Raw genomic sequence first — 72,089 nt, forward strand, 5'->3', positions numbered from 1 at the left:
CCAGTCTCCTCTCCTGTAAACCGAGGGTAATAAAATTTCCCAGCTCCTAACATTGTTGTGGGGAATTTTCAGGTGTAAAACATAGAGAACAGTGCCTGGAATTTGTTAAGAAGTTAATAAGCTTTCACTATTACTTTACTGTTGCTCTGGTCTCATTCTCTTCCAAAATTTTGTAAACACTAGTTTTTAGCATTAATGCACATCTAGGTCATCTTCAATCTGACTAATGTTTGCTGTTCCCTACAGACAATATAGTGTAAGTCTAAAATAACAGGTACTTTGCATTTCTAAACTTTCAGAATCAAGCTGCTGTGGGTGTCACTACTGATGGTTCAGTTTAACACCATCTCTCCCCTTGGCTTTCATGACGAACATTCAGCTCTTTCCCTGAAAACCTTCCTTTTGACACAGTGATCACTAAAATATTCATCTGAGAGATGTGTATGAATTCAAACCATGTGGGTAAAGGGAAATAACCTGAAGGTCAGTTAAAGGTCAATGACCAGTTTTCCTTTGCTTCCCCAAGTGTGATATCCTGAGACTAAGCGCACAAGGATGCCACCACCCACCTGTGTCCTTTAAAAGCTCACAGGACACCTGAGAGTTTCATCAAAGTCAAAGCTTCAACACAAAAGTTGCAAAGGACACACAAAGTAGAATCCCTTGAGTTTATAAAATGTGTTTGTGTATGAGTCTAGAATTAGCTTTCAACATATGACTCCAGAGAATTATGGACAGAGGCTCCTCCATCTCCTGACCTGCCAGGCTCAGCCAGCTAGTCACGGGTTGCCCAGTCTGTACCTGCCCTTCTGGAGGATTATATCTGGGAACCACTCACCTACAGATTCTCCTAGCATAGTATTTAGAATCAGACAGGAATCTAAAACAAAGGATGCCCAGGTGGCTGGTCGTTAGGCTGTCAAAGAGAAGCGCCCCACACCTTTTGCGGAGGGTTTGAGAATCCTTTTGGTCAGTGGGACAGAGAGGCAGCACCAAGCCAGAGCTCATAGGATGTGAGTCCTGAAGCTTCTTGGGGAATAGTTTGCAGCGCTCTCATGGGGCCTAGCAAGAGAAATCAATCATCTGAAGTCCTGTAATTTAGTTATCAAACTACTGGTCCTCATGAACACAGACACCTCTCAGCCTCAGGTTCAAGATCAGAACAGCAGGAAGTCTTCTGAGCCACAAAATTCCAAAGCTTGGTAATGTCCAGATTCTCTGGTTTCCCTCTCTCTCTTCCTTCCCTCTCCTCATATGACCTCTTTATGGATCTCTGAGACACCTGGTTCTTTCCATAGACATACTTGGTGCTGGAGACTGAGCCCCAATTTGGGGCAGACTTCCACACACTCCATGCAGTGGGTCTGTGTGCTCAGCTCTCTAAGCAGCTACATGTGAAATCCTGTCCGGCCTCAGTGACTGCAGTGGGCATGGAGGTTTAATGCATTCTGGGTTGAAACTCTGCAGTAGCCCTAGGAATACAATGAAAGCAGGGTAACATCAGCTAGGCTGACAGTCAGGGAGGAATGGTGACAGGACATGAGAACAGATGGATATTTGCTCCTGTTTACGGCCCATTCACATGTATATAGAAAGTTCCCTTCTCTGCTATTACCAACTCTCTCCTTCAAAACTGACCAAACTGATGTAGGTGCTGTAGCACAGAGAAGACTGGCAGAAGCCAGTGAAAATTAAAGAAAAAAATTAAACGTAGTGCTGTTATTATTACATACTTGTCCACTTTCATCCCTTCCTCCAGTTCCTTAGCCTCCCCGAGACCCGTGGGATTAATCCTGCCTCTGACCAACCACTTATCCCCTCCCAGGTCATGTAGCGCCCTCTCCAGTGATCAGTGAATAGAGGAAGCCCCAAACCTCTCTGGTACCCTCTCATTAACCCATCGGTCCCAGAATGATGGTGTCTTGTGAAATTAACTAACAGTTTTACTTGAAATAGATTAGAGCCCAACAAAGTGATAGGAATCTCTTTCTCTAGGTTTCACTCTCAAGGCATATTTCCCATCCACCTGTCCCCTTGAAAAGGGTGTGGTAAGCACATGTCAAACCCCAGAGCTCAAATTCATCTCAAGCACTTGGAGCCTTTGTGACCTTGGGCAAGTTGCCTAACTGCCTTTCCTCAGTTCCTCATCTGTTTTCTGTTTTTTTTTTTTTTTTGAGAGGGCATCTCTCATATTTATTGATCAAATGGTTGTTAAAAACAAAAAAATTCTGTATAAGGGACTCAATGCACAATCTTTAATCAACACCAAGCCTTATTCTCTACAGTCTCCAATCTTCTGAAGCATAACGAACAAGTTCTTACATAGTGAATAAGTTCTTACATGGTGAACAGTGCAAGGGTAGTCATATCACAGAAACTTTCAGTTTTGATCGTGCATCATGAACTATAAAAATCAAGTCAGATATGTTTATTTGTTTGATTTCTATACTTGATTTATATGTGAATCCCACATTTCTCACTTATTATTATTATTATTTTTAATAAAATGCTGAAGTGGTAGGTAGATGCAAGATAAAGGTAGAAAACATAATTTAGTGCTGTAAGAGGGCAAATGTAGATGTTTAGGTCTGTGCCTGTAGACTAACTATTAATCCAAGCTAGACAAGGGCAACAAAACATCCACGGATGCAGAAGATTTCTCCCAAAACAGGGGGGGTGAGGTTCTAAACCTCACCTCTGTTGATCCCCAATTTCTCACCTGATGGGCCCCCTGTGACTCTGCCTGTCTTAGGTTGTTCCTCCCTTGAGGACTCTTACCCATCTCTGGCTAACCAGTCATCTTCTGGGGCCATACAGGGAATTGTAAACTTGGTAAGTGAGAGAGAAGCAATATTGTTTGAAAAGGTTAGCATTTTACTTCTTTGCAGATTTATGCCCTATGGCTTCTATGCCTCCTCACCTGTTTTTAAAAAAGTAAAAGAATAAAGGAAGACAATGACCTCCATCAGGTAAGACTTACTTGAGAAATAAGTAGGTTAATACATGTAAGGTGCTTGCAGGGTGTCCAGCATCATCTTCACATCATCAGCACCATTGCCACCATTACTCATTAGGTACAGAGGTGTTAAAACTGAGCTGAGCTTGAAGTGCTAACCTGTATTTAAATCTATACTCATTCTAGTGGAGAAAATAGTGGGACGGAATGACCTGCCAAGTAAACCCCAAATTTCAACATCCTGCTGATCTGTAGAGTGTTTTTGGACAGATGTGTTCTCATACTGCAACTTATGCAGATTTGTAAACCCAGCTTCCCATTAGGAGCAGCACTAACTTCTATGTTGCCCTTGCTTTCCTCTTTGGAAAGATGAAGTACATCCCTTCTGCTTCTTTGTATCCAGGCTCAGTCACCCAACCTTCAGTATGAATTGAAAACACTGTGATCTTTCTCTGCAGGGGTAAGTGAGCACCAGGGGCTGAAAGAGTAAATGTGGAAGAATGAAAGCAATTATCTGCCTAATTCCCACAGAAATTCCAAATATAAAAATGTTCATATTCTTGATTATAGTGGCCTCAACTTCCTTTATTGCTTCATTTTGTTTTTGCTGGTATAAGTGCCAGCAAAAATGTCTGCTTTCAATGGGATTTGACAAATAAGGAGATAAGGAGGCTTCTCAAAATTTATTTTGTCCAGCATACTCTTCCCCTTCAGTGCTGAACTTGAGTTGATTTGAACCACTTATGCTGCATTATTATCCTCATAGGAAGACATGAGATGTAAACCAAACCTAACAAGGTTCCATAATCTAGGAATATTTTGAATACTCAATATTCAAAAGTTTGAATGACCAGAAAGAACAAGGACCAGGAAGGTGGCAGCTCTATAGCATTTAACTTGTCATGAGTTCTTCAGGCAAAACCAAGATCACCCTCTGTGGTATCACGGCAAAGCCTGGGCAGATTAGAGCAATAAAGGGACCAGTCAGAAGACTGTGTACTATTACCAATCCAGGTAATAGTTTTCATGAATAGGCAGAGCCTATGTGTATAGACACATACCAGGCGTGAAACTGGGCACTGGAAAGGCTGAGGGAATAAATCCCTGAATGCAGGGCAAGAGTGGCAAAAAATCTAAGGGAAAAAAGATTATTCATATAACAGTTGAACAGAGGAACAGAGAGGTTGTGTACTCTCTATATCTAGCATAGCCCAGCATATACAGGCAGTTATGTGACAATTTGGCATTTGAAAAAATGGGTTTATGGAGAAATCATAGAAGATAGTTCTGTAGAAATGGAAAGAGGGATTGTGAAATTGAATCTTTGAATTACAAAGGAATGGATGACTAGGCAATGGACAAGGATAAGTGGAGGATGGATGGATGGGTGAATGGGTGGGTAGGAGGGAAGTTATAGGTTGAATGTCATGGTTTTCTAGTACTGTTGTTCTAAATATATGTGACAGAAAACTTACCGTTTTAACCATTTTTAAGTGTCATGGGTTAACAGTTTTTCTATTACAGTCAAAATTTGAGTGTGGAGTACCTCCTCAGATGCATGGGTCAGGTAGACAAACACACACATACACACACACACACACACACACACAGTTCTTTTTCCCTTTTCCCTTGCACTTCACCTTAGTCCTAAATATTTATCAAGCTTTATAGGCTTGAGCTCTTCTCCAAAAATAATTAACTACACAGTCTGTACAATGCACACTACTATTTGCTTTCTTCATTGAGCAAGATGAATAAACACTCATGTGCATTTCCCGTCACTGTGCCAGATTTTCTGGGTACAAAATATTAAATGGCACAGCCACTGTTCTGAAGACATTCTGATGTCATTGGAGGGGAAAACAAAGAAATACGTGAGATATATATTAACTCTAATTACGAGATGAAGAGGGTGATTCATTAGATGGCATTTAGGGAAGAGTTACTCAATGTGAGCTGATCAAATCTAACATACTGTGGGGAAACATTATGTCATACTTAGGAGGAATTCCAAAAAATTCTTCAGAAGGAAGGGATTGGACAGAAAACTTGCCTTTTTAAAATAGAGATCAGAATTGTACTCATGCTGATGATTTTTCACAAAATATCCAAATACTTTCCTTATTTTAAAAGTCTGGACATAATGATTTGCCCAGTTTTTTTCTAAGAATTAAAAACCAAAGCTTATAATTCATCACATTCTCACTAAACAATATTTGGCCTATTACATATTATGGTAAGTTTGGAGAAGGAAATTACCAAGGAAGAACTAAAAAAGAGTTCAAGATGACAGTTAAATTTGGAATGGGATTTGGATTGAAACGCAGAGCATCCAGAGATGTTTGAGCAAAGGCAGGAAGAAGGGATGTCCATGGGGTGCTCAGAGGTAAGTACACTAGTCTGCCCTTAGCAGGGAGTCTTTTTAAATATGTGGATAAACTTAAAGATCCAGAAATGCCCGATGGTTGAGGATATTCAGTGCTACGCCTTCATTGAAAGGTAATGCTTGGCAGAAAGACCTCTGGCCTTGGGCCCCTACATAATGAACTCAAATACTGACTTTTCAAACTGGCAATTCAGACAAGTTACATAACATCTGATACTCAATTTTCTCTTCTGTAAAATCTATTCAGTAAGTTCCTCTCTCATTTCTTCTACCACCTCGTCACATGCAGAGACAAAGAAGTAAACACATACAGACACACTCACATACTGGTTCTTGAACACATGCTCGTGTCTACACCTTTTAATCTTGTCCCAAAGATAAAATAGACACTGTATGTGAAATTACCATGTGAAAAAGCTAAAGAAAGGCAAAAGTAATACCAAAAAGCAGTTATGCACCTTGGGTGGGTCTTGAATAGGGGTAAAATTCTGAAGGATGCAGAAAAGAAGACAAATTTGGAACATTCAGTCTCTGCAGTCCACCACAATATGCAATGTATACAGAATATAGTTGAGCACAGTTTCAGCTAAGAGAAAGAGACTGAATTAGGTCATCAACCAATCTGGAAATATCTGTTAATTTCTCTAGAAATCTCAGAGGTAGAATATCCACCAAAGAGTTATCACACTGATGTTGACCCAAGGTTAAGGGTTGCAGTAGATCATTACCACAGGAAGAAAGGAATCTAAAGAATGAGTGAAGGCACATATGAAGGCTAAATTAGTTGGGATCCTGCATTCTCTTAATTGAGTTGGTCCATATAGTTTTCACTTTTGTTGCTGTTTTTAGTATGTATTTTACTGAAACAAAATTTACGTGAGGTAAAAGTAACTATTTTTAATTGGATAGCTTTTATTACTAATGTTGTTCAATAACCATTTCTGTCAGTTTCAAAACATTACCATCACTTCAAAGTAACAACTGAGACCACTGAGCATTTTCACTCCAACTACCCCTGACCCTGGCAACCACCAATCTCTGTTTGTCTCTAAGGATTTTGGTCTCTAAGGCCACCAGCCCCGTAGAAGTGACATCTCAATCAAATCATGCCCCTTCCTATATAACCCAGCACGTTTCCCTAATAAACTGGAATTCTCCAGTGAATTGCTGCTGTGTGTCGCTCCTTTCCTTTCACTAACCATTTCAAACAATAAGGCTTCTCTCTCACTTACCAACTTTACATTTCCCTGTATGGCCCCGGAAGATGACTGGTTAGCCAGAGACGGGTAAGATTCCTCAAGGGAGGAACAACCTAAGACAGGCACAGTCGCAGGGGGGTCATCAGGTGAGAAATTGGGGATCAACAGAGGTGAGGCATAGAAACTCACCCCCCCCCTGTTCTGAGAGAAATCTTCTGCATACGTGGATGTTTTATTGCCCTTGTCTAGCTTGGATTAACACATAGTCTACAGGCACACACCTGATCATCTACATTTGCTCTCTTACAACACTAAACTATGTTTTCTACCTTTATCTTGTATCTACCTACCCCTTCAGCATTTTATTAAAAATAATAATAATAAAGAGAGAAATGTGGTATCCACATATAAATCAAGTATAAAAATCAAATGAGTATTCATATTTGAACTTACTGTTTATAGTTCATAATGCATGAGCAAAACTGAAGGTTTCTGTGATGGCTCCTTTTGTACTGTTCACCATGTAAGAACTTATTCACTATGTCAGAATTTGTTCTCCATGTAAGAACTTGTTTGTTATGCCTCAGAAGATTGGAGAGTGACAAAAATTAGGCTTGGGGTGGATTAATGATTGTGCATTGAGCATTGACTCCCCTATACAGAATTTTATTGTTGTTAACAACCATTTGATCAATAAATATGAGAGATGTGCTCACAAAAAAAAAAGTATACACTTCCAATGGTAAAATAATAAGTAACCGGGATGTAATGAATATAGTCAAGATATTGTAACAGCTAGGTATGGTGATAGCTGGTACCCAGAATTGTCATGTATATAAATGTTGAATCACTATGTTGTACACCTGAAACTAATGTAATGTAATACCGTGTGTCAACTACCCTTCAATAAAAAAATAATTATCTACAAAAAAAAAAAAAGTGAAACTAGACCCTATCGTACACCACTCACATATGTTAACTTAAAATGGATTAAGGGCTTAATCATAAGACTTGAAACCTTAAAACTCACAGAAGAAAACACAGGAAGAAAGCTCTTTGAACCAAATGATTTTTTGAATATGACACCTAAAGCACAAATGAATAAAAGCAAAAATAAATAAATGGGACTATCAAACTTGAAGTCTTCTGCACATCAGAAGAAACAATAAAAAAGAAGAAAAGGCAACCTACAGAGTTGGAGTAAATATTTCTTTTCAAACCATTTATATAACGTAGGGTTAATGTTCAGACTATATAAGGAACTCATCCAACTCAAAAAGTTACAAAATCCAATTTAAAAATGAGCAAATCACCTAAACAGACATTTTTCCAAGGAAGACATTCAAATGGCCAACAGGTACATGAAAAGATGCTCAACATCACTAATCATCATGGAAATTGAAATGAAAATCATGGTGAGCAGAGTGATATTTTGGCCGCTATCCAAAAGACAAGAAATAAGAAGTGTTGGTGAGGATGTGGAGAAAAGGGAACCTTTTTACAGTGTTGGTGGGAATATGATTGGTACAGCAAACATGGAAAATAATATGGAGGTTCCTCAATAAAATAGAAATATAACTACCATAAGATCCAAAAATTCCACTTTGGGAATATATCCAGAGGAAATGAAATTAATATTTCAAAAAGATATCTACATTACCATGTTCATTATAACATTATTCACAATAGCAAAAATGAAAACAACCTAAGTGTCCATCAGTGGATTAATGGATAAAGAAGATGTGGTATGTATATATATATATGCAGAGGAATATATGCCATGAGACAAAAGGAAACCTTGCCATTTGCAAAACCTGAATGAAACAAGAGGACACAATGCTTAGTGAAATTATCCAGAGAAAGACAAATATTTTATGATCTCACTAATTTGTTGGGTGGGGAGGCAAAAAGCCAAACTCAGAAACAGAGAGTAGAATGTTGGTTACCAGAGGCCGTGGATGTGAGGGAGATGGGGAGATGCTGTGAAAGCCTTCAGTTATAAGATGAATAAACTCTGGGTGGCTCATATAAAGCCTGGTGACTGTAGTTAACAATACTCTCTTGTACACTGGAAATTTGTTGAGACTTTGTAACTATGTGAGATGTTGGGTGTGTTAATTAACCAGATCATGATAATCATTTCACAAAGTATATGTATGTCAAGTCATCACATTGTGTATTTTAAATATATAACATCTAATTTTCAATTATAACTCAATGAAGCTGAAAAGGAAGGAAGGAAGGAAGGAAGGAAGGAAGGAAGGAAGGAAGGAAGGAAGGAAGGAAGGAAGGAAGGAAGGAAGGAAGGAAGGAAGGAAGGAAGGAAAGAAGGAAGGAAGGAAGGAAGGAAGGAAGGAAGGGAGGGAGGGAGGGAGGGAGGGAGGGAGGAAGGAGGGAAGGAGGAAGGAAGGAAGGAAGGAAGGAGGGAAGGAGGGAGGGAGGGAGGGAGGGGAAGGGAGGGGAGCTTAGAAGGAAAGGAAAGGGAAGTAAAGGAAAGGGAAGAGAAGAAGGGAAGGGAAATCAGCAGACACCCAGAAGTTCCCATCCAGGGTTTGCATGGAGGGCCAGAAGCGATATCACCTAAGAAGTGATGTCACCCTGAAAGTGACATCACTGAATCCAGGCACAAGAAGGTAATATCACCAGAAGCAAAAGTGATGACACCGGATATGAGATCAGTCCAGAACTGACATCATTCCGAGCTGGTGTATATAAGTGGTGCTCAGAAAATAAACTGTGTCACTTGTCCACCATCAGTGGTCAGGGAACCTCCTGATCCCAGCTTTGGTTTCTATGTCTTTCTTATATACTTCTCTGTGTTTTCTTTAATCTCCCCATCCACTCCTCTCAGGTTCAGCTGGTTTGAGGAGCTAGATGGTCTCCGCAGGTTTCCAGTAAGATTTCAAAGCCGATTTCTGAAAAAAAATTCCTACCATTTGCAACAACATGGTTGGAGCTAGAGGGTATTATGCCCAGTGAAATAAGCCAGGCAGAGAAAGACAAATATCAAATGATTTCACTCATTTGTGAAGTATAAGAACAAAGAAAAAACTGAAGGCACAAAACAGCAGCAGATACACAGAACCCACAAATGGACTAACAGTTACCAAAGGGAAAGGGACTGGGGAGGATGGGTGGGAAGGGAGGGATAAGGGGAAAAAGGGGCATTACAATTAGCACACATAATATGGGGGGAGCATGGGGAAGGCAGTGTAGCACAGAGAAGACAAGTTGTGGCTCTACAGCATCTTATTACACTGATGGTCAGTGACTGTAAAGGGGTATGTGGTGGGGACTTGACAATGGGGGTAATCTAGTAACCACAATGTTGTTGTTCATGTAAGTGTATATCAATGATACCAAAAAAATTAATTTTACATACATCTTTTTAAAAACCTACAGATGACAGAAGCCAGACACATTTAATATGATTTCATTTATATAAAGTTCAAGACAAAAAAATTAATGAGTGATGGGAGGATAGTGGCTGCCAATGGGAAATGGGTTTACAAGAAAGAAGCACAAGGGAATATTCTAAGCTGATGAACGTTTCTGCATCCTGATCTGCATGGTGGGTACACACGTGTACATATTGGAAAAAATCCATTGAGCACTACCTTTAAGATGAAGGCACCTTACACACTTGAATTGCATATTTTATGTGTCAATAAATAGGAAAACTTAAAAACTTAACCAAAAGATCCATTCCCAGGCCCATTTTCCCAGTTCCCATGAGTACAGATTTCCATGTGTTACAGCTGGCAGGGTAAATAATCCCCATCCTCCCAAAGCAGGCAGCACTTCCCCCGACCAACTGTGCTGAGACTGACCCCAGCTACTGGTCTAGACACCACCGGGGCAGGTAAGGGCGGGTGAGGGACACTTCACTGGACAGCTGCCTCTGGTGAGGCTTCTGCACGGCATCGAAAAGAGGGAAAAACTGCTATAATCTCACCAGGGTTGGTGGGCCAATTCTGTGGGCCCTGATGATTCAAGGATTCGGGAATTGAAGCGTATCCACCCAGATGTACAAATCCCAAGTCTCATGGTCTCACTCCTTTCCTATTAAGACTCTAAATATGGTATATTTGCTGAACTGTGAATTAAGCCTCCTTTTGAATTCAACTGCTCTAATAATCAGGTCCCAGGCCCTGTTTTAAGCCCAGTCTACCTTTTGGTTACAGGAGAACTGTCTTCTCATAAATTCTCATAAAGGCCTTCTGGCTCTCACACCACACCCTAGCCTGGTAATTTTCTGACCCAAGCCTGTTGTTTCTGCCCCTTAGCACACCAACTACATTTCACAATGGCAAACCAGAGGCACACTTCTTTTAATTGCCATTGTGCCCACATCTCTCAATTGCTAAAGATGTCGCATATGCCAGTGCGTCCCCCTCTGCCCGTATCTCACCCCAATCTACCGCGGGTGAGAGCTGTGCAGCTGTGATGCGGGAACAAGGTGGGCAACAGTACCTGAGAGGCCTCAGGAAAGCGGTCCAGAGACTGACGTTTAGAAGCAGGGCCCATGAGCATTTGCTGGATAGGTTCCATCAACAGCTGCTACACTATGAAATGAAGTGTGAGAATGATGAATGTATAAAAATCCCAGGGAACATTCAGTCCAATATTGAGCACAAACAAATGATGTATTTAAGAAAGTGAATAATCATAGTAAAATGGTAAAGGTTTCCTCCATCAACAAGGAAAATAAGGCAACTGGCATGTACACCAAGGAATGTAAAGCAAAGAGGACCTAGTAGGCTTTCCTGCTACTGAAAGAGGGGATGGAGGGCTAAGGACGAGTTTGGCCTGGCAGACTACATGCAGATTCCTTCATCCACCATACCCTTTGGAGGCGGGTGGTATCCAGGGACTCCGGAGTTCCCTGCTCCCTGACTGCTCCTCGCCTGCCTGTGAGGCCCGTGCATTTTGTGCAGCCTGAGGTGAGTCTGTGCTGCCTCTTGAAGGAACACCTCATGCCGCGTACCTGTGGAGGGGGCCAAGGTGAAAATTTTAATAGAGGGATTTTTCAGGGTATTAAAACTTAACCCCTTTCTTCCCTGGGACTTGAAGAAAGCCTGAAATTATACATAAATGACATTAACAGCCATTCTAGGAGTCAACAAGAGAGTAGACCTTTTTTATAGCCCAGTGCAATGAATTAACCAAGTCAATAGTATTGGCTCTTCTTCCAATAACACTTGGGGACAAACTCTTAAATTCTGGCCATAAAGTACAGAATAATGCTCTCTAACTCAACAATCATCTTCAGTCACCCTTTAACATTTACGGCAAGACCTTTACAACAAGTTAAAACACTGTTCACTGATTCTCCTTTGCAAAAATAAAAGCCCAGGTCCAGCCCCCAGGCAACAATGTCCTGGGGCCTGATTACCTTAGAAGTGCTCCCTTTTCTGGCCTCCCAAAATTTCTGTCTGATGGTGGAGAATGTGAAATTTCCATAAGGAAGGTATTTTGGGGTGACAAACTGGTTGCTTTGTGGTGACTTAGCAGTATTTCATGAGAAAACATCAAATTTTGTATGAAAGAATGAAGGTAACAAGAGATGCACAGGCTACAGCCTTCAAAACACCCACCGATTCCCTCAGGAGTGACCTGAAAGGAAATGGAGTGCGTTTGGAGAAAGGTGCCAAGTTTTATGGTAATGCTGACTGTGGGAAGGGAAGGAGATGGAGCAGGAGATCACGGTGCCACCTCTGTCCGTGTCTTCCTATGTACAATACCAGTGATTGTGGGCACAGAACTCAGAGACTTTTACAAACCAGGCTTTTCCACTATAACTCTGATGTATTGGATTAGACAAAGACCTCAAGTGGTTGGAATAATCAATAGTTCCAAATTTACTAACCTTGATAGCTTTTCTCTTCACCCAGAAAGCATCAATCAAACCACCAGAAAGAAGGTGAACAGTGGAAAGGCTGAGGTAACCTGACTAGCAATGGTGAGCTTTCTCTTGCCCCAACCATTCGTGAGCCTATCCCCACTGAATCTGTACTGCCAACATCCCCTGTGAGTCCTGACATCTTGTCAGCTTGTTCAGAGCAAGGCAAAAATCTCCTCACCCATATGCCCGTTTTGATCTGCTGCAGTTTCACCCACTTCCATGCATCATTTAAGAGGGGTGGGTGGTCAGGGGCTCTCAGCTCTGCTCCCCCACAGAACTGGGATACCATTGAGGCCACATACATACCAACCTCTTAGACCCACTTACTTGACTATTTCTACTCTACCGCTCAGGAGGAAGGCTGGATCCAGGCTGGTATTGTAGCCATTCTGAGGTTCAGAGTCTGTCTGAGAAATGTCTCGGAAGCCAGAGAAAGCTCCTTAGATGTTGAGAGGCGCCAAAACTTATGCTGAGAGGTCGTTCCACCACTTTAAGTTTCTATTTATCTTTCCACAACTTTATACCAGTATTCAGTCAGGACCCTGGATTACTGAACACCTTTTCAGGATCCAAAACATCTAGGACTTACCTCCCCAAACACTTCCCAGTTCCAGAAGAGCCACATTCTTGTCTCTTCTCCCATTGTCAGAAACATTAGCTCTTAACTTTAAGTGCATCCTTCCCATACATACTAGCTGTGGCATGAGATTTACATGCTGAAAACTTCCAACTCCTATAACTTTATGATTAACAATTTTGTTTAAATTTCTAACACAGGTTTACTCCAGAAAGCATAATTGGAGGTTCAGTAATACATATTAAAGCTCTTTGAGAGTTGCTGCAAAGTGCTACATAAACACAGAATAACTACTGTTAGAAAGACTCTGACATAGTAACTTTAAAGCTTGAAAAAAATGAAGATTTGGCAAATTCACTCTTGGAAATATTAAAATGTCCTAGATATTAATAAGAAGCTGTAGGCATATATGAGTGGTCTGGGAAGAGTAATAAATGATTTCAAATTCATTGATCTCTTATTTCCTTTCTTAACCTCCTGACCGCACCTATTTTCCACACAACACCTAACATACTTGAGATCATTTCCTCATCTTGACCTCTAAATCTCCCTTAAAAAACTCACCTGTCTTGGGACAATCTAAACTATCTATAACTATTTGCTAAAAGGGAATTTTTCCAATATCCTTATTGATTTATGTGCCTTAAATTCAATATTCAAAACACAGAGGACAGTTTTACATATTGTTAAGTGTATTTAAAGAATATTTGGAAAATACACAGTATCTTTTTTAATTAAAACACACCTATAATCCTACTACCAGGGAGTTATAGTTACCATTTGCATGTATACTTTTTTCTACAATTGGATATTCTATCTGGGTTATTTTATACATTTGTTGTCCAATTATATATGCAATTTTGTATCACTTAATAAAATGTCTTCAAGGTCCATCCATGTAGTCACAATGGCAGGAATTTCTGCTTATTCATGGCAAAATAATATTTTTTATATACATGCACAATAAAAAATATATAAGATAGAATATGTATATCACATCGACTTTATCCATTCATCCCTTGCCAACAATGTAGGTTATTTCCATTCTTTGTCTATTGTGAATAATGCCACAATAAATATGGGAGTGCATATATACCTCTTTGAGATCCTGTCTTTATTTCCTTTGGGTGTATACCCAGTAATGGAATTGCTGGATTGTATGGTAGTTCTGATTTTATTTTTTCATGGAACCTGCATACTGTTTTCCATTGTGGCTGCAACAATTTACATTCTCACCAACAGTGTACAAGGGTTCCCTTGTCTGTACATCCTCACCCCCACTTGCTATCTTTTGCCTTCTTGAAAGCCATTCTAACAGCAGTGAGGTGATACCTCACTGTGGTTGAACATACTGATGTTGAACATCTATTCATGTACTTGTTGGTCATTTGGATGTCCCCTTTGGAAAAATGTCCATTCAAGTCCCATGTCCATTTTTTAGTCAGACTGTTTGGTATTTTTGTTACTGAGTTGCATGAGTTCTTTACATATTTTGGATTTGACCCCTTATCTGACATATGGTTAACAGTAATTTTCTCCCATTCTGTTTATTGCCTTTTTCATTTTGTCATTTGTTTCTTTTTCTGTGTAGATGCTTTTAAATTTGATGTAGCCCCATTTATTGATTTTTGCTTTTGTTGTTTGTGCTTGAGGTGTCAGATCCTAACATCATTACCAAGACAAAGGTCAAGGAGCTTCTTCTCTCTATTTTCTTCTAGGAGTTTTATGGTGTCATTTCTTATGTTTAAGTATTTTATCCATTTCAAATTAATTTTTGTGAGTGGTATAAGATGGGGGTGCAGTCACATTGTTCTGCATGCATTCATCCAGTTTTGTTGCAGAGACCATCCTTTCTCCACTGGGGGCTCGTGGCCCCCTGGGCCAAGTTCAATTGACCGTATGTGCAGGGATTAAATATGGGCTCTATATTTTGTTACATAGGTCTGTGTTATCTATTTTTATGCCAGTTCCTCATTGCTTTAGTTATAGTTTTGTAGTATGGTTTGAAATCAGGAAGGATGATGCCTCTGGATTTGTTCTTCCTCAGGATTGCTTAGGTTATTTGGGGTATTCTGTGATTCCACATAAATTTTAGGATATTTTTTCTATTGCTGTCAAGAATGACATTGGAATTTTGATAGAGGTTCCATTGAATCTGTAGATGGCTTTGAGTAGTATGAACATGTTAATATATTAATTCTTCCAAGACATGAATGTAGGATGTCTTTCAATTTGTTTGGCTCTTCTTTGATTTCTTTCAACATCTTATAGTTTTCATTGTACATAGCTTTCATTTCCTTGGTTGAATTTGTTCCTAGGTATTTTGTTGTTTTTGTTGCTATTATGAATGGGTAGGTTTTTAAATTACTTTTTCAGATTTCTCATTTTAAGTACAGAGAAATGCAGAGAGTGAAATAGTGGTAACCAGGGGCTGGGGTTTGTGAGAAAAGGAGAGATGTTGTTTAAAGGTACAGATTGGCACTTAGTTGAAAAATAATTCCTGGAGATCTAATGCACAGTATAGTGAATATAGAAAACAATATTGTATTGTAATCATCAAACTTGCTAAGAGACCAGATCTTAACTATTCTTATCACAAAAAAGAAATCATTATGTATGATAGAAGTGTTAACTATAGCTACGATTGCAATTATATTATAATATATATATCAATACAACATATTAAAAGCCTTAAATTTATATAATGCCATATGTCAAATATATTTCAATTAAAATTATTAATTTTAATTTTTTTAATGTGACCTTGAGTTGATAATTGGGCACACCTCAGCTCCCTTGAGAACTTCTAAAGGACATTTTTCGCCTCAAGGTGAAATCAGGAAAATATACCTTTTCCAGTAGATTATATTTCTTAACTCCCTTTCTTATTCTTTTTTTATCCTATACAAGCTTAATAGGAGTTCTTCTAGGTTTTAAATAATTGCTTTAATTCAGAAACTTGAAATGCTACTCTGGAGAGAAACCCCTGTGCCAGGAAGCTTAACTTTCTGGTTAACTGGAAACTGTGTGGTTAGTGATTCCAGAACTTGACTTCGGGCTGGGACTTTAGGCATACAGGGCAGTGGCTCAGCTCTCCCTGGACACCCAACCCAGCTAAATTGCTGCCTAAGAGTAGATGGCCTCCTGAATGGTTCTGGTACAGCGTTCTTTCTTTAAGCAACACTCTTAGAAGAGTCTTCAGAATCACAGAAGAAATAAATGCAGAGAAGGCATGTTGCTGCACCTGAGAACACGTGAGAGGTTTTTAAAGTATTTGCCTGTATTTCTGCTTCTTTAGAGAAATTGTCTTGTCTTTCCGTATAGTGATGTGCAGTGCAGAATGACACCACTCTAACATCTACTAACAAAGAGAAAATGCCTCCTGATACACTGAGCTTCAGACTCCTGTGACACATGCTCTCTTAACCGGGAGACTCTACCATGACGTTTCAACACATGATGGGAAAGAGAACTCAAAAGTGATCCCTCCAGAAAAATCGACAACATGGTAATGTCTTCCCTGATTCCTTTCTATTTCCCCTTTTTCTTCATAGAAAGATCTGCATTTATGTTCTAATCAGCTGACCATCTTCTCCATTCTCCAACCTTTGCCACTTCATCATTCATTCCATTTATTGTCAAGCCTCAGGATTCCACTCTATCCTCCCTGTCCTCTGATCTGGAGATGAAATCTTCCCACTCCCTGCATGTCATCTCCTGCGTGGATGGGGCCCAGAAGTTGGCTAATCCAAATGTTCCATTAACCCCAGCTGCCTGGGATGTTTTCTCAGAATGGCCCCTCTTCCTGCCTGTACAACCCTAGGGACAAGCACATCGTATAGCCTGATCTTAAATCATCTCATGCTTTAGGATCCCAAAACATATCAGAAAACTGAGAGCTGGAATGAAAAGAAGACTTTGGAGATAAATATTGGGCCATTGAAGCAACTCACTCCTCTACCTGCCCACAACTCCAATAGGAAACTGAAGTAAATATTTCATGCTTTTTAAACCACCTGCAGATAGCCACTACTAAGTGAATATTATAGGAGGGAGTACAGGACAGAACAGCTTTGATAGTAATTCAGTTGGATCAGGTTGGTGCTGGTTCGCTCCTTTGCCAGCACTGGTATCCTTCTCACCAGTTCAGATCCTGCCCCCATGAGTCCAGGATCTGAATGTTGTTCCAGGATCCCTCAAGGCACCTTGAAGGCTGACCTATGACACACTTTAGTTGTTTATTCATTTATACATTCCAAACATAGCTTTTAACAAAGAGTGTAGGCAAGAATTTTCTAGGTCACTTCTGAATCCTCCTATCACATCTTTTATCCTTTGCTGAGATCAACTACTACTTCATTCATTTGAATTCCCTGCTCTCACTCATGTGAAAATCTGGCATCAAACTCTCACACGTCATGTAGAAATGAAGCCAAATGGCTTCCATTTCAATTAGGGATGAGAGCTGAGATTCATTTTCCCGGCAAGGTGACCTAAATGAATTACAAGGCTTTACCATTTTTCACTCTATAAAGTCACTCCCCTCAGTTTAAAGTGATGTTTAGGATGGGGAAGGAGGACTCCTTTCTCTGTAAATCACAGTAGGTTGCTTGCTCGGGCACCCAAAATGTGAATATAGGACCACAGAGTAAAAAAGATCCTCTAGAAAAACTACACTCAGAAATATGAGATTCCAGAAATAGTCTCACTTAACCTGAGACCCACGGCTGCCCTGAAAATGGTGGCCAGGTCTCCTTGCGAGTGAAAGTGGAGAGAGGAAGCAACATATATCATAAAATATCCAAGTAATTTAAATACATGAAAACATCTAAATTTTGTAAGAATTAGTCCAATTTATTGTTTCACTTTGCTTGTGTACACTCCATGAGTAATGTTTTCTTTCAAAAGTATTTCCAAATTTGTTTATGCAGGAACCTCATACTTAATTTCTCCAACTGTTTCTGCTCCATTGTCACTGGATGTAAGCCAACACCCTGCAGGTACACAAAGGTGAGCATTTGTCTTTTTACCCCGGCACACAGATAATCTACACTGGGGTCTAAGATGGGCCTAAGCTTTGGCTGATGAGTTTATTAATGGGATCAGAACTTAAGTTTCTCTTGATGAGTTAGCCTGGGGTCACATTTTGCTGGCCATGACTGAAGGGCCACAAGGAGGTATTCTGTGATAAAGGAGTATTAAATCTTTTGTGAGTTCAGAAGTTACCTAAGGTCAGATTGTGAACTGTGAAACAAAAACAAAACACCACTAAGTCATCTTAAACATCCATGCCCCTCAGGAAACTTCACATACAACAGTGGCTGACTACATGTGATTTTAACTACTTTTAAGATGTTGCTACTGTTAAGATGTGCTCTCTGTTCCCAATGAGCTTACAGTCTGGAGGTGAAAACAGAAATTCACACTTAATATTGATGAGGAAAAAAATCATAATTCAGACTATGACATATGGCACCTGAGAACAGAAGCACAGGGATTGAATAGAGGCTGTGGGTTAGAAGAGGGGCAGTCAGGACAAAGAACGTCAGAGCTGAGGTGAGTCAGGGGGCTCGTGCGAGTTCAGAACCGTAGATTAAAGTGGAGAACTTCTGAGTGGAGAATCCTGTAAGCATAGATAAAGAAACAAACAGAACATTCTGGTACCAAAAGTGGCCAGTTTTGTTGAAAGGTAGATGGTGTCCAGACAAGGAAGAACTCTGGATGTCAGGTAGGAAAAATGATCTATGCACCAATGGATCTGGGCACTGATTTAGAAAAAGCCATACAATTTATTTCCTGGGTTTCTACTGGTTGTCTACACGGCATTACAAAATCTCCCTGAATAGTGTATTTCTCAAGAGTAAAGCACATATAAGATTGCCTGACATGAAATCACATACAAAATTGTATATAAAAATCAGTGTGAGAGAAGATATAGACACTGATAAAAAACTACTCTGAAAACAAAGCAAGTCCTATTAAAATTTGCTGTGCTGTTTAGAAAGTTAGAAGCCATTGGCTGATTATAAACTAAAAGAGTAATTCTTGGGAAACAGGGAAAGGAAAGAGAATGTGCTGCAAATATATGGTATAATGTTTCCTAAAACCAAATGACTATAAGAATAAACTATAGAAAAATCCAGATGAAAATGAACTACCATGAATATACAGGTGAGCCAGATTTATTTCCCCAGTGACATTCCTATAGAAAAAGAATGGGAATCCATAAGCGTGTGAAGACTGTAATCCAAGATAGCAACTGACAAAACATAATAAAACATCTTCCTCAGATTCAGTGAGAATGACTTTGAGTGTCTCAGCACAGCCTCCAGACAGGGTGGGGGATGTGTGAGAAGAGGGGTGATGCACTGAAGGAGACAGGTGATCTCATCCTGTTTCTATCTTATTCCAGGGAAACATCCTCACAAATGGCCTTGAGGAACCACAACACCAACTCCGAGTTTGTTCTAATGGGGCTGTCTTCAGACCCCCAAGTCCAGGCCCTGCTCTTTGTGCTCTTCCTGGGGATTTACCTCCTGTCCCTGATGGGGAACCTGATGCTGTTGCTGCTGATCAGAGCCGATTCCCGCCTCCACACGACCATGTACTTCTTCCTGAGCAATCTGTCATTCCTGGACCTCTGCTTCTCCTCTGTCACTGTGCCAAAGCTGCTGAAGGACCTGCTGTCAGAGAAGAAAACCATATCAGTGGAGGGCTGCCTGGCCCTGGTCTTCTTTGTGTTTCTCTCTGCAGGAAATGAAGCCTGCCTGCTCTCAGTGATGTCCTATGACCGCTCTGCCACCATCTGCCACCCTCTGCTCTACGGCCAGGTGATGAGCAACCATCTCTGTGTGAGGGTGGTGTGGGGCTCCTGGAGCCTGGCCTCTCTCAATGCACTTGTCATAGTGCTCTTGGCTGTTGACCTCGACTTCTGTGATGCCCACACCATCCACCACTACACCTATGAGCTGCCCTCCCTCTTCCCTCTGTCTTGCTCTGATGTATCTATGAATGTTAGCATCTTGTCCTTCTCTACTGTACTACTTGGGCTTGGAAACTTCCTCCCAATTTTCTTTTCCTATGCCCGTATAATACGCAACATCCTGAGCATGAGCTCCACCACAGGCAGGAGCAAGGCCTTCTCCACCTGCTCCTCCTACCTCATTGCAGTGATCCTGTTCTTTGGCTCGGGTTTGATCCACTATCTCCTGCCTCCCTCTAGTTCCTCCCTGGATTTGATCTCTTCTCTGCAGTACAGTGTGGTCACACCCATGCCGAATCCCCTCATCTACAGCCTCAAGAACAAGGAGGTAAAGACATCTGTGAGAACATCATTGGAGAAATATTTGCAATAGCTTAGGTGGTGAACTAAGATGCATTTACTCAATAAAATTGCAAGATTAAATTTCCTCTTATGTTCACTCACCATCCCACTCCACAGTGTCAAACAGGGTGCACGAAAGATCCCGAGCTTCCCTGAGCACCCCTGTCTTTTTTCTTGCTTCTACAAATGTCAAAGTATTTACTTTAGACCTCCATTCTGTTGATTGGAAAAGAATGTGGAGACATTCCTCACTAAGTACATTGATGAGGCAAGAAAAAAATTATGGTGAAAAGGTGAGATACACAGATGATCTGATTTATCAAAAACATAGAATAAAATTCACAAAAATGTCTACCTGACCACTTTAATAATAAAAGCTTCAGAAAGTCTGCCTGTATTTCATAAAAAATATTTAACATTAATCAATATTCAGAAACATGCTTCATGATAAAATCAGATTGGAGGAATTGCAGTTAAAGTAAATAGCCACAGACAAATACTGTCACCCAAGTTACTTAACAGAACTACATAATTTCTCCCCAATTCAGTAAGATGAGGGTAAGATATGAAATTTGAATTTTCGTTGTGGAAAGAAAAATCTACTGTCGACTGACATCAGCACAACTCTTATACTTAAGAAACATAGAGTTTATTCGTAGTCTTTCTGAGGGTTACAGCCAGTGAAATTACCTGGGAGGAGTTTTGGCGAAATGCTCCAAAGCCCCTTCATTTGGAAAATCTTAAATACTTTCCTAGACTGGAGGATACATGCTGGAAATAGGTTACATTTATCAATACATCAAACAGTGTTGCTTGGACACATCTAGTTAGTGTCCTAAAAGATCATGCCACACCCATTCCAAAGCTATCTGTGTGAGGATGCAACGATAAAGTCCCATTAGGCAGATGTGCTCATCTTCCTTTGGGGATGGAGAGGACACATATGACAGATAATTTTATCAATGCTGATCAGAAAATTCCTGACTGACTACATTTCTGGGAGGAGGTTGAAACTGCTATTAGGTTATTTGTTAGGTCAAGAAAGCCAAAGAAATGCAGGAGTCCAGACTGATGACAGCAAGATTTAATAGAAGACTTCACTACAGATCTCAGAGCAATCTGTCTTAACAGATGTAGCAAAGGGCTGATTCAGAGAGACTACAACCCCAAAAAGAAAGTTTGCAGTTTTATAGTAATCAGTCTTTAGCCAAGTGCATTTCTCCAGGGATGTGGGCAAGATGCACGTGCAAGAATTTCCATCTCTTGGTTAGCAGAACTCAAGCCCCACGGATGTTCTCAGGGTCTGGTCCAGGTGGTTTCCAGCTCCTCTTGAAGCCTGCCGTTTCTCTAAGAATTAAACTGAAAATATCCAATTAGTTTTCTCATTTCTGCCTTCTCAGCAGAATTAAGCCCCAATTTGGTGACCTGGCCTAGCAGGAGTGACATCGTGGTGGGCCTGTGTCTTTCTTTTCAACACTACAAATATTGGCAATGATATAATTATCTAACAGTAAAGTCTGAATATTCTATGAGAAATGAAAAATGATTAGTACTCCAAGAGACTTTTATGATATCCAATCTTATAATATTCATAAAATAAGTAGTTTCTACATAACAAAAACTGAATAAACACTAATTGAACAAATGAAAAATATGTATTTTCCTGCTTTTGCAAGAGCAATATCAAATCCTCAGGATTCAACCTAACAATGAATAATGAATACCTAGAGCCCATATAAGCAACACAGCAAAAATGAAGTAAATGACATAAAAGATACTTAAAAATTAATATAGGATATACTTATTAAGTGGTCATTCATGTTCATGTGAAAAAAATGTGGTAAACTTTAACAGAAAGCAAGAAAAATCTGCATAGGCTGGAGTAGATGTTTGCAGAGTCGGCTGAGCAGCTCAGGAGAATCCCCAGTGAGTCAGGTTCCTTCAGTCCGTGTGCTCTGCAGTCCTCATCCACTGATTTCCCCCTCAGCTTGGTTGCCGTGTAAGCCTGACTGTTGGGGCATTCTTTTTTCATTTTGTAATGAAGGGCCTGACTTCAGCTTTGATTGCCAAGGGGCCCATTATGAAGAGGCATCCACTTAAGGACTGAAATCTCCAAGACCCACCTTGCCAGCCACTCAACTACAGAAAGAGCCAGGTCTCAGCCCCACAGTGAGGCTCCTGATTTTTAGAAATCTTGGTTAATTTCAGTAACTGACCTTTTGGGATTTGTTTATTTTTTTCCTCTTCCCTCCTTTAAACTCCTGCTGTTCTGTTTTAAATTCACCAATAAAGAATAAACCCTGGAAACCCTAGGCTCCCCACCCTCCATCCCAATTAAAGAGACCACACCCTAACCCAAACTCGATGTGTGGCCCCAGGGCGCTGTATAATTTCTAGTCTTGGAAGTAATAAAAAAATTTATTCTTTTCAAAGTTTTCTGATGGTTGTTGCTGATGGGCATCTTGCCCCCCACAAGGGTCGGTCAAGCCTTAACCTTGGTTTGGGAAGGAGAAATGTCAGGGGAGGCTCATGACCCCACCCGCCACCATGTCCCCACAACCGCCAAGAACCCCCAGGCATTTCTAACCTGGCTTTACTCAGTTTTAGGTACCATAGTCTTTTACAACACAAACAAAACCGGAAGATGGGAAACTACCCCTTTTGCTGTTCTTGAATTTTATATAAATGAAACCATCCTAAATGCTTAAAATTTTAAATAGACAAAGTCTTCAAGTCTTGAGAGGGAACTAATATAATTGGACTGACACATGTAGGCGTTGGGATGGTAAATTGGTTCAACCACTTCTGAAAAATTTTTGGCACTGTCTACCAAATCACGTCTAAATGTATGATGAGGAATCTCCATGACCTCAGACTCTGGCTCTTCTCCAAGAGAACTTTCTGTTCAAGACAACCCTCCTTAAATTTCTTTCTAAAACTTAAAAAGAGCTGTTTTCCTTTTTTTAAAAATCTTCGTGCCTGCCTGCGTTTTGCCATAGCGTATTTGTTCTTAATTTCATTCCTATGTATATATGAAGAGAAATGAGTATACTGTTCACCTTCAAAATAAAATGGCCAGTTGTTTTACTAGCAAGACGAGTTTATTCAGGAATAACAAAGGAATTTGTCACAGTTGCAGAACAAGCAGGTACACACAAGTCACAAAGTGGTCTGCGGCTGGTGCAGCAAGTCACATGGGCGCCCACTAGTGGCAGCAAGGTGCGCGGCACCAGGCTTGGCCACCCCCACGGAGGAAGGAGCTCTCCAAGCTGCCTCCTGCAGGTGTGTCCGGTGTTGCGTTGAGACAGGGTTAAGAAGGCTGGGAGAGCCTTCCTCTGCCGACCAGAAAGCAAAGTCTGACGCTGCTGGGCTGGGTAAGCTGTCGTGACAGCAGTGCCAGGGAAGCAACTCCGGGCTGAGCCACCAGTGAGTAGGAGGGAGCACCTGGGTCCTCAAGAGGGTGCCCGACCTTTTGGCCACGGGAGGGCAGGGGAGGTATCATCCACCTGCCCTTCTCCTGAGGAGGGAGCTCCACCCAATGCTCGCCCTCCTGGCACCCTTCCCTCTGCTGGCAAGTCTTTCAAACTGCTGCCTGGGTTTTGGGTGCCATCAGGACCAGCAGAGTATGCCTGTCTGCCTCAAGCAGCTGGAGTCTCAGCCTCCCAGACGGCTCCGGCTGCCCCTGGTGTCCAGCCCCGCTCATCACCAGAACTCAGTGTAACGTGGACTCCGGGTGCTGGAGCAGATCTCAAGGGCCAGGTGTGCAGAGTCCCTGGGCGCCTATCCCCACCCCACTCTGTTCCTCTTCCTGTGCCTACCCATTACCTTCAGGCTCCCTTCTGCAAAACTCGGACTTTTCCCCTACAAGATATTTGTCTAAAAATCATCATCATTATGGACGATTTTTATCAATCATAATCATGGTTGACTTTTTTTCAATATCAATTCTTCTTTCAAAACACTTTAATATGTATAATTGCCAAAGTTTAGAATTTCACATAAGATAAGCATGTACAGTCTTACTTCAACATTTTGTTTATCTTTAATCTATTTTCCAGTTTAGATTCTTTGAGATTTCACCCAATTTATCTATTCCTTTTATTGGCAGATTTTATAAAATTAGCACTATTCATTTGTGATTTTTCTATGTTTAGGTATCTTATGTCTTTATGATGTAGTGATTCCTTTATACTTACACTATCTCCCTGATGATCACTAATAATATGTCTTCTTCTAAAACCGAATTTCTCTAATAATCATATACTCATTCCAACTTTGTTCTAGTGAGTTGCATTGTTAATTCTTTTCATCCTTTATTTTACTCTATGTGGTAACATATTTTTTTGTAAAGACATTTTTAGGAAAAAAATATTAGGTTCACAGCAACATTGAGAAGAGGGACAGATATTTCCCAAATATACCCTGCATCCACACAGACACGGCCTCTCTCATTACCTAGAGCCCCACAGATGGTACATTTGTTACAGGATGAACCTATAATGACACTTTATACTCACCCAGGGTCCACAGCTTCTAACGTATTTTTAGACATTTTGGAAAAATGTTCTGAAAACTATTTTTAAATCAAAATATTTTGCAAAAATAGTACAGAAATGCCTGTGTACTCTTGACCTACTTCTCCGAAAAGATACTATTCTACACAGTCAGAGCACAGTTATTAAAGCTAGGAGAGTGACAGTGACACAAAACCATTAAGCTTATTCTGATTTTACTAATTTTTACATGTAGTCTTCTCTTGAGGTGAGTTTATTTTTAACTACAACCACTACAATATTAGGAATGGCTAAAATTAATGAAAAGTACAATAACAGTATGGTCAATGTTGCAGAGTAGATGAGTCCCTCATATATTTCACGTAGGAATGTAAAATGGTACAGACATTCTGGAAAACAGATTGGAAAAACATTTTTATTAAGTTAAACTAACATTTACAACATGCCACAGTAAATCCTCTCCTGCGTGTATGCTCTGATGAACTGAAAACTTCCTTTCACACAAAAACATGCACATGTACGTTTGTAACAGTTTTAATTGTAAAAGCTGGTAACTGTAAATAACCTGATACTGTTCCCAACCTGGTGGTACATATACAAAACATAGAAAAGCCTTAAGATGGAACACAACTCAGTAAGGAAAAGAAGCATTCCTCTCTCTCATTCTTCATATTGGTCTCATCAATACCTGAGTAGCTCTATGAATTTCTAAGATTCAGTCCTGCATCCAATGTCTAAAGCAATTAGGAAGAACACTTACTGTCAAGTTACCAGAACATCTTGCTGTAGTAAACTAATTCTCCGCCATCCTCTGACTATGGTCAGCTCCTGAAATATTGCCGATATTTTCTAAAAGTCCTTCTCACAGCTGATTTCACCTCATTGTTCTTCAAGCTGTAGATGAGGGGATTCACTAAGGGAGTGACCACACTGTACTGGACAGAGAACACTAACTCCAGGGGTGAACCTGAGGTTGGTGTGAAATAGCGAAGGAAAGCTGAGCCATAAAACAGGAGGACAGCAGTGAGGTGGGAGGAGCAGGTGGAGAAGGCCTTGCTTCTACCTGAGGAGGAGCTGATACTCAGGATGGTGGAAACAATAAGAGTATAGGAACAGACAATTAGGACACAGGTTACAAGCCCATGCGGGAGGCTGGAGCAGAGCAGAATAGTAAAGTTTTGGAGACATCAGAGCAGGACAGAGGGAAGAGGGAGGGCAGCTCACTGCTGAAGTGGGGGATGGACTTATCCTTACAGAAGTCCAAGCTCATAGCTGGAAGAATGTTGATGAATGTGTCCAGAAATCCCAGGCCCCAGGAGCCCCACACTAGCCCATTACAGAGCTTGTTGGTTATCTTCTGTCCATAGAGCAGAGGGTGGCAGATGGCAACGTAGCGTTCATAGGCCATCACTGAGAGCAGGCAGGCTTCCGTGCTCTCCACGTCAAACACAAAGAAGACTTGAGCCAGGCAGCCCTGCACAGAGATGGTTTTCCTCTGAGACAGGAGGTTCTCCAGCAGCTTGGGCACTGTAGCCGAAGAGAAACAAAAATCCAGGGAAGAGAGGTGACTCAGGAATAAGTATATGGGGGTGTGGAGGCGGGAATCAGCACTGATCACCAGCAGCAGTGTCAGGTTCCCCAGCAGGGTCTGGAGGTAAATCATTAGGAACAGCACAAAGAGCAGGGGCTGGACGTGGTGGTCTGCAGACAGCCCCAGGAGGATGAACTCGGAGACAGCACTGTGGTTCCCCAGAGCCTTTCGGTTTCTTTGTTCCTTTGGAATAAGAACAGGAAGTGGACAGAGCCTTCAGTGCCCCTGCCAATGTCCCAAGACATCCCCATTCTCTCCTTATACAATGTTTCATTTTATCAAGATTTCAAAGCTCCTAAATGGTTTCATCCAGGTATTTTTCTCCCCTAACCACACACCATCCACATCACAGGTCCTGAAATTAGTCATGCTAAATTTGACTTCTTTCCCTTATTCTGCTCTAAAAGCCATGTCAGTCTCCTCCACCTTCTTCCTCTGGGCCTGCTGCCCTCAGCTCCATCATCTCTCATGCACTCCAGTGTGCTTCTGACAGTGGCTGCCCCTCACCCTTTCTCTGCTATCTCTTATCCCTTATCTTCGATTATTTATTCAACACCTTCCCATAATTAATTAGTGCTTACAAAGAGCAAATTTTATTTGCTTATATTTTATCATTTTCATTGCAGTTATATATACTGTATGTTTTAATTCTAGGAATCAGATTGAGAGGCCAGTGTGTGCAAATATGTGTGTGAAGAGGTGAACAGGAATTTGGTAGCAATGAAAGAGAATGTCTGTTTTACAGGTGAGAATATTGGAGGTCCCTGAAAAAAATCCAATTTCCCAGCTTTGTTGGGTTTGTATTTGTCAGATGTCTCAACGCTCTCAGTCCCTGCCCATGGAATAATTTTACACTTTCTGCTTGACATTTAAGAGACCCCATCATCTAAGATTAACTTCTCTTTCCTGTCAGATTGCCCATCCCTCACCCAATGGCCTCACTGCCATCCAAAATGGGGCCCATCCAGAATAATTACCACTGGCAATGGCTAAAATTCAGCCACTGGAGGTTCACTCTAGTCACTGAAGTGTGTAGCTACAGAAGCGTTGGAATAACTCTGGGACACACAACACACGAATCTGGGTTAAAATTTAACTCCCTCATACAGAGGATGTGTACCTTTCTCAAGGCATCAAGCAAGTAAGGTTTCATTTTTGTAAAATAAGAAATATAAAAAGTGCTTGCTCCTCGGTCCACTCTGTTCAGAAATTGTTAATGACCCAGAAAGTGTTAATGAGTGCTTACATGAATGAATTGAAAGCCAATGAAAATTTAGGAAAAAAACTAATGTATGCTGTTATTATTACATACTTGTCTACTTCCATCCCTTCATCTAGTTCCGGAGCCTCCCCGACTCCCGGGGGATTAATCCTGCCTCTGACCACCCACTTATCTCCTCCCGGGTCATGCAGCGCCTTCTACCATGATCAGTGAATAGAAGAAACCCCAGATCTCTGTGGTTTCCCCTCATTATCCCATCAGTCCCAGTGTGATGGGTACTTGTGAAATTAACTAACAGTTTTATTTGAAATAGATTGGAGCCCAGCAAAGTGATAGGAATCTCTTGCTCTAGGTCTCACTCTCAAGGCATATTTCCCTCTACCCGTCCCCTTAGAAAGGGTGTGGTCAGCACATGTCAAACCCGGAGCTCAAATTCATCTCCAGCACTTCGAGCCTTTGTGACCTTGGGCAAGTTGCCTAACTTCCTTTCCTCAGTTCCTCACCTGTTTTTTACAAAGGAAAAGGATAAAGGAAGACAATGACTTCCATCAGGTAAGACTTACTTGAGAAATAAGTAGGTTAATACATATAAGGTGATTGCAGGTTGTCCAGCATCATCTTCACATCATCAGCCCATCATAACCATTGCTCATTAGATACAGAGGTGTTAAAACTGAGCTGAGCTTCAAGTGCTAACCCATATTTAAATGTATACTCATTCTAGTGGAGAAAATAGTAGGATAAATGACCTGACAAAATAACCCCCAAAATTCAACATCCTGCTGATCTGTAGAGTATTTTTGGACAGATGTGTTCTCATACTGCAACTTATGCAGATTTGTAAACCCATCTTTCCATCAGGAGCGGCACTCTAACTTCTATGTTGCTCTCACTTTCCTCTTTGTAAAGATGAAGTACATCCCTTCTACCTCTTTGGATCCGGGCTCAGTCACCCAACGTTCAGTATGAATTGAAAACACTGTGATCTCTTTCTGCAGGGGTAAGTGAGCACCAGGGGCTGAAGGAGTTAAATGTGGATGAATTAAAACAACTATCTGCTAATTCACACAGAAAATTCCAAACAGAGAAATGTTCATGTTCTTATGTAAGAGGCCTCAGTTTAATTTATGCTTCATTTTTTTTTCTAGTATAAGTACCAGAGAAAATGTTTTGTTCCAACAGGATTTGACAAATAAGGAGATGAAGGGCTCCTTATTTCTTATTTTGTCCAACAAGCTGTTCCACTCATGGTGAACTTGAGTTGATTTGAACCATATATGCTGCATTATTAGCCTTATAAGAACACTTGCGATGTAAATGAAATCTAAGAAGTTCCCACAGTCTAGGAAACTGTTGAATATACAGTATTAACAGAGGATAAATGACCAGAGAGAACATGAACTTGGAAGGTGGCTGCTCTATGGGATTTAACTTGTTGTGAGTGTGTCAGGCAAAACCAAGGTCACACTCTGTGGTATCAGGGCAAAGCCTGAGAATACAGAGCAGATTAGAGCTATAAAGGGACCAGTCAGAAGACTGTGTGATACTACCTATCCAGGTACAGTTTTCATGAATAGCCTAAGCCTACGTGTATAGACACATACAAGGCATGAAACTGGGCACTGAAAAGGCTGAGAGAATAAATCCCTGAACGCAGGGCAAGAGTGGCAAGAAATCTGAGGGAAAAAATGATTTCTCATATAACATTTGAACAGAGGAACAGAGAGGTTGTGTCCTCTCGATACCTAGCATAGCCTGGCATATACAGGCAGTTATGTAACAATTTGGCATCTGAAAAAATGGGTTTATGGAGAAATCATAGAAGATAGTTCTGTAGAAATGGAAAGAGGGATTGTGAAATTGAATCTTTGAATAAAAAGGAATGGATGACTATGCCATGGACAAGGATAACTGGAGGATGGACGGATGGGTGGGTGGGTGGGAGGTTATAGGTTGAATGTCATAGTTTTCTCGTATTGTTGTTGTAAATATACGTCACAGAAAACTTACCATTTTAACCATTTTTAATTGTCATGGGTTGAGGCGGAGCCAACATGGCGTCGTGAGTAGGACAGTGGGAATCTCCACCCAAAAACATATATACTTTTGAAAATACAACAAACACAACTAGCCCTAAAAGAGAGACCAGAAGACGCAGGACAGTGGCTAGACTGTAGTTACACCAGCGAGAAACCAGCGACTGGTGGAAGGGGTAAGATACAAGCCCCGGCCCGGCGGGAACCGAGCGCCCCTCCCCCCAGCTCCCGGCGGGAGAAGAATAGGCAGAGTGGGAGGGAGACAGAGCCCAGGACTGCTGAACACCCAGCCCCAGCCATCCGGGCCAGAGCGCAGACACAGTACGTGCCCAGGGGGCCCTGGATACTGGGGGAACAGGGAGTGAGACCTCTGAGCGGGTGCAGAAGCTGATGCCCCTGTGACAAAGAAAAGCGGGGGCTTTTTGAAAGTCTTAAAGGGACAGGGACTTAACAGCTTGACGGAAACAACCCAGGTCACAGTACAGCAGCTGGAAATTACAGGGAAAACCGGGTGCACTAACCCCCTGGGCAACAGCTCTGAGACCCCTCACGGAGGCAAACAGTCAAGCAGCCCCCCCATCCATTACCCCACCGGGCGCTGCGAAAGCAGAGAAGAAGCCTGAGACAAATTCCGCAAACAGAAAGGGAAATTTCTACCTTCCGGCCAGGCAAGACACAAAGACCCACTCTACATGCAATTACCCAACACAAGCCACTAGGGGTCGCAGTTGTCCCAGTAAAGAAAGGCCAGTAGCAAGTGAAAATTTTGGCCCTCCCAGCTGACAGTCAATAGCACCTGTCAACATGAAAAGGCAAAAAAATATGATCCAGACAAGACTAACCCAGACAGCTTCGGCATCTGCTACATCTTCCCCTGAGAAGGAATCTGGGGAGATAGATTTAGCCAGTCTTCCTGAAAAAGAATTCAAAACAAAAGTCATAACCATGCTGATGGACTTGCAGAGAAATATGCAAGAACTAAGGAAGGAGAATTCAGAAATAAAACAAGCTCTGGAAGGACTTCAAAACAGAATGGACGAGATGCAAGAGACCATTAATGGACTAGAAAACAGAGAACAGGAACGCAGAGAAGCTGATGCAGAGAGAGATAAAAGGATCTCCAGGAATGAAAGAATTTTAAGAGAGCTGAGTGACCAATCAAAAAGGAATAATATAAGCATTATAGGAATAACACAAGGAGAAGAGACAGAAAAAGGGATAGAAAGTGTCTTTGAAGAAATAATTGCTAAAAACTTCCCCAAACTAGGGGAAGAAATGGCCTCTCAGACCACAGAGGTACACAGAACTCCCATGACAAGGGATCCAAGGAGGGCAACACCAAGACACATAATAATTCAAATGGTAAAGATCAAAGACAAGGACAAAGTATTACAGGCAGCTAGAGAGAAAAAAAAGGTTACCTACAAAGGAAAACCCATCAGGCTATCATCAGACTTCTCAACAGAAACCCTACAGGCCAGAAGAGAATGGCATGATATACTTAATGCAATGAAACAGAAGGGCCTTGAACCAAGACTACTGTATCCAGCACGAATATCATTTAAATATGAAGGAGGGATTAAACAAATCCCACACAAGCAAAAGTAAAGGGAATTTGCCTCCCACAAACCACCTCTACAGGGCATCCTACAGGGACTGCTCTAGATGGGAGCACTCCTAAAAAGAGCACACAACAAAACACCCAACATATGAAGAAGGGAGGAGGAGGAATAAGAAGGGAGAGAAATAAAGAATCATCAGACTGTGTTTATAATAGCTCAACAAGCGAGTTAAGTTAGACAGTAAGATAGTAAAGAAGCTAACCCTAAACCTTTGGTAACCACAAACTTAAAGCCTGCAATGGCAATAAATTCATACCTTTCAATAATCACCCTAAATGTAAATGGACTGAATGCAACAATCAAAAGACACAGAGTAATAGAATGGATAAAAAAGCAAGATCCATCCATATGCTGCTTACAAGAGACTCACCTCAAACCCAAAGACGCACACAGACTTAAAGTCAAGGGATGGAAAAATATATTTCAAGCAAACAACAGAGAGAAGAAAGCAGATGTTGCAATTCTGGTATCAGACAAAACAGACTTCAAAATAAAGAAAGTAACAAAAGACAAAGAAGGACATTACATAATGATAAAGGGCTCAGTCCATCAAGAGGTTATAACAATTATAAATATATATGCACCCAATACAGGAGCACCAACATACCTGAAACAAATATTAATAGAACTAAAGGAGGAAATAGAATGCAATGCATTCATTCTAGGAGACTTCAACACACCACTCACTCCAAAGGACAGATCCACCAGACAGAAAATAAGTAAGGACACAGAGGCACTGAACAACACACTAGAACAGATGGACCTAATAGACATCTACAGAACTCTACATCCAAAAGCAACAGGATACACATTCTTCTCAAGTGCACATGGAACATTCTCCAGAATAGACCACATACTAGGACACAAAAAGAGACTCAGTAAATTCCAAAAGATTGAAACCCTACCAACCAACTTTTCAGACCACAAAGGCATTAAACTAGAAATAAACTGTTCAAAGAAAGCAAAAAGGCTCACAAACACATGGAGGCTAAACAACACGCTCCTAAATAATCAATGGATCAATGACCAAATCAAAATGGAGATCCAGCAATATATGGAAACAAATGACAACAACAACACTAAGCCCCAACTTCTCTGGGACGCAGCAAAAGCAGTCTTAAGAGGAAAGTATATAGCAATCCAAGCATATATAAAAAAGGAAGAGCAATCCCAAATGAATGGTCTAATGTCACAACTATCGAAACTGGAAAAAGAAGAACAAATGAGGCCTAAGGTCAGCAGAAGGAGGGACATAATAAAGATCAGAGAAGAAATAAATAAAATTGAGAAGAATAAAACAATACCAAAATCAATGAAACCAAGAGCTGATTCTTCGAGAAAATAAACAAAATAAATAAGCCTCTAGCCAGACTTACAAGAGGAAAAGAGAGTCAACAAAAATCAACAGTATCAGAAATGAGAAAGGAAAAATCACGACGGACCCCGCAGAAATACAAAGAATTATTAGAGACTACTATGAAAACCTATATGCTAACAAGCTGGGAAACCTAGGAGAAATGGACAACTTCCTAGAAAAATACAACCTTCCAAGACTGACCCAAAAAGAAACAGAAAATCTAAACAGACCAATTACCAACAACGAAACTGAAACGGTAATAAAAAAACTACCAAAGAACAAAACCCCCGGGCCAGATGGATTTACCTCGGAATTTTATCAGACATACAGGGAAGACATAATACCCATTCTCCTTAAAGTTTTCCAAGAAATAGAAGAGGAGGGGATACTCCCAAACTCATTCTATGAAGCTAACATCACCCTAAAACCAAAACCAGGCAAAGACACCACCAAAAAAGAAAACTACAGACCAATATCCCTGATGAACATAGACGCAAAAATACTCAACAAAATTTTAGCAAACCGAATTCAAAAATACATCAAAACCATCGTACACCATGACCAAGTGGGATACATCCCAGTAATGCAAGGATGGCACAACATTCGAAAGTCCATCAATATCATCCACCACATCAACAAAAAGAAAGACAAAAACCACATGATCATCTCCACAGATGCTGAAAAAGCATTTGACAAAGTGCAACATCCATTCATGATAAAAACTCTCATCAAATTGGGAATAGAGGGCAAGTACCTCAACATAATAAAAGCCATCTATGAAAAACCCACAGCCAACATTATATTGAATAGCGAGAAGCTGAAAGCATTTCCGCTGAGATCGGGAACTAGACAGGGATGCCCACTCTCCCCACTGTTATTTAACATAGTACTGGATGTCCTAGCCACGGCAATCAGACAAAACAAAAAAATACAAGGAATCCAGATCGGCAAAGAAGAAGTAAAACTGTCACAATTTGCAAATGACATGATACTGTACATAAAAAACCCTAAAGACTCCACCCCAGAACTACTAGAACTGATATAGGAATACAGCAAAGTTGTAGGATACAAAATCAACACACAGAAATCTGTGGCTTTCCTATATAACAACAATGAACCAACAGAAAGAGAAATCAGGAAAACAACTCCATTCACAATTGCATCAAAAAAAATAAAATACCTAGGAATAAACCTAACCAAAGAAGTGAAAGACTTATATTCTGAAAACTACAAGTCACTCTTAAAAGAAATTAAAGGGGACACTAACAGATGGAAACGCATCCCATGCTCATGGCTAGGAAGAATTAATATCGTCAAAATGGCCATCCTGCCCAAAGCAATATACAGATTTGATGCAATCCCTATGAAACTACCAGCAACATTCTTCAATGAACTGGAACAAATAATTCAAAAATTCATATGAAACCCCCAAAGACCCTGAATAGCCAAAGCAATCCTGAGAAAGAAGAATAAAGTAGGGGGGATCTCACTCCCCAACTTCAAGCTCTATTATAAAGCCATAGTAAACAAGACAATTTGGTACTGGCACAAGAACAGAGCCACAGACCAATGGAACAGACTAGACAATCCAGACATTAACCCAGACATATATGGTCAATTAATATTTGATAAAGGAGCCATGGACATACAATGGGGAAATGACAGTCTCTTCAACAGATGGTGCTGGCAAAACTGGACAGCTACATGTAGGAGAATGAAACTGGACCATTGTCTAACCCCATATACAAAAGTAAACTCAAAATGGATCAAAGACCGGAATGTAAGTCACGAAACCATTAAACTCTTGGAAGAAAACATAGGCACAAACTTCTTAGACATAAACATGAGTGACCTCTTCTTGAACATATTTCCCTGGGCAAGGAAAACAACAGCAAAAATGAACAAGTGGGACTATATTAAGCTGAAAAGCTTCTGTACAGCAAAAGACACCATCAATAGAACAAAAAGGAACCCTACAGTATGGGAGAATATCTTTGAAAATGACACATCCGATAAAGGCTTGACGTCCAGAATATATAAAGAACTCACACTCCTCAACAAAGAAAAAACAAATAACCCAATTAAAAAATGGGCAAAGGAACTGAACAGACGGTTCTCCAAAAAAGAAATACAGATGGCCAACAGACACATGAAAAGATGCTCCACATCGCTAATTATCAGATAAATGCAAATTAAAACTACAATGAGGTATCACTTCACACCAGTAAGGATGGCTGACATCCAAAAGACAAACAACAACAAATGTTGGCGAGGCTGCGGAGAAAGGGGAACCCTCCTACACTGCTGGTGGGAATGTAAACTTGTTCAACCATTGTGGAAAGCAGTATGGAGGTACATCAAAATGCTCAAAACAGACATACCATTTGACCCAGTAATTGCACTCATAGGAATTTACCCTAAGAATGCAGCAATCAAGTATGAGAAAGACAGATGTACCCCTATGTTTATCGCAGCACTATTTACAATAGCCAAGAATTGGAAGCAACCTAAATGTCCATCGATAGATGAATGGATAAAGAAGATGTGGTACATATACACAATGGAATACTACTCAGCCATAAGAAAAGGGCAAATCCAACCATTTGCAGCAACATGGATGTAGCTGGAGGGTATTATGCTCAGTGAAACTAGCCAAGCAGAGAAAGAGAAATACCAAATGATTTCACTCATCCGTGGAATATAAGAACAAAGGAAAAACTAAAGGAACAAAACAGCAACAGAATCACAGAACTCAAGAATGGACTAACAGGTATCAAAGGGAAAGGGACTGGGGAGGATGGGTGGGTAGGGAGGGATAAGGGGGGGCAGAAAAAGAGGGGTATTAAGATTAGCATCCATAGCGGGTTGGGAGAAAGGGTAGGGCTGTACAACACAGAGAAGGCAAGTAGTGATTCTACAACATTTTGCTATGCTGATGGACAGTGACTGTAAAGGGGATTATAGGGGAGACCTGGTATAGGGGAGAGCCTAGTAAACAAAGTATTCGTCATGTAAGTGTAGATTAATGATTAAAAAAAAAAAAAGCAGTTCCTATGTGGTGACCTCCAATGACTTCTACACAATGATATAAAGGGCATATAAAAGTGTAGGCAAAGGGTCTGTTTGTGTTTATACAGAGGATCAAAGCCTAATTTGGCTACCCCAAAAATGAACTAAGATACGATATGAAAAAGAACTTCCAACATCAGCACTCTCGGGAAGACTCATGACAGAAGATGATCAGCAAAAAAAAAAAACTCCAACAAAGATCCACGCACTGTCACAGGTGTAGATGCACTCATCCCACCAGTTCCTGGACTTGCCATGGGAATGATGAAGGAGATATCTAAGCTGACCTGTGCATACAGTAAAACAAAAATTGGACTGGATCTGTACTGTTGGAACTCAACCAAGAATTAGGAGAAGTGCAAATTGTAGCACTCCAAAATCTTACAACCACAGACTATTTATCGTTAAAAGAACATATGGGATATGAACAGTCCCCAGGAATGGGTTGTTCTAGTTTATCTGAATTCTCTCAGACTGTTTAAGTTCAGTCGGACATTATCCACCATATCATAGATAAGTTTTCACAAATGCCTAAGGTGCCTAACTGGTTTTCTTGGTTTCACTGGAGATGGCTGGTAATTACAGGTATGCTGTGGTTAGGTAACTATATTCCTATTATGTTAATGTGTGTGCACAATTTAATTAGTAGTTTAAAACCTATCCATGCTGAAGTTACTCTACAAGAAGATATGTCAATGAAATAATCAATCTTCCCTGCTACTTTCTTCCGCCTGCTACTTCTATAGCTTTTCTTCTTCTTACCTAATCACAAACTTTAAATAGAACTCGTGCCACATGTCGAATTTACCGAGTATCATAATTCTTCCAAGTGGTAAAGACACCTCAAGACAAATGCTGGGCATAGAAACCACAGTTCATAAATATGCAAAGAAGTAAAAAGCTAACCTTTTCAAACAATAAGGCTTCTCTCTCACTTACCAACTTAACATTTCCCTGTATGGCCCCGGAAGATGACTGGTTAGCCAGAGATGGGTAAGATTCCTCAAGGGAGGAACAACCTAAGACAGGCGCAGTCGCAGGGGGCCATCTGGTGAGAAAATGGGGAGCAGCAGAGGTGAGGCTTAGAACCTCCCGCCTCATGTTCTGAGAGAAATCTTCTGCATACATGGATGTTTATTGCCCTCGTCTAGCTCGGATTAACACATAGTCTACAGGCACACACCTGATCATCTACATTTGCTCTCTTACAACACTAAACTCTGTTTTCTACCTTTATCTCGTATCTACCTACCACTTCAGCATTTTATTAAAAATAATAATAATAAAGAGAGAAATGTGGCATCCACATATAAATCAAGTTTAAAAATCAAATGAATATTCATATTTGAACAGACTGTGTATAGTTCATAATGCATGAACAAAACCGAAAGCTTCTGTGATGACTGCCCTTGCACTGTTCACCATGTAACTTATTCACTATGTAAGAATTTGTTCTCCATGTAAGAATTTGTTCGTTATGCATCAGAAGATTGGAGACTGACGAAAATTAGGCTTGGGGTGGATTAATGATTGTGCATTGAGTATTGACCCCCCTATACAGAAACTTATTGTGGTTAACAACTATTTGATCAATAAATATGAGAGATGCCCTCACAAAATATATATATATAAACACACTTCCAATTGTAAAATAAATAAGTAACCGGGATGTAATGTATAGCATATGGAATATAGTCAAAATATTGTAACAACTTGGTATGGTGATACCTGGTACCTAGAATTATCATGTATATAAATGTTGAATCACTGTGTTGTACACCTGAAACTAATGTAATGCAATACTGTTGTCAACTACCCTTCAATAAAAAATAAAAAAAAAATTGTCATGGGTTAACGGTTTATCTAGTATGGTCAAAATTTGGGCGTGGGGTACCTCCTCAGACACATGGGTCAGGTAGACACACACACACACACACACACACACACACACTTCTTTTCCCCTTTTCCCTTGCACTTCACCTTAGTCCTAAATATTTATCAAGCTTTATGGGCTTGAGCTCTTCTCAAAAAAACTTTAACTACACAGTCTGTACAATGCACAACACTATTTGATTTCTTCATTGAGCAAGATGAATAAACACTCATGTGCATTTCCCGTGACTATGCCAGATGTTCTGGGTACAAAATATTAAATGATATGGCCACTGTTCTGAAGACATTCTGATGTCATTGGAGGGGAAAACAAAGAAATATGTGAGATATATATTAACTCTAATTACGAGATGAAGAGAATGATTCATTAGATGGCATTTAGGGAAGAGTTACTCAATGTGAGCTGATCAAATCTAACATACTGCGGGGAGACATTATGTCATACTTAGGAGGAATTCCAAAATATTCTTCAGAAGGAAGGGATTGGACAGAAAACTTGCCTTTTTAAAATAGAGATCAGAATTGTACTCATGCTGATGATTTTTCGCAAAATATCCAAATACTTTCCTTATTTTAAAAGTCTGGACATAATGATTTGCCCAGTTTTTTTCTAAGAATTAAAAACCAAAGCTTAGAATTCATCACATTCTCACTAAACAATATTTGGCCTACTACATATTATGGTAAGTTTGCAGAAGGATATTACCAAGGAAGAACTAAAAAAGAGTTCAAGATGACAGTTAAATTTGGAATGGGATTTGGATTGAAAAGCAGAGCATCCAGAGATGTTTGAGCAAAGGCAGGAAGAAAGGATGTCCATGGGGTGCTCAGGGGTAAGTACACTAGTCTGCCCTTAGCAGTGAGTCTTTTTAAAAATGTGGATAAACTTAAAGATCCAGAAATGCCCGATGGTTGAGGATATTCAGTGCTATGTCTTCATTGAAAGGTAGTGCTTGGCAGAAAGACCTCTTGCCTTGGGCCCCTACATAATGAACTCAAATACTGACTTTTCAAACTGGCTATTCAGACATGTTACATAACATTGCATAGTCAATTTTCTCTTCTGTAAAATCTATTCAGCAAGTTCCTCTCTCATTTCTTCTACTACCTCGTCACATGCAGAGACAAAGAAAAAAAGACATACAGACACACTCCCGTAAAGGTTCTTGAACACATGCCCATGTCTACACCTTTTAATCTTGTCCCAAAGATAAAATAGGCAATGTATGTGAAATTACCATGTGAAAAAGCTAAAGAAAGGCAACCGTAATACCATTCAGCAGTTATTCACCTTGGATGGGTCTTGAATAGGGGTAAAATTCTGAAGGATGCAGAAAAGAAGACAAATTTGGAACATTCAGTCTAGGCAGTCCACCACAATATACAATGTATACTGAAAATAGTTGAGCACTCTTTCAGCTAACAGAAGGAGACTACATTAGATCATCGTCCACTTTGGAAATATGTGTTAATTTTTTAAGAAATCTCAGAAATAGAATATCCACTAAAGAGTTATCACACTGATGTTGACCCAACGTTAAGGGTTGAAGTAGATCATTACCACAGGAAGAAAGGATTCTAAAGAATGAGTGAAGGCACATATGCAGGCTAAATTAGTTGGGATCCTGCATTCCGGTAATTGAGTTGGTCCATAGAGTTTTCACTTTTGTTGCTGTTTTTAATAAGTGTTTTACGGAAGCAAAATTTACATAAGGCAAAAGTATTTTTAACTGGATAGCTTTATTTACTAATGTTGTTCAATAACCATTTCTGTCAGTTTCAAAACATTACCATCACTTCAAAGTAACACATAAGACCACTGAGCATTTTCACTCCCTACTACCCCTGACCCTGGCAGCCACCAATTTCTGTTTGTCTCTATGGATTTTATCTGTATTATCTATTCTGGATACTTCAAATAAGTGGAATCATACAATACCTGACTTCCCTGTCTGTCTTCTTTCACTTAGCCTAATGTTTTGGAGTTTCATCCTCATTGAAGCAATACTAATATTCCACTATGTGTAATACAATTTGTTAATCCATTTATCTGTTGATGGACATTTGGGCTGTTTCCACCTTAAAGTTGTTTTGAATAATACTGCTACGAGCATGGGTGAATATATACTTGTTGGAGTACCTGTTTTCAATACTTTTGTTGTATACCCAGGAGTGGAGTGCAGGGCTATTGTAATTCTGATTAACTTTTTGAAGATCATCAAACTGTATTCAACAATGGCTGTATCATTTTGCATTTCTAACAGCAATGTACAAGGATTCCAATTTCTCCACATTCAAGTCAAACCTTATTACTTATTGGGTTTCGGTTAATTACTCTTACAGCCACCTTAGTGGATGTAAAGCCGTACCTCATTATGGTTTTTGGTTTACATTTTCCAAATGACTCTGGATATTGAGTATCTTTTACTGTTCTTTTTGGCAATCTTGTATATCCTCTTTGGAAAATGTCTGTGACTTTTGCCCTTTTCCTAATTGGATACTTTGCATTTTCTTGTTGAACTGTCACAGAGTTATTTCTGGGTAGCAGATGCTTATCAGACATACAATTTGTAAATATTCTGTAGATTGTCTTTTCATTTTGATAGTGTTCTTTGATGCACAAAACTTTTTAACTTTGGTGATATCAATGATATCTACTTTTCTTCTGGCATTCATGTTCGTGGTGACATATTAAAGAAACCATTGCCAAATCCAAGAATGTGATAAATTATGTTTCTTCTAAGAGTTTTATGGATTTAGCTTCCATATTTAGGTTGTTGATTTATTTTGAGTTAATTTTCAATATGATATGAGATTGGGGGTCAAATTCAGTCTTTTGTAAGTGGACTTTCACTTATCTTAGCTCCATTTTTTGTAGAGACACTTCTTCCTTTATTGAATGGTCTAAGTATCAGTGATTAGCCATAGCTGCATGGGTTTATTTCTGGACTTTCAGCTTTATTCTTTGGTCTATATGTTTATCCTTATGTCAGTACTACACTGTTTTCTATTAACATAGCTTTGTAGTAAGTTTTGACATCGGGAAGTGCAAGGCCTCCAACTGAGTTATTCTTCTTCAGGATTGTTTTGGCTATTCATGATCCCTTCTAATGCTATATGAATTTAAGGGTCAGATTTTTCATTTATGCAAAAAAAGAACATTGGATATTTGTATATTGATTGGGTAGTATGAGCATCTTAGCAATATTGTCTTTCAATCCATGAATATGGAATATCTTTCCATTTATTTAGATCTTTCATTTTTTCAGCAATATTTTATAATTTTCAGATTTCAAATCATCCATTTCCTTAAGGTTTTCATAAAGATTTTACTTTGCTATATACTATTTTTTTAAATTGTGGTCTTGATTTACTTTTCAAATTGTTCATAGATTATTTATGAAAATACAACTGATTCTTATATTTGCTCTTTACTCTTTGCTGAATTTTGCTGCAATGTTGCTGAAATTTTTTGTTAGCTCTAGCAATTTTGTGTTTGTTCATTGGGATTTTCTACTTATAAAATCATGTCTTTTGTTAATAGAAGTTTCTTTTTCTTTCCAATTTGAATGCCTTTCTATCTTTTTCTTGTCTTATTTCTCTAACTAGAACTTACAGTACAATGAGTAGACGTCATTGTCTTGTTCCAATTCTTATGGGTTAAGCTTTCACTCTTTCACCATTATGAAGTACTGCCCATTATGAAGACTACTACGCAAACTGCATTTTTCTTCTCCTAAATGCTCTTTGCCATGTTGAGCAATTTCCCTTTGTTCATAGTTTTCTAAGTGTTTCATAACATAAAAAGATCTTTGAATGCTTTGTCTTGACAACTGAGATGATGAGCTTTTTCCTCTTTGTTGTAGTTATATTGTGTATTACATTTATTGATTTTCTTAGACTGAATCACACTTCTATTTCTGGATTAAATCCTACTTGTTTATAAAGTTAAAATCTTCCAATATACTGTTGGACTTTGATTGCCAATATTCTCTTGGAGCTTTTTACATCCATATTCAAAAAGGATATTTGTAATTTTCTTATCTTGTGATGTCTTTAACTCTTTTTATATTAAGTTAATGGTGACATCACTATACATTTCAATAAAGCTTTAGGCAGGGTGGTCTTGTCTAGTAAGAACAATGTCTAGGCTACTTTACAGACAGTTTTGTCAACTTACTTTTGTCCTTTGAATGGGCCATACTCTCTTGTTTATATCTCTTGAATATTTTGTTGAACACTACACATTTGTATATTGTGATGTGGTGACTCTGGAAATTAGATTCTCCTCCTTTTCTGTTTTTATATTTGGAAGCTCTAGTCCTCTTACTTAGTTATTTTTCCAAATTATTTTGGCAAATATTATATATTGTGCTTTGTGCTTACTGAAGTCTCTTTTCGTTGAACTTGAATTCAACCAGTGTTTTGCCAGAGATTTCCTTGATTTCCTGACCTAAAGAATTTTTAAATTTTGAAACACCCCTCCAGGTCTTCGCAAACAGGATCTGTGCTGAGTTATTCAACTCAACATTTTCCCAGAGTGTTTACAATTCTGCCTTCGAGTTCACTTCCTGCCTGCACTGAAATTAAAAATCAGCCAGAAGTGAAAATGTAAAATCTTCTTGGGTCTTTTCTGAGCAAGAGAGAAACTGGGCTACTGTGGAGATTTCTAAATTTCCCAGTACACCCAGGCACTGTTGAGCATTCTAATTCCCCAAAGAAACTCTCTCCCTAGCTTTGCCTTCCAGGCTGTAGGTGGTCTATTATATGTTTCAGCCATAATCTTTTGCCCAAGGCAGCTAAAGGTTTTTGTTAGCCTTATGATGTTTTCAAACAATGTGTGCCACATTTGAACCCTGAGTGATTTTCATGTAATATGAAAATGAAACAAAGTATCTTGCATAAGTCCTTCAGGAGCCCTCAGACAAATTAGAACAGCAAACAATATTTGTGAAGAAGGTCTGCTCTGCTCCCTCCAGATCTGGGACCAGGGATCTGTACTCGGAACTTGGGCTGTCATCTTCAATATGGCCACAAACACTGGAAGGGGGTAGGAAAGGAAAAATAAAAATTACACAAAGCTTTGCTACTGTTTTTCAGTTGCACTTTTCTTTATTGAATGTTTACCTGGTTACTCTAAACCTTTGACTGTTTCCCAGAAAATTTACAAAGTTGGTGCTTGACTGTCTGATTGTTTTTTGATGTTTCTATAAAGGAACAGGAGCTTGGAGCTCCACACTCCATCACTTTGCTGAAGTCATTCTCTGTTTCTCTTTTTTATTTCTATTCTACAGTCTCTGCAAACGGCCTTGGGGAACCACAGCACCATCACTGAGTTCATCCTCCTTGGACTGTCTGCAGACACCCGTGTCCATGCCCTGCTCTTTGTGCTGTTCCTAGTGATTTACTTGCTGACTGTGATGGGAAACCTCACGATGCTGCTGGTGATCAGGACTGATTCTCACCTCCACACGCCCATGTACTTCTTCCTGAGTCACCTCTCTTTCCTGGATCTTTGCTACTCCTCAGTCACTGTGCCCAAGCTGCCTGAAAACCTCCTGTCTCAGAAGAAAACCATCTCTGTTGGGGAGCTGTCTGGCTCAGGTCTTCCTTCTGTTTGTCACTGGGGGCACTGAAGGCTGCCTGCTCTCAGTGATGTCCTATGACCACTATGTCGCCATCTGCCACTCTCTGCACTATGGACTGATCATGACCAACCGGCTCTGTAATAGTCTGGTGTGTGGATCCTAGGGTCTGAGATTTCTGGATGCATTCATCAACATCCTACAGGCTGTGAGTTTGGACTTCTGTGGCGATCAGTCCATCCCACCCTACACCTGTGAACGGCCCTCTCTCTTCCCTCTGTCCTGCTCTGATGTCTCGTCCAGTTTTACACTTTTACTGTGTTCCAGTGTCCTGCATGGGTTGGAACCTGTTTGTTGATCATATTCTCCTACGCCTTTATTGCGTCCACCATCCTGAGTATCAGATCCTCTTCAGGTTGAGGCAAAGCCTTCTCCACCTGCTCCTCTCACCTCACTGCAATCCTCCTGTTTTATGGCTCAGCTTTCCTTTGCTACCTCATGCCAACCTCAGGTTCACCACTGGAGTTGATCATGTCCGTACAGTACAGTGTGGTCCCTCCCTTAGTGAATCCCCTCATCTACAGCTTGGAGAACAATGAGGTGAAAGCAGCTGTGAAAAGGACATTTAGAAAATATCTTCAATATAGGTGACCAAACGCAATAGATGATGTGGATTCACTACAACATGATCTATTGTTGGCTAACACTAAGAGCATTTTCTGAATGTCATGATGTTGGAGTTCGGAAAAATTTCATAGAAGTTCACATACCTGTTTGGGGATCAGGTAGAGAAAGGTGTAACAAATTCACTCTGGCTTAGAAGCAAACAAAACATCAAATGATTGTATTAATCCAGCCGTTTTCTTTGAATCGTCTTTTTGCAACTTTGATGGGGCTTGATCCTAACCTGTTTCCCTTTTAATTTTTTTAATTTTTTATTGAGTTATGATTGATATACACTCTTATGAAGGTTTCACATGAAAAAAAATGTGGTTACTGCATTTACCCATATTATCAAGTCCCCACCCATGCCCCAACCCAGTCACTGTCCATCAGTGCAGCAAGTTGCCAGAGATCCAATAAGTCCCTTCTCTGTGATACACTGTTCTCCCCATGATCCCCCACACCATGTGTACTAAACATCATACCCCTTGGTCCCCTTCTCCCTCCCTCCCCACCTGCCCTCCCAAACACCTCCCGTTTGGTATCCACTAGTTCATTCTTGGAGTCTCTGAGTCAGCTGCCATTTTGTTCCTTCAGTTTTGCTTCATTGTTATAATCCACAAATGAGGGAAAATATTTGGCATTTGTCTTTCTCTGCCTGGCTTATTTCACTGAGCATAATGTCCTCCATTTCCATCCATGTTGTTGTTAATGGAAAGATTTGTTTCTTTCATATGGTTGAATAGTATTCCATTGTATATATGTACCACCTCTTCTTTATCCATTCATCTACTGATGGACACTTAGGTTGCTTCCATATTTGGGCTATTGTAAAAAGTGCTGCAATAAACATAGGCGTGCATGTGTATTTTTGAATCTGAGAAGTTGTATTCTTTGGGTATATTCCAAGGAGTGGGATTTCAGGGTAAAATGGTATTTCTATTTTTAGTGTTTGAGGAACCTCCATATTGCTTTCCACAATGGTTGAACTAGCTTACATTCCCACCGGCACTGCAGGAGGGCTCCCCTTTCTCCACATCCTTGCCAGCATTTGTTGTCCTTATAGTCTTTTCGATGCTGGCCATTCTTACTGGTGTGAGGTGATATCTCATTGTGGTCTTAATTTGCATTTCCGTACTGATTAGTGATGTGAAGCATCTTTTAATGTGTCTGTTGGCCATATGAATTTCTTCTTGGGAGAACTGTCTCTTCATATCCTCTGCCCATTTAATCGGGTTATTTGCTTTTTCTAACCTGTGTCCCTCTGCTATGCAGTTCATTGAACTACATGGCATCAAGTCACCTAACCATCACAGAAGGGAGCATAAAGCAAACATGTTGCATCTTAAATCTGGGGAAGATTCAACAACTGGGGGAAAGGATGCACAGTATTATCAAGTATTTGGGCTTTGAGAGACCCAGGCCTAAGAAAGGTGGGAGCATCCAAAGGGAAATAAGACAACCCAAATACAGGAGGATCCGCCATGCATTCACCAGAAGCAAGTTTCTAAAATCTAATAGAAAGTGACACAAGGAAATATCGAGACTACTTCATGAGGCAGACAATTTAGTAGAAAAGCATTTTGCTATCTGAGCTAGATGCTAAGAACTAGAGCAGAAGACATAGTTTATGGAGGAAAAGGGGAGGATTGGTGAAAAACAAGAGTAAGAGAGAAGGAGAACACAGTGAGAAATCCAGACCAGCTGGGAAATGCAAATTACTGGTTAACTTAAGTTTAGTGTGTATCTGATCTGGCCAAAAAACAATGAATCCTTGGGGCTACAGTGAAGGATGGAAGTTTTCTCTCAAATTTCACTTAATGGATAATTCCTGGAGATCTAAAATACAGTAGAATGATTATAGACAAACATCAAACTTGCTGAGACTGTATCTTGAAATTTCCCACCACAAAAAAAAAATCATAATTATGTGCCATGATGGAGATGTTAGCTAACGTTATAATGGCAGGCATCCTGCAATACACAAGTGTATCAATTCAACATGTTATAAAATTGTACTCAATACAGTTCCACAAAGGCGCATGTAAATTATATGTCAATTTAAAATTTTCAAATAAAAATAAAAAGGTTTTAAGGGAAAAATGTCACATAAGCTGAGTACCTTCTCACTGTGGTCCAACAACTCAGCCCGAGAGATGAGGATGCTTCCATGAGAATGAGAGGCTGGAACCTGTGACTGTGTCACAAGCTGCTCTTTGCCGCACTAGGACAGCACGAGGTTTCACAGGGGCAGCCAAGGCAAAGTGGATAGATGCATAAGTAACTGTTTCTGATTTTGTAAATATATTTAATCATCAAAATGTTCATCCCAATTATGTTTAGAGATACAGTTCCCTGTGCGATGGGGAAGCAAGCTGTCAGGTGAGTTAAGTCTCACTATACACCTTCCTTCATCATTTCCAACAAGGTATCTCCCCAGTAAGTGGCCAAAAGGAAAAGCTTTCCCAGCTGGTCTACTTTCAAAGCCCACAAGACTCCAGGGTTTACAGAAAAGCTTCAACCTGCAGTTCTATAGCCTATATCATGAAATCCCCTGAGACTTCTATGAGCTCCTCTCTTCTCGGTAATGAGTTTAATTTTTGTCTTAGACTATGACCTGAGGGAATACAACCTTTTGGAACTGCTAAGTTACACCAGCTCCATCAAACTATCTGGGTCCCTTAAGCTAGATTGTATCTGAAGGTCACATGTTTCACTGATATTCTTTGCCCATAAATAGAGTCACAGACGCAGGTAAAGCAAGTATAGCCTCTTGTGCTCTTGTCAGATTAAAAGTGTCCTTAGGCATATCCATCTGAGATGGTCATTTGTCCTTCCTCACTGAAACTTGTAAACAGGAAAACTTAACATGGATGCTTCCTGAAATAAGTCTACAGAAATATTGCCTCTACTGCACATTGTGATCACCTGATGAAAGGTGACTTCTCATATCATAGTTAGAGTCGAGCAAAAGGATGAAATTTGTGCCAGAAAATCTCAGACCTACAAGATTTTTTTAAAGGTTCCCCTCATTCCCACATGGAGACATCCAATTTCTGCTTACTTCCGCCCACATGGCCTTCAGGGTCCCACTTCTCAGGCACCTCCTTTCTTGAGTTCTCTCACCATCCTTTCCTTGTGTTGCAGACTGAGTTCCAGACATCCAGACAAACTTTATGGATGTTTCTGTCCTTGGAGGCCCTTGTCCTCAGTTGTTTTCAGCACCTACTAAATAAACTCTCTCTATGCTCTTTAGTGTTGGATGTGCACTGGGTGTGGAAACTGCAATGATCTGGGAAACTGACACCAGAAGCCAAGAGGTTCCCAGCTGGGGGAGAAGTGGCACCAGCACGTCTAGAAGATATCCTTAAGTGGTCTGAGGTCCTCTTCCTTCCCTAAATACATAAAGAGATCATAAACACAGGTACTGAAAATACTTACTTGTCTTGTTATTAACCACCCAATCAAGTCTTGTCTTCACAAATATTGGTCGTTAAGGGAGAAGAGAAAAAGCAGAATCCAGAGAAGATTCAAAGGGAAATACTGAGGTGTGTGAAGTTTGCCTTCCATGCACTCAAACCGCAAGCCCTGTGGCCCTTCCCATTTCAGGTGGCCTTCAGAAATCAAAGGAGTTAATGCACTTCTGAGTTTCTCACATTCCTAATAATATCTGCCCAGACCATGTCTGCCTTCCAGCACTACATCTCCCTCTCATCCTATCTTCATTAATCTGTTTATCCAGTACTTACATAATTAACAACTATTTTCTGTGGAATTGCACTGAGTAGATAAATTGTGAGACTTTTTCTTGGAAATGATATAAGTTTATTGGATCCAAACAAGTTAATAATATACAATGGCATTGATAATCTTTGTCTCTCAGAATTTACTAAAGTTTACATTTGGGCAAATGTTAATTTAGGTAAAATGAGTTCTTATTAAACTGTAGTATAAACTTGAGCCAAAAGTGAAAGGATGGAAGGTGATAATTATTTGTGATTATTTTTTAATCACCCAGAAAATGCAATGTCTTGCTCCACTTCTCTTTAGGGTGATATCTGAAATTAACGTATGCAGAAAACTAGAGGTGACCTACCTGAGATGTGCTCAAGCACAGCTACCCAGGCAAACTGCGAAATAAGTATTTTGTTGAGAAAACCACCCTGGGCTCTACCTTCTTCTTAACTTCTGAGCAGTTAACTTGTGAGCAGACTCACAGAACCCAAGAATAGCTAACAGTTACCAAAGAGAAAGGAACCTCAGGAACTGGGTGGGAAGGGAGGGATAAGGGGATTAAGGGGCATTATGATTAGCACTCATAATGTAGGGAGGGGATGGGGAAGGAAGTATAACACAGAGAAGACAAGTAGTGACTCTATAGCATCTTACTATGCTGATGGACAGTAACTGTAATGAGCTATGTGTCGGGGCATTGATAATAGGGGCAATGTAGTAACCAGAATGTTGCTTATGTGAAATCTGAGCATAAGAATGCATATCAATGATACCTTAATTAAAAAAAAAAGATTTCATACTTATTAGCTGGATGCCTCATGTGTGAATTCCCTAGGAGCTGGCTGTGCACCCTCCTTGCATCCATACTATTCTCCTGTAGTCACACTAGCTGCATTTCTCAATATAAACAACCTGATGATGAAATGACTGAAGCAACTGAAAACACAAAAATTTGTATTTGGATATTTTTTGGGGGAAGTCTATGAACTCTCAACCTACACTCTGGTACCAAAAAGGGCTCATGTGTAGACTAGTCTTTAAGCAAACATACATTTTCAGGGGATAGCTTTATCTCCAGGAATTAATTATCAACTAAAATATACATCAGCATGGGCAGTATAAATTACGTTTTCAGATTTTTTTCAACATGACTATTTTGATGGCAGAAATGTCAGATATATTTTATATGATCCAAATATAATAATTAACACACATAGGACCAGGTGGTTACATTGCTTAGGAGAGTAATGGAAGATTAATTTTAAAAATGTTATCTGAAGAAGCATATATTTCCATCCCAATATATTCTTAATACTGAAAAATAAATTGGAGATTCTCAGTAAGATAACATATTCTTCTGCCTGGAAAACTTACAGGCTAGGAGGGGGAATTACCCACATCACTAAAATGTTATTCTTCAGGAGAATAAGTTCTGTCCCATTCATCTGTTTAATGTCTGACTTTATCTCACAGGATTGTCTGAATGGATTAGTTCAAACATTTTTCTATAGGTGGTCCTTTAAAAAATGCTACTTTGCAATCAATTTACATTGTATGGCGATTATTAAGCTTTGAAGATGGGTACTACCACCGTAGGCTGCTATGCAAGTGGGCTCTTCTATCTAATGACTTTGGAAACTTTAAAATGATTGAACTTGGTGACAGGATTGGCCTAGTCAGGCTGAGCCGGGTGACGCACTGGCTCAGAAGGACCTGTGAGGGATGTTTGGAAAACTGATAGAATCGCCTTCTGAGATGAGCCCATCCCTCTTCCTGTTCACATCATTCAAGTAAATACCTTGGGCCTAGATAGCAGAAATGATAGATCCTAACTTGTAAAGTAATTTATGACAGAGCTAGGCCCATAGCTGCTTATATGATTTTTCTAATTCTCATTATGTTCTGTATGTACAAAAAGCCAGGTACAATATCTAGCTGCTTCCAAGTATTTAGATGTACAAATCCCTAATACATTCACATTATAAAGCTGGTTGTCAAAAATGTATGATGTTTTATTATTGTTGGCAAATATCATACTGATTGATAGATATTGATATATACACACACGAATAATATTTAGCACATACATGCTATTTTCCTCCCACAAAAGATTATCTTCATCACAATTAAAATATTAAATTTTTATTGGAGCCAAAAGAAAGAATCTCATTTTGTGAAGTCTCCCTTAGATAGTAGGTTTTTATAAAACTGTTTGATTTAGGGATTTGAATAAACTCCCAATGGGCACAAAGTCTTCATGGCTTATAAGTATGCTAATGAAAATTTGGTCAGGGGTCCAAAGTAAATATTTGGGACTAAAGTTTTATATTATAATAAAGTCTTAAAATACTGTATTAAAAGAATTCAAACTGGATTATAGATGGTGCAACACTTTGCATTAATAACACTTGTTTTGAAATGCATTTATTAAATGCTATGCAATTAACATTAAAATTAGAGAATTTAACTTTAATTTAGAAACATAAAGAGGTATTTTCTTGTAATGTCCTGTTTTAGTCACACATACTATCATTTGTGTTTGAGCAGCTCACAGATCAGCTTTGTTCAGGCAGCTGGTTAGTTTGATTATCGGCCTTGGCAGCCCAGGGCATGGTGAGGGCAACGGCTTTCATACTGTATAGTCACAATCTAAAGTCGGACATAATTTTCAAGCACTGTTTTCGATATGACAGGGACCAGTGGGATGTCTTACGTGTGGCTTTCGAACATCTCAGTGATGCAATGACTCATAGTCATCTTTTCTAAACTCTTTTCTGAGTTTAGCGGAAGTTGAAAATATAAAGTGTGGTCAAAGGGGTATCTGCCTGATTACCCAAGCAGGGAAGGAATAATCTGTAATTGACAGTCTAAGGGGTGCATCTTCTCTCTGGGACTTTTCAGGAAAATCACCTCCTGTAAATTTGCTGTGTAAAAGAGATTTGTTGACCAAAAATATAAAGCCAAAAAAACAAGTTAACAGACACACTGAAACCATTATGCTGTATATATAAAACTAATACAGTGTTGTATGTCAATAATATTTCAATTAAAAAAAAGGAAATAGCAGTTACTCTTACAAAGTACATGTCTTTTAATTTAACAATTATGTTGAAAAGAAAGATAATCTAAAGCACAGTCATTCCAATAAAATAAAAATTGGTATTAACCAAGACACGTTAGGTTTAGCACATTTATCATAGCATTCAAACTCATAAGAAAAATCAATAACTACCATATATTGGGGTGGGTAAAACAATGAAAAAGTATTTCCAGAAGAATAAGTATAATTAATAAACATAGACAATGCTTCATTGCCACTAATAACCAAAAATATATGAACTTATAAAATTCATACCATCTCTTGCTTTTCAAACCAGTATATTTTTTTAAGGCAATGGTTATAATGCACAGGAGAAACAGACATGTGCATCCTTTCCAGCATCAGAAACTTTACTAGTTTTACTAATTTACTAGTAAACTTTACTAGTTGAGTAAACTAGTCAATGCTTTTGGAAAGCTATCTGTTAATGTGCAACAAGAGACTCATTAGTATTTTTATCCGGAAAACTAATAACTACAGCTCAGAAATTATTTTAAGTATTTTAAATATCATCACAGAAATGTTCTGTACAAAGTAGTTTAATACAATGATATTTATGAGGAGGAAAGCCTAACTCAAATTCTGTTCTAAGTGACCTGAAGAAATCAAATATAAAAGTTTAACAAGTAAACATGTCTAATAGCAGTAAAACTTAAACTCAGTAAACTTTGGGACAGATGCTGAAAGGACTTTTAAATAAATAAAACAAAGGTTTGCAATGCATTTGCATTAACATGGAAAAATTCTTATGATATAATATTTAGTAGGAAAATCTAGATACACTATTGTGCATGTTGTATGATTGATACTAGACATAAAATGTACAATATTGCAGAAGTTGTTGATTTGGACTTATCCTGCTGTGTCAAGATGGATCATGGAGCTCAACAGAGAGGGGTGTTTATTTTAAAGGAGGTTGGTAGCAACTGGGGCCAAAATCTTTTAAGGTGTCAGTACAGATCTGCCCTCATCAACCACCACACCACACCCATTTCCCCATCTACAGAAAATCTAGGCAGGGAAGACAGGAATAAAGGAGCCTATGATGTCTTCAACCTGGGAAAGTGGAGTTTTATTTGGCACAAAATTCTTCCTCACATATCCTTCCCCTGCCTGAGTCAGACAGATGACTGACAGTACAGTAGAATGAAAATCTTTCTTCTATTTGTAGACTTAAAAAAAAATATTTTTAAAGAGGCATGTTAGTATTAGAGCATCAAATTACCATATTTTAAATACACTAAACATTAAATAAAAGGCAATATCAAATAATTTGACATATACTATCTAAGTCCCCTGGCAACAGAGGAATATCTCACTACTTAGAAATGAGTATATGGTAGGTGCTATGATTGACACACTGCTAGGCCAAAAAGTAGAATCAAATGTGAATAGAAACAGCTTAAAAGCAACAAAGTTTCTAAAAACACACTTTATATATCATATAACAACATCTATGCTGATAAACATTTTTTAGAATATAATCTATAGGAGAAATGCCTTTGGTTGACAATCGATTGGTTAATTGGTTAATAATTATTGGAATTATCCAAGTATTCAAAGAAGAAATAGATATCAAAATATTACAGGGAATGAAATACGTTTGTCTAAATTTTGTGTTATGACTGAAAGAATGTATCACGCAAGAAATTTGCTATTGGGAAAGTGGAATTTCAATGTTTCCTTTTGTGTAACCTACTAACAAAGTGGGCAGCTGGTGATATACTAGGAAGGGACTGCAGAGAGCAGAGATGAAGAGGAATGAGGTGCACAACAGGAAGGTAGAGACCTTCACCGTAGTTCAGTTTCAAAACTCTGCCTAGGACCCGTGCTATTTCCCCATATTTTAAAGAAGTTGTTGTAGATCCCTTTTATCCCAGGTCTTTCCTCTGAGGAGGAAGACTGGCCTTGAGCTGCAGAACAGGCAGGCGCTGGTCCCGTGACCACCCTGAGCCTGTCCTAGCTCAGGTCAGCCAGCAGCCCTGCATTGTACCAGTAAGTCTGCTTTTCCTTGTTCTGTCTTCCCAAGAGTGTTCCCCTCACTCTTCAGGGACAAGTGGCCCAGGTAGAGCCCAGAAAAGGGGATGAGCAAGGTTCCTCTGCAGATTGAGAGTGGAATTCCCAATTGGCAAGTGCTGGCAAGAAACAGCATTGTTCTTCGAAGGTTTATTTGAGTCTGACCTCTGTCCTAATATGGGAACTTGTTTCTTTCAGAAATTTCAGCAGCTTTCATCTATCTTCAAGGGCTTCTCCAACTGATGTTCATTATTCTACATGAGCCCAAGTCTATGCGTTTTTACCCAATGATCTGCATATTCTTTTAATAGTGAAGCTAATACCTTTCAGTGCCTTTCCCTAAATTCAGTATCAAATAATGATTCAAGATGTAACTATTCTACCTTGTAAGGAGATCGTAATGATTCTCTGGGGTGTAAAGAGAGTAACGCACCAACACATTCATAACCACATTTCTGGACTGAAATGGTTATTTAACCCATTGTTTCCCCTCTATTTGGACTAAATTAACACCCCTCTAATGAATCTATGTTCATTTCTTATTCATACAATTTACCTTGTAGCGTCTGACATTGTGTAGACATAGGAAGTCTTTGTGATGCCAGTTCCCATGTTTGGCTACATATTATCCTCATTCTATGTTACTTTCTATCTTTGTTTTTTCAATGGGAGCATGACAAATACTTTCCCAGTGTTCATCTCACAGCTGCCTTCACCTCCTTGTTCTCTCGGCTGTAGATGAGGGATTCGGCATGGGAGTGACCACACTGTACTGCAAGGAGATCAACTCCATGGGGGATCCTGAGGTTGGCATGAGATAGCAGAGAAAATCGGATCCTTAAAGAAAGCTCAGTGTTGTGAGGTGGGAGGAGCAGATGGAGAAGGTCTTGCTTCTGCCTGAGGTGGAACAGATGCTCAGGATGGTGGAGGCAATGCGGACATAAGAGAAGGCTATTGGGAGGAGGGTGCCAAGCCCATGTAGCAGACTGGAGAAAAAGAGAACCATGAGGTTGGTGGAGACATCAGAGAAGGACAGGGGGAGAGCGGAAACCTCACAGCTGTAGTGGCGGATGGCATGGTTCTCACAGAAGTCCAAGTTGGCAGCTAGGAAGATGTTGATAAGAACATTCAAAAAACCCAAGGCCCATTAGACCCACACAAGCTGCACACACAGCTGTTTCCTCATCACCTGGCTGTAGAGCAGAGGGTGGCAGATGGCGGCACAGCGGTCGCAGGCCATCACTGAGAGCAGGCAGGCTTCAGTCCCTGTGGTGATAAACGCAAAGAAGCCTTGAGGCGGGCAGCCCCTTACTGAGATGGTTTTTACCTCAGACAGGAGATTCTCCATCTTGGGCACGATGACTGAACATAAACCAAGATCCAGGAAGGAGAGGTGTCCCAGGAAGAAGCACATGGGTGTGTGGAAGTGGGAATCAGCCCTGATGACCAATAGCAGCGTCAGGTTCCCCATCATCATCAGGAGGTATAGCTGCAGGAAGAGTCCAAAGAGCACAGCCTGCAAGGGGGATCAGAAGAAGCCTGAGGAGGAGGAATTCAGTGGTGGTTCTGTGGGTCCCCAAGGCCATTTATAAAGGCTGTATCCTAAAGATTATGTGAAAAGTCATGGCAGTGAAGTTGCTTCCATTAGCCAGTGAGTTTGCACTTTGCATTGATTCTCTTTTATTATCACAGCTAACCAGCAAATGAAATTTTAACTTCTACACTAGACCATCTTTTATGTCAGTCACTTTAAATGTAACAGGAACAAGGCACGGTCTCTCATTTTGATGGCTGCGTTTCAGTGAATGAAAGACAGGCAATTAGAAATCGTTGTCACAAATGCAATGGCAGTTCTATGGAAGAGTCAGTAATGAGTTAATATTGAGGTGCTTGATCAAAGATTTTAAGTGTAAGCTTTGTCCAGAGAGACCTGTAGATTGAGGGAACAGGCACTCAAAGGTAAAGAATTAGGAAATGGGAGAGTTCTTTTTAGTTAACCCTAGAGTGTGAATAAGCCATATAGTGTAGTCACTCAGTTCAAATGCCAGCTCCAACTCTCGTTAGCTGTAAGATTTTGTACAAGTGGCTTAACTATTCTGTATCTGACTTTTCCTGTCTGTAAAATGAGGTGATAATAGCACCAACCTCATAAGGTTTTTGCAAGAATAAAATGTAATATGTAGAAATTATTTAGAAACATAACTACACAAAAAGCTCATAGATTATTATTATTATTTTCATCACCATTACTTTAGGTTACAATTGCAAGGAGAAGTCAGATAATATATAAATTCTCTTGCAGGGTAATGCACTGTCAGAAATTAAAGTGTTTGCTGTGACAGTTACAGCACTTGCTGCTTCCTGAAGGAGGCATAAGAAGATCATGTAGAGATCACCAAGGTAGTTGATGGTTGGCATTTAGAAATCGCGTTGGAGTGGTTCCCTCCCAAAGTTACAGCCTTTCACACTCATAAGGGGAGAGGGCTGCATGTGACTGATTTCCAAAGGAAGAGCAGCAAAGGAGGCAGGAAGTATGGAGGGGCTGTGGGTGTACCTTTGGCCCTTTCCCTCACACTATTTTCTGGGATGGGCGCATATCTGAGTTGGGCAGAGAACTCCAGATAAGGAAGCAAGCAGAAAATGTGAACAAGAATCATGCTGGTGCTCAGACAAGCAGCCAGGGTGAAAGCCCCTCTCCAGAGCAACAGGCTCTGGACAACTGCCTCAGACAGGCTAGAACAAGGTGAGTGAAAGAGAAGAACAGGGACTTAGCCTTGCAGTCCTGTGACAGCTTGTGCCCTGTCTTCAGTTGAAATCTTCAGTTGCTGCTGACCCTTGCTACAGAGGAAGTAATCTCACCTTTCTCCCCCAGTCTAGAAAGCTGCTTAAAACCCTCAGCACTGTTTTGAATCTCTCTGATCTTGATCCCTAAATGTTTTCTCAGGGTCCAAGTCCCAAGTCCCTTCCTGGTGCCCAGATTATGTTCTGTCCTTGGTTTCTAGTATTTTCTAAGACTCAATATGTAGTTTATAACAGTTGAATAATCTTACCTGTAGATTTCAATCTGTCCTGACAGCCTATCACCTGTTCTTTGATAACTTTCAGAATTCGTGGTGCCCAGCTTGATTCTTGGTTTCAGCTAATCCTGAGTTGCTTGGTACCTGATAATGCAACATCCAGCCCAGATTTCATTACCCAGCAAGGGTGGCTCCTGAGCTCTTATTTATCTACATCCAGTTATTCATCCATGATCCCAGCTTCAAAGCCTTTCCCACAACCCAAATCCTCATCATCTGCAGATTCTGTCCAACAGCGGCATTCTGATGCCCAGGAAACCCCAGAAGTGTGATTTAAGTCCAGTTTCTAAGAGGGTGAATGAACTGAAACATAGTTAAGTTCATAAAATCCTATTGATAACTAAATGTATTGCTGGATTCTGCAGTAACAATTTGAAATAGCCACAGTGAAGTTCCTTCTGTCAAATGATCTCAAGTGTCTTCATCCAAGCATGTCGTCATTTTGATTTCCACATGATTCTTTATAACATGACTCAGCCACTCAAAGGATTATATGGTCTAACTAATCCTAAAAACAGCTGTCTTTAGACAGCCTGAGCAATAGCTCCCTGCTTTAGAAGTTCAGAGGAATGACAATTCTGCTATTCCCAGTAGTCACAATTTGAAATTAGTCTTGTACTCAACAACTCTTGCAACTGCACTCAAGAAAGTTACTAAGTTTAAATTTGTGGAGCTAGCTTGGATGTGGCCTTTAGAACTACTGGGTTAACACAATGCCAAGAAGCGTTATGTGTGAAACTTTGTTATTCTAGAGAGAGTTGACTGGAGACAACATGGGTCCAAGAGTATTAAGATTGTCTCCATGAAGCAATGGAAATTTATTTGGAAGTGAGTTGCTGACTCACTTTATTTACAAAATAAGGTAAAAGAAAAAAAAGTAATGAACTTAATCATTTTTCTAAATAATTTGACTCCCTTGGTATCTGTGTAGATTCATTCTACATAATGGCTCTGTTGATATTTGAGTCCTTGCTCATTGAGATGTCACTTGGGAAATCATTTGCTTAAGTTATCATGGTCTTGATATAAAACAAATTTCCATTTATTTATTAAAATTAGCCATAAGAAAGGAGCCAAGATGTCGGCATGAGTAGAGCAGCAGAAATCTCCTCCCAGAACCACATATACTTTTGAAAATACAACAAAGACAACTCTTCCTAAAAGGGAGACCAGAAAACACAGGACAACAGCCAGACTACATCTACACATGCGAGAACTCAGTGCCTCACGAAGTGGGTAAGATACAAGCCCTGGCCTGGCAGGACCCGAGCGCCCCTCACCCCACCTCCCTGGCGGGAGGAGAAGACTCAGAGCAGGGAGGGAGCGGGAGCCCAGGACTGATAAATACCCAGCCCTAGCATTCCACACCAGAGCACAGACACAGTGCATGCGTGGGGTGCTGACAACCAGGGAAACAGGACAGTAAGACCTGTGAGCTGGTCCCCGCGGCCGGCACCCTGGGGACAAAGAAAGCGAGTGCTTTTTGGAAGTCTTAAAGGGACAGGGACCCCACTGCTGGACAGAAGTGCCCCGGGACACCTAGCCAAGCAGCAGGGAATTGGGTGAACTCCAGGCACCCTAACCTCCTGGACAGCAGGGCAGCTCAGAGGCCCCTCACGGAGATAAACAGCCTCCCGGCCGTTTCCCCTCCAACGCGGCTCCTCCATATAGAGCAGCGGCCGGAGGCAGGCTACACCCACAGCAACAGCGGAGATAAACTCCATAGCAGCTGGGCAAGAATCAGAAAACCTGTCTGCATGCAGCTGCCCAGCACAAGCCACTAGAGGTCACTGTTCTCCGTGAGCGGAGGGCCACAAACCAACAAGAAGGACAAGAAGGGATGTTCTCCCAGCCGTCACTCATGTCAGCTCTGCAAACTATCTCTATCCCCATGAAAAGGCAAAATCTGAGGCACACAAAGATCACAGAGTCAACACCTGAGAAGGAGACAGACCTAATCAGTTTTCCTGAAAAAGAATTCAAAATAAAAATCGTAAACATGCTGACAGAGATGCAGAGAAATATACAAGAGCAAACAGATGAAGTCTGGAGGGAGATTACAGACAGTCGGATGGAGAGTACAGAAGTGAAACAATCTTTGGAAGCACTTACAAGCAGAATGGATAAGATGTAAGAGGCCATCAATGGAATAGAAACCAGAGAATAGGAACACATAGAAGCTGACACAGAGAGAGATAAAAGGATCTCCAGGAATGAAACAATATTATGAGAACTGTGTGACCAATACAAAAGGAACAATATCTGCATTATAAGGGTACCAGAAGAAGAGAAAAAGGAATAGAAAGAGTATTTGAAGAAATAATTGCTGGAAACTTCCCCAAACTGGGGGAGGAAATAATTGATCAGACCATGGAAGTGTACAGAACTCCCAACAGAAAGGATCCTAGGAGGACAACACCAAGACACATAATAATAATAATTAAAATGGCATAGAAAAAGCTCAAGGACAGAGTTTTAAAGGCAGCTAGAGAGAAGAAAAAGGTCACCTATGAAGGAAAACTCATCAGGCTATCATCAGACTTCTCAACAGAAACCTTACAGGCCAGAAGAGAATGGCATGATATATTTAACGCAATGAAAGAGAAGGGCCTTGAACCAAGAATGCTGTATCCAGCACGATTATCATTTAAATATGAAGGAGGGATTAAACAATTCCCACACAAGCAAAAGTTGAGGGAATTTGCCTCCCACAAACCACCTCTACAGGGCATCCTACAGGGATTGCTCTAGATGGGAGCACTCCTAAAAAGAGCACACAACAAAACACCCAACATATGAAGAAGGGAGGAGGAGGAATAAGAAGGGAGAGAAATAAAGAATCATCAGACTGTGTTTATAATAGCTCAACAAGCGAGTTAAGTTAGATAGTAAGATAGTAAAGAAGCTAACCTTAAACCTTTGGTAACCACAAACTTAAAGACTGCAATGGCAATAAATTCATACCTTTCAATAATCACCGTAAATGTAAATGGACTGAATACACCAATCAAAAGACACAGAGTAATAGAATGGATAAAAAAGCAAGATCCATCCATATGCTGCTTACAAGAGACTCACCTCAAACCCAAAGACGTGCACAGACTTAAAGTCAAGGGATGGAAAAAGATATTTCAAGCAAACAACAGAGAGAAGAAAGCAGGTGTTGCAATTCTGGTATCAGACAAAACAGACTTCAAAATAAAGAAAGTAACAAAAGACAAAGAAGGACATTACATAATGATAAAGGGCTCAGTCCATCAAGAGGATATAACAATTATAAATATATATGCACCCAATACAGGAGCACCAACATACCTGAAACAAATATTAATAGAACTAAAGGAGGAAATAGAATGCAATGCATTCATTCTAGGAGACTTCAACACACCACTCACTCCAAAGGACAGATCCACCAGACAGAAAATAAGTAAGGACACAGAGGCACTGAACAACACACTAGAACAGATGGACCTAATAGACATCTACAGAACTCTACATCCAAAAGCAACAGGATACACATTCTTCTCAAGTGCACATGGAACATTCTCCAGAATAGACCACATACTAGGACACAAAAACAGACTCAGTAAATTCCAAAAGATTGAAACCCTACCAACCAACTTTTCAGACTACAAAGGCATTAAACTAGAAATAAACTGCTCAAAGAAAGCAAAAAGGCTCACAAACACATGGAGGCTAAACAACACGCTCCTAAATAATCAATGGATCAATGACCAAATCAAAATGGAGATCCAGCAATATATGGAAACAAATGACAACAACAACACTAAGCCCCAACTTCTGTGGGACACAGCAAAAGCAGTCTTAAGAGGAAAGTATATAGCAATCCAAGCATATTTAAAAAAGGAAGAGCAATCCCAAATGAACGGTCTAATGTCACAACTATCGAAACTGGAAAAAGAAGAACAAATGAGGCCTAAGGTCAGCAGAAGGAGGGACATAATAAAGATCAGAGAAGAAATAAATAAAATTGAGAAGAATAAAACAATAGCAAAAATCAATGAAACCAAGAGGTGGTTCTTCGAGAAAATTAACAAAATAGATAAGCCTCTAGCAGACTTATTAAGAGGAAAAGAGAGTCAACACAAATCAACAGTATCAGAAATGAGAAAGGAAAAAATCACGACGGACCCCGCAGAAATACAAAGAATTATTAGAGACTACTATGAAAACCTATATGCTAACAAGCTGGAAAACCTAGGAGAAATGGACAACTTCCTAGAAAAATACAACCTTCCAAGACTGACCCAAAAAGAAACAGAAAATCTAAACAGACCAATTACCAGCAACGAAATTGAAGCAGTAATCAAAAAACTACCAAAGAACAAAACCCCCGGGCCAGATGGATTTACCTCGGAATTTTATCAGACATACAGGGAAGACATAATACCCATTCTCCTTAAAGTTTTCCAAGAAATAGAAGAGGAGGGGATACTCCCAAACTCATTCTATGAAGCTAACATCACCCTAATACCAAAACCAGGCAAAGACACCACCAAAAAAGAAAACTACAGACCAATATCCCTGATGAACGTAGACGCAAAAATACTCAACAAAATTTTAGCAAACCGAATTCAAAAATACATCAAAACCATCGTATAACATGACCAAGTGGGATTCATCCCAGGGATGCAAGGATGGCACAACATTCAAAAGTCCATCAATATCATCCACCACATCAACAAAAAGAAAGACAAAAACCACATGATCATCTCCATAGATGCTGAAAAAGCATTTGACAAAGATCAACAACCATTCATGATAAAAACTCTCAGCAAAATGGGAATAGAGGGCAAGTACCTCAACATAATAAAGGCCATCTATGAAAAACCCACAGCCAACATTATATTGAATAGCGAGAAGCTGAAAGCATTTCCACTGAGATCGGGAACTAGACAGGAAAGAAGAAGTCAAACTGTCACTATTTGCAGATGACATGATACTGTACATAAAAAACCCTAAAGACTCCACCCCAGAACTACTAGAACTGATATCGGAATACAGCAAAGTTGCAGGATACAAAATCAACACACAGAAATCTGTGGCTTTCCTATATAACAACAATGAACCAACAGAAAGAGAAATCAGGAAAACAACTCCGTTCACAATTGCATCAAAAAAAATAAAATACCTAGGAATAAACCTAACCAAAGAAGTGAAAGACTTATATTCTGAAAACTACAAGTCACTCTTAAAAGAAATTAAAGGGGACACTAACAGATGGAAACGCATCCCATGCTCATGGCTAGGAAGAATTAATATCGTAAAAATGGCCATCCTGCCCAAAGCAATATACAGATTTGATGCAATCCCTATGAAACTACCAGCAACATTCTTCAATGAACTGGAACAAATAATTCAAAAATTCATATGGAAGCACCAAAGACCCCGAATAGCCAAAGCAATCCTGAGAAAGAAGAATAAAGTAGGGGGGATCTCACTCCCCAACTTCAAGCTCTATTATAAAGCCATAGTTATCAAGACAATTTGGTACTGGCACAAGAACAGAGCCACAGACCAATGGAACAGACTAGAGAATCCAGACATTAACCCAGACATATATGGTCAATTAATATTTGATAAAGGAGCCAAGGACATACAATGGCGAAATGACAGTCTCTTCAACAGATGGTGCTGGCAAAACTGAACAGCTACATGTAGGAGAATGGAACTGGACCATTGTCTAACCCCATATACAAAAGTAAACTCAAAATGGATCAAAGACTTGAATGTAAGTCACGAAACCATTAAACTCTTGGAAGAAAACATAGGCAAAAACCTCTTAGACATAAACATGAGTGACCTCTTCTTGAACATATCTCCCTGGGCAAGGAAAACAACAGCAAAAATGAACAAATGGGACTATATTAAGCTGAAAAGCTTCTGTACAGCAAAAGACACCATCAATAGAACAAAAAGGAACCCTAGAGTATGGGAGAATATCTTCGAAAATGACACATCCGATAAAGGCTTGACGTCCAGAATATATAAAGAGCTCACACGCCTCAACAAACAAAAAACAAATAACCCAATTAAAAAATGGGCAAAGGAACTGAACAGACGGTTCTCCAAAAAAGAAATACAGATGGCCAACAGACACTTGAAAAGATGCTCCACATCGCTAATTATCAGAGAAATGCAAATTAAAACTACAATGAGGTATCACCTCACACCAGTAAGGATGGCTGCCATCCAAAAGACAAAAAACAACAAATGTTGGTGAGGCTGTTCAGAAAGGGGAACCCTCCTACACTGCTGGTGGGAATGTAAACTTGTTCAACCATTGTGGAAAGCAGTATGGAGGTACATCAAAATGCTCAAAACAGACATACCATTTGACCCAGGAATTGCACTCCTAGGAATTTACCCTAAGAACGCAGCAATCAAGAATGAGAAAGAACAATGCACCCCTATGTTTATCGCAGCACTATTTACAATAGCCAAGAATTGGAAGCAACCTAAATGTCCATCGATAGATGAATGGATAAAGAAGATGTGGTACATATACACAATGGAATACTACTCAGCCATAAGAAAAGGGCAAATCCTACCAATTCCAGCAACATGGATGGAGCTAGAGTGTATTATGCTCAGTGAAACAAGCCAAGCGGAGAAAGAGAAATACCAAATGATTTCACTCATCTGTGGAATATAAGAACAAAGGAAAAACTGAAGGAACAAAACAGCAACAGAATCACAGAACTCAAGAATGGACTAACAGGTATCAAAGGGAAAGGGACTGGGGAGGATGGGTGGGTAGGGAGGGATAAGGGGGGGCAGAAAAAGAGGGGTATTAAGATTAGCATCCATAGCGGGTTGGGAGAAAGGGTAGGGCTGTACAACACAGAGAAGGCAAGTAGTGATTCTACAACATTTTGCTATGCTGATGGACAGTGACTGTAAAGGGGATTATAGGGGAGACCTGGTATAGGGGAGAGCCTAGTAAACAAAGTATTCGTCATGTAAGTGTAGATTAATGATTAAAAAAAAAAACAAAAAAACAAAAAAAACAAGTTCCTATGTGGTGACCTCTAATGAGTTCTACACAATGATATAAAGGGCATATAAAAGTGTAGGCAAAGGGTCTGTTTGTGTATATACAGAGGATCAAAGCCTAATTTGGCTACCCCGAAAATGAACTAAGATACGATATGAAGAAGAACTTCCAACATCAGCACTCTCGGGAAGACTCATGACAGAAGATGATCAGCAAAAAAAAAAAAAAAGAAAACTCCAACAAAGATCCACGCACTGTCACAGGTGTAGATGCACTCATCCCACCAGTTCCTGGACTTGCCATGGGAATGATGAAGGAGATATCTAAGCTGGCCTGTGCATACAGTAAAACAAAAATTGGACTGGATCTATACTGTTGGAACTCAACCAAGAATTAGGAGAAGTGCAAATTGTAGCACTCCAAAATCTTACAACCACAGACTATTTATCGTTAAAAGATCATATGGGATATGAACAGTCCCCAGGAATGGGTTGTTCTAGTTTATCTGAATTCTCTCAGACTGTTTAAGTTCAGTCGGACAATATCCACCATATCATAGATAAGTTTTCACAAATGCCTAAGGTGCCTAACTGGTTTTCTTGGTTTCACTGGAGATGGCTGGTAATTACAGGTATGCTGTGGTTAGGTAACTATATTCCTATTATGTTAGTGTGTGCACAATTTAATTAGTAGTTTAAAACCTATCCATGCTGAAGTTACTCTACAAGAAGATATGTCAAAGAAATAATCAATCTTCCCAGGTTTTCTTCTGCCTGCTACTTCTATAGCTTTTCTTCTTCCTACCTAATCACAAACTTTAAATAGAACTCGTGCCACATGTCGAATTTACCGAGTATCATAATTCTTCCAAGTGGTAAAGACACCTCAAGACAAATGCTGGGCATAGAAGCCACAGGGCATAAATATGCAAAGAAGTAAAAAGCTAACCTTTTCAAACAATAAGGCTTCTCTCTCACTTACCAACTTAACATTTCCCTGTATGGCCCCGGAAGATGACTGGTTAGCCAGAGACGGGTAAGATTCCTCAAGGGAGGAACAACCTAAGACAGGCACAGTCGCAGGGGGCCATCTGGTGAGAAAATGGGAGCAGCAGAGGTGAGGCTTAGAACCTCACCCCCTCATGTTCTGAGAGAAATCTTCTGCATACATGGATGTTTATTGCCCTCGTCTAGCTCGGAATAACACATAGTCTACAGGCACACACCTGATCATCTACATTTGCTCTCTTACAACACTAAACTCTGTTTTCTACCTTTATCTTGTATCTACCTACCACTTCAGCATTTTATTAAAAATAATAATAATAAAGAGAGAAGTGTGGCATCCACATATAAATCAAGTTTAAAAATCAAATGAATATTCATATTTGAACTGACTGTGTATAGTTCATAATGCATGAACAAAACCGAAAGCTTCTGTGATGACTGCCCTTGCACTGTTCACCATGTAACTTATTCACTATGTAAGAATTTGTACTCCATGTAAGAATTTCTTCATTATGCATCAGAAGATTGGAGACTGACGAAAATTAGGCTTTGGGTGGATTAATGATTGTGCATTGAGTATTGACCCCCCTATACAGAAATTTATTGTTGTTAACAACTATTTGATCAATAAATATGAGAGATGCCCGCACAAAATATATATACATATATATATATATGTATATATAAACACACTTCCAATTGTAAAATAAATAAGTAACTGGGATGTAATGTATAGCATAAGGAATATAGTCAAAATATTGTAACAACTTGGTATGGTGATAAATGGTACCTAGAATTATCATGTATATAAATGTTGAATCACTCTGTTGTACACCTGAAACTAATGTAATGTAATACTGTTGTCAACTACCCTTCAATTAAAAAAAAAAAAAGGAAAAAAAAAAAACTGTGATGTCATCCCAGAAGCTCCAAAAGTCCCCCATGCCAAAGAACTCCCTGTGGGTTAGAAAGTTAATTTTACACAGGCATTGAATTGGATCTGACTTCAGGCTGTGACTCCAGGGAGCAGATGTCATTGGCAAGATGTCTCTGAAATGCCAGGCTCCAGTGGCCAACACATGGCCACCTAAACAGAGATGCCATCCCAAAAGTCTAGATCCTAAAGTACTCATTTGCAGAGAGCTGTAGCACTTTATTTAGATTCACAGTGAGAAATAAATGCAGAGACATCTGCAAGGCAGGACCTAGGATCAGGTGAGAGGAATCTGCACTCCCAGGGTGGAGACTGGCCTGTGGAGAGGTATTGGGGAGGTGAGGATGAGGGAGATTTTTCCCTCTGAGTATATCCAGAGTTTGGCCACGGTGTTTTCTTGCACATTTGTGGTTTTCTATGACAAAGAAAATAATCTGTGCTGTTTTTAGAATAACTGGTTCCCTTATGTGTGAAGAATTAGTGGCTTGAGACAAGTTCACCTGGGGCAGGAGAGAGAAACGGATGTCTTCTGTACTAGAAAAAATAGGCAACTCGGTGGGTCAGATATTTCTCTGAAACTTTTTCCTTCTTTTTCCCAGCTTTTTCTGTCTCTGTTCTTCTCTCCTCTTCAGGTCTCCTCCTGACCTCTAAAGGTATGTACTTACACCCAGAATCTCCTTCCCTCCATGCCTCCCGATGCCCATCTCTCTCTGCCTCAGCGCACTGCTGCCTTGGATCAGGTGGGATTCTGTGCTCAGCTGCCCAGGAAGAGCACGTCTCTTTCCTGAGTGACATTGAGCATTCATAACAGAGACTTTGTTTTCTGTGCAAAAGTTGCCTGGCCTGAGGCCCTGGATGATTAGGCAGAGTGAAATTCCTTTGGCTTAAACTTCCGTTCTAAGTAGAAGAGCGGAGAACATGTAAACACCATTAGTGGGTTCGTGGTGGCCCACGTGTATCCTATTTTCTGAGACCCAGAAACTAATGTTATTGAAAACCACTACTGCCGACCTCAACCACCGGTTCAGCGGAGGGAGGTGGTGGGGGTACCAGGAAAGTGGGTAAGAGCCACTGCAGGTTTGTGGGGTGGGAAATCGTTTGCGAAAATTTGTCTTCCCTACTCTATTAGCATCAGCTTCCTCCTATTTCTCCTCTTTATGGATCCCTGCCCCCATGAACATAGGAATGTTCACTGCCCCCCTGGAAGCCCCCATTCTGGTCGATCTGTCCAGTCCTTCCTGGGAGAAGAGATGTTCTCACTTTCCTTAGTCTCCAGACCTCAGTCTGCTATTAATTCACTCACTCAATCACTAATTAACACTTTCTGGGTCACTAGCACTTTTTGAGTTAAGTGGATGAAGTTGCAAACACTTGTTATATTTCCTTTTACCAAAAAGGAAACCTCACTGCCTGATGCCTTGGGAAACATACACATCTTCTGCGCATGATGGAGTTACATGTGAACCCAGATTCATGTGCTGTGTCTCCAAGTGTTGTTCCAATTTTTCTGTAGGGCCACACTTATTTTAATAGAACGAACCTCTAGTGGCTGAATTTTAGCCATTGCCAATGGAGATTATTTTGGGTGAGCCTCATTTGGGATGGCGGAGAGGCCATTGGGGGAGTGTCAGGAGTTCTGACTGGAGAAAGAACTTAATCTTGGATGATGGAGGCTCTTAAAAATCAAGCAACAAGTTCAAAATTATTCCATGGGCAGGGACTGAGAGGTATTTTGACATCCATGGGCAGGGACTGAGGGCATAGAGACATCATATACATGCAAAACCAACAAAGGTGTGATGTTAGATTTCTTTCAGGCACCCCCAATATTCTCACCTGTAAAATAGACAATCTCTTTCATTGCAGTCGAATTCCTGTCCACTTATCCACACATACTGTTGCACACACGGGCATCTCAATCTGATTCTGAGAATTAAAACTGACAATATATATAACTGCCATAATAATTTCAAAAATGATGAAATCTAAGCAAACCAAATTTGCTCTTAGCACTAATTAGATATGGAGAGACACTGAGTAAATAATTGAATGAGGGATAACCATCTGAACCTGAGAGGAGTGGATGGGGAGATTAAAGAAAACACAGAGAAGTATATAAGAAAGACATGGAAACCAAAGCTGGGATCAGGAGATTCACTGACCGCTGATGGTGGACAAGTGACAGTTTATTTTCTGAACATCACTTATATACACCAGCTCGGAATGATGTCACTTCTGGACTGATCTCATATCCGGTGTCATCACTTCTGCTTCCGGTGATATCACCTTCTTGTGCCTGGATCCAGTCATGTCACTTTTAGGGTGACATCACTTCTTAGGTGATATTGCTTCTGGCCCTCCATGGAAACCCTGGATGGGAACTGTGGGTGTCTGCTGCTTTCCGTTCCCTTCTCTTCCCTTTCCTTTACTTCCCTTCCCTTTCCTTCTAAGCTCACCTCCCTTCCCCTCCCTCCCTCCCTCCCCCTCCCTCCCTTCCTCCCTCCCTTCCTCCATTTCTTCCTTCCTTCCTTCTTTCCCTCCCTCCTTCCTTCCTTCCTTCCTTCCTTTTCAGATTCATTGAGTTATAATTGAAAATTAGATGTTATATATTTAAAATACACAATGTGATGACTTGACATACATATACTTTGTGAAATGATTATCATGATCTGGTTAATTAACACATCCAACACTCACATAGTTACAAAGTCTCAACAAATTTCCCGTGTACAAGAGAGTATTGTTAACTACAGTCACCAGGCTTTATATGAGCCACCCAGAGCTTATTCATCTTATAACTGAAGGTTTTGACAGCATCTCCCCATCTCCCTCACATCCATGGCCTGTGGTAACCAACATTCTACTCACTGTTTCTGAGTTTTTGGGTTTGTGCATCCCCCCCAACAAATTAGTGAGATCATAAAATATTTGTCTTTCTCTGGATAATTTCACTAAGCATTATGTCCTCTTGTTTCATTCATGTTTTACCAATGACAAGGTTTCCTTTGGTCTCATGGCATATATTCCTCTGCATATATACATATATACATACTACATCTTCTTTATCCATTAATCCAATGATGGACACTTAGGTTGTTTTCATTTCTGCTATTGTGAGTAATGCTATAATGAACATGGGAGTGTAGATATCTTTTTGAAATATTAATTTCATTTCCTTTGGATATATGCCCAAAGTGGAATTTAAGGATCATATGGTAGTTATATTTCTATTTTATTGAGGAACCTCCATATTATTTTCCATATTTGCTGTACCAATCATATTCCCACCAAAACTGTAAAAAGATTCCCTTTTCTCCACATCCTCACCAACACTTCTTATTTCTTGTCTTTTGGATAGCGGCCAAAATATCACTATGTGAGGTGATATTTCACCATGATTTTCATTTGAATTTCCATGATGATTAGTGCTGTTGAGCATCTTTTCATGTACCTGTTGGCCATTTAGATGTCTTTCTTGGAAAAATGTCTGTTTAGGTGATTTGCTCATTTTTTAAATTGGATTTTGTATCTTTTTGAGTTGGATGAGTTCCTTATATAGTCTGAACATTAACCCTATGTTATATATATGGTTTGAAAAGAAATATTTACCCCAACTCTGTAGGTTGCCTTTTCTTCTTTGTTATTGTTTCTTCTGATGTGCAGAAGACTTCAAGTTTGATAGTCCCATTTATTTATTTTTGCTTTTATTTATTTGTGCTTTAGATGTCATATTCAAAAAATCATCTGGATCAAAGAGCTTTCTTCCTGTGTTTTCTTCTGTGAGTTTTAAGGTTTCAAGTCTTATGTTTAAGCCCTTAATCCATTTAAAGTTAACATTTGTGAGTGGTGTAAGATAGGGTCTAGTTTCACTTTTTGCATGAAGCTTTTCAGTTCCAACACCATTAATCACTACCCTTTCCTACTGTGTGTTCTTGGTGCTTTTGTCAAAAAGCAGTTGAGCCCTCCTTCTTGGTGTGGTAACTGCTTATAGTCATCCTGACCTATCGGCCAGAACTCTCAGCTGACTCTGAATTCCCCAGCTTTCCCCCAGGGAAATTTCACCAGTTTCAGGTTGTTCTTGCCCAAGGATTTTACTATAACAGATTCCATTCCTGCTGGTCCAGCCCATGTATTCATAACTTTCCTTTCTGTTCTTATTTCTTATTTACGCAAGTACCCATACTCCCACCCTTAATCAGATCCCATATTTGAATTACTTCTCTACCTGGTGAGTACTTTGAAGCCCAGTTTGCTGGCCCAAATTGATTCAGATTGTGCAGCAAAGATGATTGACCAGATGGAAAGTCAATTTTCTTGTGTTTGAGTTCGTAAATTCTTGTTGAAATAAACAATTATTTGTATTTTTCTGTAAAAACAGTCAATTTAGTCTAATCACTTTAACTGGACAATTTCTCAAAATTGTAATTTACTATCTGATTTTGGTCACACATTTGACCTGTATTTGCTCTCTAGTTTGTCCACATTCACTAAAAGTGCAGACCTGCCTACATCCCGCTTTTAGTTTCCAGTATTCAGCCAAATGAGACTCCAGCACATCCAAAGGACTTTGTGGAAACGGTATGTTAGAGATCCAATGCTCGAAAACCTCTCTTTTGTGCTGACAGTCCATACAGCCTGTCAGCAGGGCCTGTGAAAGCTGTCCTTGTAAGAGTCCATGGTTTACTCCACTGGCTCCCAAAGTAGATCCTCTGACTGTGACCAACTGAAAATTGGGCTTATTTCAACCTTGCAGTGAAAAATAAGCACTAATTTCAAATTCTCTTCACCTACCTTGAGAGAGGGAACACAGAGGCCTCAGTTCAATTGAAGTTGAATGGCATTCTGAAATTCAGAAAGAGGTGGAGAGAGAGAAGTGTGGGTGCTTATATAGAGAAGAGCAGAGGGTAAGAAGAAAGTAGAGGCCAGGGTGAAGCTCTTAACCAAATATGTCATTTCATAATTTGTCTGGTTAGCTGTGTTTTGAGCTCTTCTCAGGTAGGTCACCTCTTGGTTTCCTGTATATGTTCATGTCATGTATCACTTTAAAGAGGAGTACAGCAAGGAATTGCATTTTCTGGGTCATTTAAAAAATAATCACAAGTAGTTATCACCTTTCATGTTACGACTTTTGGCTCAAGTTTATACTGCTATATAATGTGAATTCATTTTACCTAAACTAACATTTGCCCAAACTTAAAATTCAGTGAATTCTAAGAGGCAACGAATATCAGTGTCAGTATAAATTATTACCTTGTTTATATCCAATGATCTTATATCATTTCCAAGAAGATATTCTAAGAAAAAACGTCTCAACATTTATCTACTCAGTGCAATCACACAGAAAATTTTAGTTAATTACATAAATGACTGGATAGATTATTGAAGACTAGAGGAGAGATAGATCTAGTGCTGAAAGGCAGATGGTCTGGTAACTATTATTGGGGATATAAGAAACTTAGAAGAGGATAAAGGCCTTTAATGTCCCTAGGCCACCTGAAAAGGGAAGAAGGATCACAATATTTGTGGTTTGAGTGCATGGAAGGACAAGTTCGCATACCTCAGTATTTCCTTTAGAATCTTATCTGGATCCTGCTCCTCCTTTTCTCCTTTAACAACGAATATTGTTTATGACCAGAGCTGATGGGGTGCTTAGTAACAGAAAAGTAAACCTTTTATTACAGGTATTTAGAATCTATTTACATATTTAGGGAAGGAGGAGGATCTCAGACCACTTGTCTCTTTATACTGTGTTTTGCTTTTTCCCCACTCCTTCCTAGACTGCGAACCTCTTTGCTTCTGGTGTCAGTTTCCCAGATCACTGCAGTTTCCACACCCAGTGCACATGCAACACTGAAGAGCATAGAGAGAGTTTATTTAGTAGATGCTGAAAACAACCGAGGACAAGAGCCTCCAGGGACAGAAACAACCATAAACTTCTTAGTGTCTGGAACTCAGTCTACAGCACAAGGAGAAGATGGTGAGAGAACTCAAGGTGAAAGGAGGTGCCTGAGACAGGCAGCCACTGAAGGCTATGTGGGCAGAATTAAGCAGAAATTGGAAGTCTCCATGTGGGAGTGGGGGGAACCTTTAGAAAAATCATGGAGGTCTGAGATTTTCTTGCAAAAATGTAATCTTTTGGCTCAATTCTTACCATGATATAAGAATTCATTTTCTTCAGGTAATCATGATGCACAGTAGAATGAATATTTCTATAACCGTATTTCATAAAGCATGTTATGTTTTTCTGTTTACAAGTCTCAGTGAGAAAGGACATATAACCATCTGAGAAACTTATCATCTGAATTGTGCCTTTGTCCTGCCACTGTCACAAGTAAATTCAGTGGGAAATAGTCTGATTCTAGAAAGAGCACAGAGAGACTTCTCTCAGATCATCCCCAACCCAACACAGAGGCTACCTTTCATTTACCTGCTTTTGTGACTCTATATATGGGCAAACAATACCAGTGAAGCAAGTAACTTTCAGATATAATCTAGCTTAAGGGGACCAGGTAGGCTAATAAAGCTGGTGTAACTCAGTAGAGCTAGAAAGCTATATTCCCTAAGGTCTGAAGCCAAACTTTAAACTCATTAAGTAGAAGAGTGAAGCTTATGGAAGTCCTACAGGATTCTCAAGATACAGGCTATAGAACTTTAAGGTTGAAACTTTAGCTGTAAACCCTGAAGTCTTGCGGACTTTGAAAGTAGGCAAGCTGGGAAGTCTTTTCTATTGCCCACTTACTGGGGAGATACCTTGTTGGGAATTATTAAGGAAGGTGTATAGTGAGACTTGTTTCACCTCTCAGCTTATTTTCCCATATCACAGGGAACTGTATCTTTAAACATAACTGAGATGAACATTTTGATGATTAAATATATTTTAAAAATCAGAAACATTTACTTATGCAATTATCCAATTTGCATTGGCTCACCCTGCGAAAGCTCATGCTATACAAGTGTGGCACAGAGCAGCTTACAGCACAATCACAGGTTCCAGCTTCACATTCTCATGGAAGCATCCTCATCTCTGGGGCTGAGTGTTGGACCACAGAGAGAAGGTACTCAACTTATGTGAAATTTTTGCATTAAAACCTTTTTATTTTTATTTGAAAATTTTAAATTGATATATAATTGACATGTGTATTTGTGGAAGTGTATGGAGTACACGTTTATAACATGTTGAATTGATACATTTGTATATTGCAGTGTGACTGCCATTATAGGTTTAGCTAACATCTCTATCATGGCACATAATTATGATTTCTTTTTTTGTGGAGGGAAATATCAAGATAAAATCTCAGCAAGT

At 39.9% G+C, this 72,089-nt stretch overlaps 1 protein-coding gene and 1 pseudogene across 1 annotated transcript; one reads left to right on the top strand and one right to left on the bottom strand.

The window, feature by feature from the left end:
* The first annotated feature begins 19,451 nt into the window (after window positions 1-19,451).
* On the top strand, window positions 19,452-20,378 carry LOC118925040 (olfactory receptor 8S1-like). Its single transcript, XM_036910408.2, has one exon. It carries the CDS (start codon window positions 19,452-19,454, stop codon window positions 20,376-20,378), a length of 927 nt encoding a protein of 308 aa, XP_036766303.2.
* A 5,304-nt stretch (window positions 20,379-25,682) lies between these two features.
* Window positions 25,683-54,221, bottom strand: LOC118915041 (olfactory receptor 8S1-like; annotated as a pseudogene).
* Between the last annotated feature and the right edge of the window lie 17,868 nt (window positions 54,222-72,089).

The sequence above is a fragment of the Manis pentadactyla genome, chromosome 10 (genome assembly GCF_030020395.1).
Source record: "Manis pentadactyla isolate mManPen7 chromosome 10, mManPen7.hap1, whole genome shotgun sequence".
NCBI lineage: Eukaryota > Metazoa > Chordata > Mammalia > Pholidota > Manidae > Manis > Manis pentadactyla.

Coding starts and splice junctions, on each gene's coding strand:
- LOC118925040 (XM_036910408.2), top strand. CDS start 19,452: ATGGCCTTGAGGAACCACAACACCAACTCCGAGTTTGTTCTAATGGGG.